Here is a 70257-nt window from a genome sequence, read left to right as displayed (position 1 = left end):
ATCTCTTTACTTTGTTTTTGTCTTGCTTTACTTTATTTACTTACTTGTTTGCTGCATTATATCAAAACACAAAAAAATTAGTTGCTAGCTTTACTTTATTTACTGTCTTGCACTCTATATCAAAAACACAAAAAAATTAGTTACTTGCATTTGCTTTACTTATTTCAACATGTTTCCTTTTAATTTTACTCGTAAAAGATATACCTGTGGGACAAGGGTCTATAATTGGAAGAGATAATATAGAAGAATTTTTCACCCATGTTAGTATGCATGAAGATCTTAAAGATATACCCCTTGCAAAAGTTGTCCCTACTTATGAAGATGCCTCTGTTTGTTTGGTACGCATGATGGAAGCTAGATTTATTAGTCTCAACCCCATGATACAACACATGTTTCTTACACTTTCCGATATGGAGCGGGGAGAGAAGAGAGATTTTGTTCTAAAAGTCTTAGTGCGAGAATTTGCGGATATAGCTAAAGAAGCTAGAAAAGTTTTTAGTAAGCATGAAAGGCTTGGTATGATCACCGATTTTAAAAGAACACTTGAAAAAATGGATATGGATAGAATAAAGTACACTAATAATGTTAATGATGGTGGGGAGATTAAAGCACCAATACCATGTAAGCTCCTAGCAATGCATGAAGCTCTAGATAATAATTATGCTTGGCTTGTTCCTGAAAATTTGTTTGATGAGAGCAGCAAGCCCAAGACTAATGAAAAGGGAGCCGCTGAAACTTATGTATCCAGCATACTATGCATGGTTGAGAAAACTCCCAACACCCAAGGTAATGTCGATGCTTCATCTCTTGATAATACTTGATATACACTTTCTGCGCCTAGCCGAAAGGCGTTAAAGAAAAGCGCTTATGGGAGACAACCCATGTTTTTACTACAGTATTTTTGTTTTATATTTGAGTCTTGGAAGTTGTTTACTACTGTAGCAACCTCTCCTTATCTTAGTTTTGTGCATTGTTGTGCCAAGTAAAGTCTTTGATAGTAAGGTTCATACTAGATTTGGATTGCTGCGCAGAAACAGATTTCTTTGCTGTCACGAATTTCGACCTGCCTCTCTGTAGGTAGCTCAGAAAAATATGCCAATTTACGTGCGTGATCCTCAGATATGTACGCAACTTTCATTCAATTTGGGCATTTTCATTTGAGCAAGTCTGGTGCCTCAATAAAATCCATCTTTACGGACTGTTCTGTTTTGACAGATTCTGCCTTTTATTTCGCATTGCCTCTTTTGCTATGATGGATGAATTTCTTTGTTCCATTAATGTCCAAGTAGCTTTATGCAATGTCCAGAAGTGTTAAGAATGATTGTGTCACCTCTCGAACATGTTAATTTTTATTGTACACTAACCCTCTAATGAGTTGTTTCGAGTTTGGTGTGGAGGAAGTTTTCAAGGATCAAGAGAGGAGGATGATACAATATGATCAAGGAGAGTGAAAGCTCTAAGCTTGGGGATGCCCCGGTGGTTCACCCCTGCATATTTTAAGAAGACTCAAGCGTCTAAGCTTGGGGATGCCCAAGGCATCCCCTTCTTCATCGACAACATTATCAGGTTCCTCCCCTGAAACTATATTTTTATTCCATCACATCTTATGTACTTTGCTTGGAGCGTCGGTTTGTTTTTGTTTTTGTTTTGTTTGAATAAAATGGATCCTAGCATTCATTGTGTGGGAGAGAGACACGCTCCACTGTTGCATATGGACAAATATGTCCTTAGGCTTTACTCATAGTATTCATGGCGAAGGTTGAATCTTCTTCGTTAAATTGTTATATGGTTGGAATCGGGAAATGCTACATGTAGTAATTCTAAAATGTCTTGAATAATTTGATACTTGGCAATTGTTGTGCTCATGTTTAAGCTCTTGCATCATATACTTTGCACCCATTAATGAAGAAACACCTAGAGCTTGCTAAATTTGGTTTGCATATTTGGTCTCTCTAAAGTCTAGATAATTTCTAGTATTGAGTTTGAACAACAAGGAAGACGGTGTAGAGTCTTATAATGTTTACAATATGTCTTTTATGTGAGTTTTGCTGCACCGGTTCATCCTTGTGTTTGTTTCAAATAACCTTGCTAGCCTAAACCTTGTATCGAGAGGGAATACTTCTCATGCATCCAAAATCCTTGAGCCAACCACTATGCCATTTGTGTCCACCATACCTACCTACTACATGGTATTTCTCCGCCATTCCAAAGTAAATTGCTTGAGTGCTACCTTTAAAATTTCCATTCTTTACCTTTGCAATATATAGCTCATGGGACAAATAGCTTAAAAACTATTGTGGTATTGAATATGTACTTATGCACTTTATCTCTTATTAAGTTGCTTGTTGTGCGATAACCATGTTTTCTGGGGACGCCATCAACTACTCTTTGTTGAATATCATGTGAGTTGCTATGCATGTCCGTCTTGTCTGAAGTAAGGGAGATCTATCACTTTAATGGTTAGAGCATGCATATTGGTAGAGAAGAACATTGGGCCGCTAACTAAAACCATGAATCATGGTGGAAGTTTCAGTTTTGGACATATATCCTCAATCTCATATGAGAACACTAATTGTTGCTACATGCTTATGCATTAAAGAGGAGTCCATTATCTGTTGTCCATGTTGTCCCGGTATGGATGTCTAAGTTGAGAATAATCAAAAGCGAGAAATCCAAAATGCGAGCTTTCTCCTTAGACCTTTGTACAGGCGGCATGGAGGTACCCCTTTGTGACACTTGGTTAAAACATGTGTATTGCGATGATCCCGGTAGTCCAAGCTAATTAGGACAAGGTGCGGGCACTATTAGTATACTATGCATGAGGCTTGTAACTTGTAAGATATAATTTACATGATACATATGCTTTATTACTACCGTTGACAAAATTGTTTCTTGTTTTTCAAAATAAAAGCTCTAGCACAAATATAGCAATCGATGCTTTCCTCTTTGAAGGACCTATCTTTTACTTTTATGTTGAGTCAGTTCACCTATTTCTCTCCACCTCAAGAAGCAAACACTTGTGTGAACTGTGCATTGATTCCTACATACTTGCATATTGCACTTGTTGTATTACTCTATGTTGACAATATCCATGAGATACACATGTTACAAGTTGAAAGCAACCGCTGAAACTTAATCTTCCTTTGTGTTGCTTCAATACCTTTACTTTAATTTATTGCTTTATGAGTTAACTCTTATGCAAGACTTATTGATGCTTGTCTTGAAAGTACTATTCATGAAAAGTCTTTGCTTTATGATTCAGTTGTTTACTCATGTCATTACCATTGTTTGGATCGCTGCATTCATTACATATGTTTACAATAGTATGATCAAGGTTATGATGGCATGTCACTCCAAAAATTATCTTTGTTATCGTTTACCTGCTCGGGACGAGCAGGAACTAAGCTTGGGGATGCTGATACGTCTTCGACGTATCGATAATTTCTTATGTTCCATGCCACATTATTGATGATATCTACATGTTTTATACACATTATATGTCGTATTTATGCATTTTCCGGCACTAACCTATTAACGAGATGCCGAAGAGCCAGTTGCTGTTTTCTACTGTTTTTGGTTTCAGAAATCCTACAAAGGAAATATTCTCGGAATTGGACGAAATCAACGCCCAGGGTCCTATTTTTGCACGAAGCTTCCAGAAGACCGAGGGGGAAAGGAAGTGGGGCCACGAGGCGCCGCCACAACAGGGCGGCGCGGCCCATGCCCCTGGCCGCGCGGCCTCGGCGTGTGGGGCCCACGTGTGGCCCCCGCGTTGCCCTTCCGCCTACTTAAAGCCTTCGTCGCGAAACCCCCAGTACCGAGAGCCACGATACGGAAAACCTTGCGAGACGCCGCCGCCGCCAATCCCATCTCGGGGGATTCTGGAGATCACCTCCGGCACCCTGCCGAAGAGGGGAATCATCTCCCGGAGGACTCTTCACCGCCATGGTCGCCTCCGGAGTGATGAGTGAGTAGTTCACCCCTGGACTATGGGTCCATAGCAGTAGCTAGATGGTCGTCTTCTCCTCATGTGCTTCATTGTCGGATCTTGTGAGCTGCCTAACATGATCAAGATCATCTATCTGTAATTCTATATGTTGTGTTTGTCGGGATCCGATGGATAGAGAATACTATGTTATGTTGATTATCAATCTATTACCTATGTGTTGTTTACGATCTTGCATTCTCTCCGTTATTAGTAGAGGCTCTGGCCAAGTTTTTACTCTTAACTCCAAGAGGGAGTATTTATGCTCGATAGTGGGTTCATGCCTCCATTAAATCTGGGACAGAGTGATGTGAAAGTTCTAAGGTTGTGGATGTGTTGTTGCCACTAGGGATAAAACATTGATGCTATGTCCGAGGATGTAGTTATTGATTACATTACGCACCATACTTAATGCAATTGTCCGTTGTTTTGCAACTTAATACTGGAAGGGGTTCGGATGATAATCTGAAGGTGGACTTTTTAGGCATAGATGCATGCTGGATAGCGGTCTATGTACTTTGTCGTAATGCCCAATTAAATCTCACAATATTCATCATATCATGTATGTGCATTGTTATGCCCTCTCTATTTGTCAATTGCCCGATCGTAATTTGTTCACCCAACATGCTATTTATCTTATGGGAGAGACACCTCTAGTGAACTGTGGACCCCGGTCCATTCTTTTACATCGAATACAATCTACTGCAATATTGTTCTACTGTTCTTTGCAAACAATCATCATCCACACTATAAATCTAATCCTTTGTTACAGCAAGCCGGTGAGATTGACAACCTCACTGTTTCGTTGGGGCAAAGTACTTTGGTTGTGTTGTGCAGGTTCCACGTTGGCGCCGGAATCTCTGGTGTTGCGCCGCACTACATCCCGCCGCCATCAACCTTCAACGTGCTTCTTGGCTCCTCCTGGTTCGATAAACCTTGGTTTCTTTCTGAGGGAAAACTTGTCGCTGTGCGCATCACACCTTTCTCTTGGGGTTCCCAACGGACGCGTGCTGTACGGGTATCAGTAGCGCAGTACCAGAAGTCGTACCTGTATCGCCTACACCGGCAACAGAGGAAGCTAATGATAATGATCATGAAACTTCGAACGAGGAAACTACTGAACCTCGCAGATCGACAAGGGAACGTGCCACTCCTGATTGGTATGATCCTTGTCTAAATGTCATGATTGTGGATAACAATGATGAGGACCCTGCGACGTATGAAGAAGCGATGATGAGCCCAGATTCCAACAAATGGCAAGAAGCCATGAAATCCGAAATGGGATCCATGTATGATAACAAAGTATGGACTTTGGTAGACTTACCTGATAGCCGCAAGGCTGTCGAGAATAAATGGATCTTCAAGAGAAAAACAGATGCTGATGGTAATATTACCGTCTATAAAGCTCGACTTGTCGCAAAGGGTTTCCGACAAATTCAAGGTGTTGACTACGATGAGACTTTCTCACTCGTAGCGAAGATCCGTGAGGATTTTGTTAGCAATAGCTGCATTTTTCGATTATGAGATTTGGCGGATGGATGTCAAAACGGCGTTCCTTAATGGAGACATTGAGGAAGAGTTGTATATGGTACAACCCAAAGGTTTTGTCGATCCTAAAAATGCCGACAAAGTATGCAAACTTCAGCGTTCAATTTATGGACTGAAGCAAGCATCGAGAAGTTGGAACCGACGCTTTGATAAGGTGATCAAAGACTTCGGGTTTATACGAGTGCCATGGAGAGGCCTGTATTTACAAGAAAGTGAGTGGGAGCTCCGTAGCATTCCTGATATTATATGTCGATGACATATTATTGATTGGGAATGATATAGAACTATTAAGCAGTGTAAAAGGTTATTTGAATAACAGTTTTTCAATGAAAGACCTTGGTGAAGCATCGTATATATTAGGCATCAAGATTTATAGAGATAGATCAAGACGCCTAATAGGGCTATCACAAAGTACATACCTGGACAAGATTCTAAAGAAGTTTAGAATGGACGAAAGTAAGAAAGGGTTTTTACCTATGTTACCAGGCAAGGTCTTGAGTAAGATTCAAGGACCGGCTACGGCAGAAGAAAGAGAAAGGATGAGTCAGATCCCCTATGCTTCGGCAGTAGGCTCTATCATGTATGCCATGCTATGTACAAGACCAGATATAGCACATGATGTTAGTTTGACTAGCAGATATCAAAGTGATCCAGGAATGGAACACTGGACGACGGTCAAGAATATCCCGAAGTACTTGAAAAGAACTAAGGATATGTTTCTTTGTTATGGAGGTGACCAAGAGCTCGTTGTAACAAGTTACACCGATGCAAGTTGGAACACCGATCCCGATGACTCTAAGTCACGATCCTGGGTACGTGTTTATATTGAATGGTGTCTGCAGCAAGTTGGGCAAGCTCGAAGCAGAGTGCACGGTGGCGAAGTCTTCAACAGAATCGGAGTACATAGCGGGTTCGCAGGCTTCATCGAAGCGGTATGGATGAAGAGGTTCATTGTAGAGCTCGGTGTGGTTCCTAGTGCATTGGACCCACTAGTCATATACCGTGACAACATGGGTGCCATCGCCAATGCACAAGAACCAAGGTCACACAAGAGGCTGAAGCATATCAAGCTGCGTTACCACTCGATTCGCGAGTACATCGAAGATGGAGAAGTAAAGATTTGCAAAGTACACACTGATCTGAATGTAGCAGATCCGTTGACTAAAGCTCTCCCTAGGGCAAAGCATGACCAATACCAGAATGCCATGGGTGTTAGGTTCCTTACAATGTAATCTAGATTATTGACTCTAGTGCAAGTGGGAGACTGTTGGAGATATGCCCAAGAGGCAATAATAAAAGTGGTTATTATATATATCTTTATGTTTATGATAAATGTTTATATACCATGCTATAATTGTATTAACCGAAACAATGATACATGTGTGATATGTAAACAACAAAGAGTCCCTAGTATGCCTCTTATCTAGCTTGTTGATTAATGGATGATTAGTTTCATAATCATGAACATTGGATGTTATTAATAACAAGGTTATATCATTGTATGAATGATGTAATGGACACACCCATTTAAGCGTAGCATAAGATCACGTCATTAAGTTATTTGCTATAAGCTTTCGATACATAAGTTACCTAGTCCTTATGACCATGAGATCATGTAAATCACTTATACCGGAAAGGTACTTTGATTACATCAAACGCCACTGCGTAAATGGGTGGTTATAAAGGTGGGATTAAGTATCCGGAAAGTATGAGTTGAGGCATATGGATCAACAGTGGGATTTGTCCATCCCGATGACTGGATAGATATACTCTGGGCCCTCTCGGTGGAATGTCGTCTAATGTCTTGCAAGCATATGAATAAGTTTATAAGAGACCACATACCACGGTACGAGTAAAGAGTACTTGTCAGGAGACGAGGTTGAACAAGGTATAGAGTGATACCGATGATAAAACCTCGAACAAGTAAAATATCGCGTGACAAAGGGAATTGGTATCGTATGTGAATGGTTCATTCGATCACTAAAGTCATCGTTGAATATGTGGGAGCCATTATGGATCTCCAGATCCCGCTATTGGTTATTGGTCGGAGTGAGTACTCAACCATGTCCGCATAGTTCGCGAACCGTAGGGTGACACACTTAAAGTTGGATGTTGAAATGGTAGAACTTGAATATGGAATGGAGTTCGAATATTTGTTCGGAGTCCCGGATGAGATCCCGGACATCACGAGGAGTCCCGAATGGTCCGGAGAATAAGATTCATACATAGGAAGTCATTTTATAAGATTTAAAATGATCCGGAAGGTTCTATGGAAGGTTCTAGAAGGTTCTAGAAAAGTCCGGAAGAAACCACTAAGGAAGGCGGAGTCCCGGAGGGACTCCACCTCCCATGGCCGGCCAACCCTAAGGGGGAGGAGTCCCAAGTGGACTCCCCTAAGGGGGCCGGCCACCCCCCCCCACATGGAAGGGGGGAATCCCACCCCAAGTGGGATTCCCACCTTGGGTAGGTTTCCCTATCATATGGAAGGTTTTGGGTTCGGGTCTTATTCGGAGACTTGTAGTCCAACACTTGGGCTTCCACCTATATAATGAGGGGCCAAGGGGAGGGGGCCGGCTATCCCAAGACCACAAGGTGGCCGCACCCCCTAGTGGCCGGCGCCCCCCTCTCCCAAACCCTAGCGGCCCTCTCTCCTCCACCACATCCCGCACGCTTAGCGAAGCTCCGCCGGGTTTCTCCACCGCCACCGACACCACGCCGTCGTGCTGTCGGATTCAAGAGGAGCTACTACTTCCGCTGCCCGCTGGAACGGGGAGGTGGACGTCGTCTTCATCAACAACCGAACGTGTGACCGAGTACGGAGGTGCTGCCCGTTCGTGGCACCGTGATCAAGATCTTCTACGCGCTTTTGCAAGCGGCAAGTGAACGTCTACCGCAGCAACAAGAGCCTCATCTTGTAGGCTTTGGAAAAAAAAAAGGGTGAGACTCGATAATCCCCTCGTTGCTACCGTCTTCTAGATTGCATCTTGGCTTGGATTGTGTGTTCGCGGTAGGAAAATTTTTGTTTTCTATGCAACGAATCCCTACAATAACGCCATAAGATAAAAATGTAAGAATGATGTAAAAGAGGATACAAATCTTGTAATAGGCACAACGAAGTTCCTGCTGATCTCAACACTCACAAATAAGAAAATAAGATTGAATGTAACATGTACAATCTCTAGGAAAGAGGGATGAAATAAATAAGCTCCTTTAATAAAAAAAAAGTTAATGATAAGCTTCTGAAATGAGATAACTGAGATGTAAAAGCTCTTATCATCAGCTGAAAATAAAATATAATCCTTTGTTAAGGCATGTAACATCATGGAACACGGTGCTCGCTCTACCTTCTGCCGCAGTTGACCATTTTAGTACCACATCATTGAGCACCATCACATGTGCTGAAGCTAGATTTTCATGAAACACCTTGTACTCTTAGATAAAAAAAGTACAACAGAAGATGAGGAGGGAGAGGTCAAGCATAGAAGTAACGCGAGCTAAGATCAATGCAAGGGCTCACCTTGGCTAAGTGCAATGTCTTCAGACTCAGAGCCATAGAAGGTTAAAAAAAACTTTTCTCCAGAATGAAACTAACACGTAGACAAATATCAAATCAAGATAACGTGATGCAAATAAAACAATTTGCATCAACTCACCCTTTTGTACTCGGTGAGAAAAACTGAAGCTTATAACAGTATAGTTCATAAGCTACCCTATACATATCAGGAGCGGGCAAAGTGATTAGTACATAAGACCAAACTCTACGAATGAGTACTTTTACAACCAGATAATTTGCATAGTACCAACAAAACAAGATCGATGATATACAAAGTAATCAAGGTTCACATACAATACATATAGACATATGCCAGTGGTTGGAGATACTGAATTTTTTAACTTTAAAGTTGTATGGAAACAAAATGAAAATATTGAAGGACTCACCTAGATTGGCAATCCGTGAGAACAGATTAAATGTGGAAACCGCTTGCATGCAACCCACTTGTAAGATTTCTTTTATTTTTCAAACTTTAAAATATTTTATCTCTTGAACCATAGGTCGAAATTCAGATTTGTTTTCATGGTTAGTTTTTCGCGGTGAGATCTTCAAAACTGGATCCATGTTGATATGTTTTGCCAACTTTTTTAACCTAGTTGCCAGGATACAGTCACTTGTTCACCAGGTTAGTCAAAGTTGGTTGACGGGTTAAAATTACCAAATTTTGAAAAAAATTATAGTGCGTCGAATACACACTCTATGAGTATGTAGATCAGTTCTATGCAAAATAACACATGTAAATTTAAATGGTAACCCTTAACTAGTAACCTACTAGTTATGTCATTAGTACCTGGCAACTCAGGAAAAAAATTAATCAAAACATATTCAATTGGGATCTTATTTTAAAGCCCTCGTCGATACAACCCAGCGTTGAAGATGGATCGCCAATTGGATTAACGGTTGAAGGAAAAAAATTAAAATTTCCGAACTGTAGAAAGATTTCTTGTATGCATATAATCGTTGAAGCATCCGCCCTACATAGACGCACATGCTAACGACTGTCGTCGCGGGCATGGAGAGAATTAGCAAGGCAATACCCTAAGTATAATAACCCAATATTAAATTTTGATTATTAAGATATAATCACTTGACATGTTAATTCCCACAACAACAAATTCAGATTATAGTGGACTCAACAGTAATTTTTCTTGTATAGTAAAGAAAGAATGCTCTAACAAAAAAATCTGAACTTCTACAAGCAGCTATACTAACAACTCCCGAGTGCGTGTTCACCTGATAAGCATCACAATTCAGACCCAATGTACCCAAGTCGCAGAGCAACACAACCCGATGTCAGTGCTCACCTTAAAAGCACCACAAATAAGAAATAATTAGAATTCAAACACCCCTTTCAAATAAACACCGCAAAAAAAACTAATTTGAGAGCAACTTCTAAAAGAGTGATTGGTTTGTGTGCCCCCAAAAGCAGTTCAAAAAGTCGTCTCGCAATGTGCTTCGACATCATCCTTTCAGAAGATATAAATTGTGTTTGTATGTTAGGACTGCACCCATCGTTAATTATCCAAGAACACATCGCATATTCCAAAGAGGAACTCAACCATACACAATTGGTCATAGCAAAGTAGGATGGAAAAATAGTTAGAGAAATATGGAAGAGAGGTGTTGGAGCTAAGATGAAAAGGTCTAGTGAACTCCTCCTTGCAAGATCTGGCAACACAAGCAACCTTTGCACCAATTCATGCTATATGAAGCACTTCTTCACTGTGAAATACCTTGGGGACGAAACCTGGTGCCCAGGATGAAGATGAAGATGCGGATGAGGATAAGCGTTTTTCCGTGTTGAATGGCATCTTCCCTGAAGAAGGAGATGCGGAGAACGAACACGTGTTGATGGCGACAACATGGTCTTCCGCGGCGAGCAGCGGAAACAGTGGCGGACTGAAATTGTCACATCTAACCACGACCTCCTTTCCCTGCACCCACGATAGCCGCTCTTCCCCGCAACGATGCTGCTCCTAGACCTCCATCAGCAACGAGGAGGCGGCAACCTACGGCTTCCGTCGGGCAGCCGCCGAGAGAGGGTGGAGGCATGACATGGTGCCGTCCTCACTAGAGACAAAACTGGAGAACACATGCTTACATTTTTAGCGGGTGAGTAAAAGAGGATACAGATCCTAAAATAGGCACAATGAAGTTACTGCTCACAGATAAGAAAATGAGATTGAATGTAACATGTACAATCTCTAGAAAAGAGAAATGAAAAGAAATAAGATCCATACACAGAAAGTTCATGGTAAGCGACAACCACCCTTCCATGCACCCACGGAAGCCGCCCTTCCCCGCACCGACTCTGCCCCAAGACCTCCATCATTGACAAGAAGGCGGCGACCTGCTCCTTTGGTCGGGCAGCTGCCGAGAGAGAGGGTGGAGGTACGGCACGGAACCGTCCTCGGTGGAGGGCGGCTAGGAGGGGGGCGCGATCGGAGCGGCGGCTAGGGTTTCTACTGCTGGGCCGCTCGGTTTTATACCCTGCTGCAAAAATATGGATGGCTGAGATGATTCTGATGGGAGATCCTACGGCTAAAACTCCAAGCGTGGTAACTCCGTAGTCGTTTGTATACTTATTACGGCCTGAGCTAGAATCGCCCACGTCTACCGTATATATACGCTCTTCGTCGAGAGTCAGAATCGATCTCCTCCACAGTTTCCTCTCCACCGTTCCGTGCCGGCGCCCTCTTTCGTTTCCTTTCTTCTCCCCGAGTGATCTTGACCTACCACGAATCCAATACCCAATGCGCCTCTAATCTCCATGCCATAAGCTGCCGCCGCGCCGTAGCTGAGCATCGCCGCCGGCGCCTCAACTTCAACCGATTCGTCGCGAGTCTTCGCCATCGCCTTTCCGTTCTACCTCGTCGCGCAATCGCGTCCAGGCTGTCTCGACCCCGTCCATAATTTTGGCCGCGGGTTCTCAGGTATGAGCACTTGGTCAGCCCGCCTCTGTGGTGATCATGGAAAATTCTGTTTTCTTTCGATGTGTATCATATGGTTTCTTGAGATTCTATTGTAGATTGCTTTTTGTGAATTGTTTTGGGAAAAAATGCACCCGGGAATTATATGGCTTTAGACTAATATGCCGTCTTGTGTTGGGGATAAATGATTGATCGATGTCTAATGATCACCTAATCATAATGAAACAGTAGTAATTCTGGATAGAACTTTGATCATAAATTATGGAGAAAAGTTTGGTGGATTTTATCGTGTAATTCAAGCAATGATATAATATGCTGGGAAGAAGAAAAGTAGAGGAAACTACGAACAGGTCCAAGGTTAGGTGAACAAAAACATGTAAAAATGAGCATTGACTTGCTAAGATGCTTCATCTGTTAAGCAATTGAAAGTCTTAGATTGAAAAGTCAAATTATATCGTCTGTTGTTAGGTAACCCAATTGTTGATGACATGCATATTGATTTTTTTTTTGTTATTCTCTCCTTGCAGATTTTTTTGGTATGTAATATACGAGTTGTGTCTGTGCTGGTAATAAATTGAGAATGCGTGGAGGTTTTGAGTTGACACGTTTCCTGTAATGCTCTTGATCACACTTTTCACCAATATCATTGGTGTGGTGACCATTGCTCTTGTATCCATAGTTTCCATCTTGGGCATAATCTGTCTAAGCCGATCAGTGCATTTTCAACTTTGGATCAAAACGAGAGGCTACCAACGTCTTAGCTATTTCAATGGGCCATGGCTTACACGAATAACACTAATAGTGGTTGCATTCTGGTGGGGTATCGGAGAAGTACTTCGGCTCACTTTTGTGAATGGAGAAGGAATGTTTACTTCTGACCGTACATGGCAAGCTAATGTCTGCAAATTCTACATCATCTCAAATTTGGGATTTGCGGAGCCAGGATTATTCTTGTTGCTCGCTTTCCTTCTCAGTGCAGCTTTGCAGAAGCAAGAGCTTGGAACCTTAAACCACAAATGGAATCGGAAGACTATACGTGCCATGCTTATTATCTGCTTCCCTTCACTTCTTTGGGAAGCTTGTGTTGTTTTTATTGGTCCTCGTGTTGCTTCAGATGATGGGCAGACATCAAATCTTGCAAAGTACTGGTATTCAGCCTCAGCCGACCACCAGGGCAATGTTGCATGCACATACCCGTTGCTCAGCAGCATATTTCTTGGGGCATTCTACATCATCTTAATCATTTATGTGATGTTTGTTGGAGGTCAGATGTTATCATTGGTGATCAACAAGGGGCTTCGACGAAGGATATATATGCTAATATTTGCTACCGCAATATTACTTCCTCGAGCCGCACTACTTGGGCTCTCTATTGTTCCATGGCCAGGTGAAATAGCCCATGAATCTCTTGTGTTCGTCTCCTTTCTGGTGTTGATGTTTGCTGCCATGGTCGGTATTGTGATTCTGGTATATTTCCCGGTTGCTGATACCTTAGGAGCTCAAGAGCATGTTGAGATGCAAGCAAGACAGGCAATTATGTTATGACTCTTAGCTTTGTGATTTCACTTTTTAGCCAATTGTTGATGGACAAACTGATGTTGATTATGTTGGTTGCTTCCCTGGCTGCATGTTGTCCCGGGGATTTTGTAAACATAGAAGAGGTTAAAATAGGAGCAATTCTTTTATTCTTTTTCTAGACATGTTGGTGTGGAGAAGTTTTGTAAAATAGTATATTTAGAGTAGTGAAATCAGCCATGTTTTGCCTAGTGTCTTCTGTACACAAGGGAAAAGATTATCAATGTTCACCTCTTTGTAGGGGCTTATATCATGTGAATGATGTCTCCACCACTTTATTAGTTCAAGATTGTTTTCTTCAAGAGCATAAGCAGGGGAAATGTATATGCAATAATACTTTGTTATTGCAAGTTTTTTACATTAATTTGAACCTAATAACTACTTCAACATTTTCAGTTAGAAACCATTATATAGTTTATCTATACCCGTCTCTGATCACAAGTTTGTTGGGTTCTCGAGAGGTATTTAGAAAACTTGGAACCTACTGCTGATGTTAATCTTCCGTAGAGTTATGAGAATTGAGGACAGACGAATTCTGCTCTGTCATAGAACAAATAAGGATGGTGGCCACTTGTTTGTGAAGTGCAAGGGGGTGAAAGGTGTTTGGCGTTCAATGAATTTGGAGCACATTCGTCAGAAGCTGGCAGCCTGTTCTGGAGTAGGAGAAACTTTGGATGAATTATGGAAGTGTACAGAGAAAACGAGAGTTGAGTCTTTGCTATGCAGCGGGGGCTGATGAAACAACCGCAACATAGTGAAAGAAGGTCATCAAGCTGACAGTGCAGACGCGATCGCACAGAAAGATGTTTGTTATGCTGTGGAGTACATGAACACGTCGCAGCTAGCCGAGAGGAGAAACTGGCACCTCCGATATGTGACTTGATGGCGCTTATATGCTAGACCAATGGTCAATAGATTGCGTTGTTGCCATTCATGATCAATAGCCGATAGGATCTAAGGGCATCTCCAACCGGGCGACCCACCCCGCGCCCGCGCGTCCGGATGGGTCCAGCCGGACAAAAACCCGGCCCAGCGCGCGGACCCATCCCTAAAACGGATGCCCGCGGCGTCCGGAACGACGCAAACCCGGCCCAAATCTTGGCCGGGTTTGCGTGGCCGCGGACGCCGAAAGGCTGGTCGCTCGCGTCCGCCCGTTGTCCGCCCCTGGCCCGCGTGTCATAGGCATAAATAATATTTTTCATTAATAGAACTCATTACAATTTTTTTTTAGCTACTACTTCTATCCTAAATACGTACGGGGCCGGCGGCCTCGCCGGCGACTCCTCGCCGGCTCGCCGTCGGGGCCGTGGATTTCACTCGACACGGGCGGCCCGTACGCGTGAGGATTCCACTCCGGCCTTCCTACGGGCTGGGTGGCGCGTCGGCGGCGGCGCGCGGCGGCGGCGCGGGCCTCGGCAGCTTGGACGGAGGGCATCATCCTCCTCCTTTCCGCCCGCGCAGCTCGGGCGCGCTCGCGCTCCGCCTCCTGCGGCGGAACCATCCGCTTCCCGCATAGCTCAAGCTCCCGCAGGGCGGCGCGTTCCACGGCCGGTGCGCTCCTCCGAGCGGACGCAGCCGGCGGCCTCGGGCCTCGTGGTTGTCCCTGCCGCCGGCGCATGCGCTCTTGCCGGCCGCGCTCCGCCGACGCAACGATCCTCCCGGGCGCGCCGCTCGGGCGACGGCATCTCGGATGAGGTGACGGGCTGCTCGCATAGCGAGCAGCTCGTTCTTCCGGCCGAGGAGGTCGCCTGGCCGCGGCGGCCGGCCCGCCGGATGCCCTCGTGCTCCTTCGTCACGCGCGTGAGGTCGGCGAGACGCTCCTCGATGGCGGCGTTGATGTTCGCCGCCGCGAGGTCCTCCGCGCTAACGGGCTCCTCCGCGGCGTCCGCCCTCCTCTCGCGGCCTCGTACCGGCCCGTCCGCGGTCTCGTGCCAGCCCTCGCGGCCGCTTCCCCCATCTCCGCGTCACCGGCCTTCTTTGCCGCCGCCTCGGCAGCGACGCGGAGCGCCTCGTCGTCGGCGACCCACCGCGAGTCCGCGCGCTCCTCCTCGTCCGTCCGCGGGAACCTGGCCCGGGCGGCGAGGGGAGAGCTTGGCCCATGTGGCCCGAAGGGTGCGCGGCATGGCGCCGGAGAAGGTGGAGGGAAGAGAACGGTGATGCGGTCCGGGTGAGACCGCCGCCGTCTTTTATAGCCGGCGGTCCGGCGGGAAACTTGGGCGCGAGCGCGCGCCAATGGCGTTCGCGCGCGGGAACCTTGGTGCGCGCGGGATCTTTCCCGCGCGTTCCACCGCCCACCATGGCTGTCCCGTCGAGGCCTGGCCATGGCGCAGCGCCGCGCAACGAAGACGAACCACGTGGCGTCTCTTTGGGTCGCCGCGTTGGGCGCCGCGTGCGACCCAAACGGACACGCGGACGCGGGGCGCTGTCCGCGTGTCCGGGCGGCCACGCAAACGGCCCAAAACGGACGGCCCAGCGCGTCCGTTTGGGTCGCCCGGTTGGAGATGCCCTAATATCACGTATGCTTTTTCGGTGGAGCTCTCCTCAGCAAAGGAAATAGTTTGGATTGGCATCGCAGCGGGAGCCACAGGTCGATCTTGAGGCCAATGCCCAGCTACTCATGACAGCGCTAAATCATGAAGGACTACTAGTCTGTTACAGGCAGGAAGCAAACAACATAGCACATGAGCTACCTGCTTGGCTCGACGTTGATGATCACCCAGTTTCATCGAAGCAAGAAGCTCCAGCACTTGCTACTAAATTTGTATCGGACAATATGTCCAACTATGGTTCGTAATAGAGCTATTGTTCACCCCTAAGAATTAGCTTGAGCAAGCATGCGGAAGATATCTTCGGTTTGTACTGCCACCCCAATCACAGATTTCTTTTTCATCAAGAAAAAAAAAACAAGTCTTGAACTTACAACCTGTACTAGGTATATGATGATCCACAAGGTTAGATGCCTTCGATTTCAAGATATAGGATTGCTGCTCAATGATGGTGTATTAAAAACTATCAAAACATCTACAAAATTATGAGCATATGCACCTGAGATCAAAAGTGCATTTCCAATTCTACACTCGTTCAAAACTTTATTTACAAACTGCACACAAAAAACGCTTGTAAAACCATCCATGGCATGGACAAGTCACGACCAAGTGGCAAAACCAACTGCTCATCCCTGCTGCATCGTCTCGAATCTTGTTCACACGAACTTCCTCTAACATTACAAATAGGACAACAGATACAGATAGGATCCCTCACTTTTCCTAGACACTCTTGACACTGCTTCCATAGCCTTGCCTAATTCTGCCATTTTTTAATAAGGCCGGGTATCTGAGAAAATAAAGGAACCAGGCATCATGTTGAGAAGTGTAGAGGGCAAATATTACAAAAGTGATAGACCAAGATTAGGTACTGACCTCAACACCATTAGGCCCTATTTTGTTGCGAGATATGAAATTCAATATGTGTGATGCAAATTCTTCAGGTACATCTTCCTGAAATTAAATTTCCGATAGGATGCCAAAATTGTTAAGATGTGTAACTCGTAAGTTATAAAGCTTCATAATAATCATGCTTCCTTTAGGAAAAAGCCCGCCAAACTACAACACAAGCATAATAACAAACAACACTCGGCAGGAAAGCTAATCCATGTGGTATTATGGTACCTCAACATGTCAGAAAATTCTACGAAAATTTCAAAGTAACCTAGAGCCTCTACCAATGTAGGCATTTTCTGGACATTCATACTCTACAACCAGATAGAAAGCAGGATATTCAACCACTCAGAATAAAGCATGAGGAAAGATGGACAACGTCCCTGCCTTGGACAAAAAGATGCTTGGTACCATAGAATAATACGACTCAACAAAGTACATTAGGAACAAACCTGTATGGCATGTCCAGTGTGTCGAACTACTACCATTTGAAACTTCCCTTGCATTTGACCAATTGTTAAAGCCCTGCAAAACATGTTAACCAATGCATTACACATGTTTTCACATAGATCATGGAGTGACACAAGGTGTTTCAGAATTCAAAACACTGTTACCAGAGCAATAAAAATGCATGCCCAGAAAACAAAAAATCTGATTAAATAGAAGGTTTTATAGTGGATCTGTATACTCTGTTTTGCTCTTCAAATAGCAAGTGCTAATAACAAACCCTAGCAATAGATTCAGTTTCTTGACAGCAATCATATTGATAGACTGATTGGTGCAAACTAAACTAGTTGAAGCAACCAAAACTCTTAAAATCATTATTGTCTGGGCTCATCAGAACAAAGGGTCGGATGTTGATGTGACTGATACACAAAGAAAAATAATGATAATCAATCAGATTGTAATTGCTGCAAATTGTGTTATGATGGTTTTAGCATAAGCCGAGAGCAGAATGATGATGGGTGAAATAGAGTTTCTCAGACTGGGCAGACGTTACAAACCTGTCCAATCTATCAGTGCCCGCTAATAATAGGATCTTTTGTACAGGACAAGATAAGAACTTGTCCGAAAGACCTTCGTACCTACAACAGAAACATTTACGTGTTTCAGTGTATACAAATCACAGATCACACAATCATATAAATCAAACAGTATTGCTGAAAAACAAAGAGAGCCTTCCTTGAAAATGTTATGCTCATGAAATCTAGTTTAGCAAATCTATGTTTGCTCCCACTATGTCTGACAGTTGTGGCAATTCACGATGTTTTTTTTTGTCTGTTTTGATCCATTCAAAATAGCTCAGATTCCAACATTAATAACAGTTAAATCCTTAATAGATCAAATAAGTAAACCTTCTTCAAAAACGCAAACTGAACAACACTAGCATGCTTGTAATAATCATCATAAAATATCATCTGAAAACTATGCTTAAACATACCATCCTTTCCAGTACTTCTCTGTTTTCTCCAGAGGGGTACGGTATGTAAAGCTGAACAAATTACAACAATATTATTAGTCTTTAGTTTCAAGTAATGGTCAATATTAAGTAAATGCACCTTTTTTTTCTCTAACCATGTTGAGCAGCAGCTACACACATGCATTATGACACTTACTTACCATTCCTTTGATTCATCAAACTTCAAGGTAGATGGAATAGAAACACGTGCAGAATCAATGTTCCGCAGCGGCCCACCTTTGACGCTCCATTCTATCTGTGTAATTTTAAGTATGATTAAACAAAACTAGCATGAAGGACATTATTTAAACATTGGTAACAACTTGGCTTTTATAAGCATGCCACTTGCATGGAGTGGTTTCTACTTGCTGTTCGCTTTTATTTTTTCAAGTTATTTCGTGCGGCCATGTTGTGTATAACATCAAATCCATACCTCGAAATCTCAATTGATGAAGGATAGCACAATTTAACTAAACAGAAATTTTTAGATACTATGGGCAATAAACATATTTAAAGTTGAATTGACGTAAGCACAGGTAATATACGTCCAAATCAACATACTGCTTTTTCAATGCTTGGGAAGTGCTGTGCTCGATTTAATAAAATTTTCTGCATATGAATCAATGAAGCCATTGCTGTTCCCTGTTTACAGGACAAGAAGTTCAGAATCAACAGTGAGCTAGATCATTTCATGTTCAACCATAATTTAAGAACTAACCTAATGAAAACTATTACTAACCTCAACTACATCAACGACAACAAGACCATGAAGATTGCGGAATGCCTTTCTTGCAGCCACATGTACAGCCACTGAACCTCCCATGCTAAAAATAAATAAAGAATTGATAATCTGAATGAACAGGCTTGCTGAGTCATACAAACGCATGCTATAAACCAGTGAAGTAACAGCAGAGATGAAACTGGAAAGGTAAACTGTATATAATGCAATTGACTAGTAGCATGATATTTCAGTGTTTGTTTCAATGCCGTGGGAATTAACTTCCAGGAACCACTAAGATAATTAACTTGCATGCCCGTGGTTTTTGGTTACATGCACCAAAAGGGATATATCATGCTAACATACCCTTATCTGCCTCCTCTGTTCCAAATAAATATTGAACATTTTGGCTAATCAATTTGGCTTGCCACTTATATTTAGGAACAGAGGGAGTACATCTATGATGGACTAGAACTTCAGTTAAGACAAAGGATGCACACATAATAAAAGAAAAAGAAAAACATGATGCTGACTTACCTATGACCAACAAGTATAATGGCTGGCGGTGACTCTCCGTACAATGTCTGTATAGCAGCTATTACATCATTGGTAAGAGTCTGCAGTTGCAAACAACAAAAAACTCAGGCGAGGGTCAAGAAGCTACAGAGCACCTAAATAAGTTTGAAAAGCGCAGATATCAATCAAATTAGCAAGTTCTGGAAAGAGTGAAGGACATACTTCAATGGACAAATCCAAATCATCACTTGTGGTAGATCTCCCATGTCCCCGCAAATCCATGGCAACAACACGAGCTTTTCCCTTTATCTGATTAGCTGCTAGCGCAAATGAAAGCCTAAGGAAGATCGAGGAGCAAACATAGCAACATAAGTACCAAGCACACATTTGTTAAATAAGCAGATTTCAGAGGCAACGTTTCATAAGGAGCATTAAGAAGTCAAGTCACTTAGAGAAGGTTTCGCATGGTTATTGTCAACAAAAGGCAAATGTTGTCATTAGACAGTCGTTGTTCAGAATTCCAAACAAAAATAATAATACCTCGCAATATTAGTAAAATAAATAAAAAACGTTCTGGCCTTTCTACATTTGGCACGTGTGCGTTAACTGAAACTAAAAAAAATACCCGAAACGTTCAACTACGAAGTACAACAGAAGTTGGGATGGGTACATTTCCCATAACTAAGGCCATAAAAGCCAGAAGACAGTGTTCCAGAAAACTGGATTATAAGTTTAGCCAAGCACACCTGAACATCTGCATTTTTGCAACATAAGTGGCATTCACCATCACTAATTAGTAGCTAATCTATGAACTCCAAGATCACAGAAAATAGCAGCTGTACGCATTTTCTTACTCAGTATTAAAATTATTTTCTACTATCAGCGTAAACGTAACACCTATACTTACCCCGAGTAGCCGCCACCGTGCAGGCAGAACACAACGGGCCCTTCCGATCCGGCCATGTACACATTGAAAACCTGCACGCGAAACCCCCCAAAAGGAACACACTCACAGTAGTCAGATCACGTCAAAACCAGAACTACCCGAGGAATTCCCCTGCTCTGTAACGCACGCACGTACGTCGTCGGTGTCGGGGATGGCGACGGCGCGCTCCTCGTCGAAGTAGGCCGACCAGTCCAGCGTCGCGTACTTGTGGAGAGAGTGGCTGTGGAGGCGCTTGGTTAGGGTTTCTCGTGAGGTAGAGACAGGGGGTAGGGGATTTGGGGTTTGTGGCTTACTGCGTCGCGGGACGAGGAGGCACGGCGGCGGCGGAGACGGCGGAGGGGGAAGGGGAGGATTCGTCGGGTTCCCCGTCCTCCCGCAGCGTGGAGAGCGGCGCCGGATCCATGGACGTGGTCGGGATGGAGGAGGAGCCGGTGGAGCGGCTCGAGAGAAGGCACGGCGAGCTGGAGAAGACGAGCGGAAATGGAGAGAGAGAAACCAAGGAAACGGGAACAAAGTTGATCAGTAGATACGTTTCCGCTCAGCCAAAGCGTACTCTTGGGCCATTGTAGGGCAATACCTACCCGGAATGTGCATTTGGAACTCTAAAATATAATTATAAGTTTTACAAAATTCTGCAAAAAAGATATGCTCATATTGATATAGGCAATGATGTACACTTCAAGTCTAAAAAATTTCTACCCAAAACTATTTGTATTCTAGGTTACATAAAAAGGATAAAGCTGACAAGATTTTGCATACTTGCATCATGCATTGTTGTCCACTTTTATGTAATTATCTAAGGAATTCTCCTGTGTATGCACACATATTTGTGTACCGACGAGCGTTGTTTACTTTCTTGAAGGCGTTATGAAATAGCTCGATCGGTTATCACCTCTGATGGAGGCATCGACCGACATCATCATTGTTGGTTTTAGGAGGGCACAAGTCTCCTAACAAGCTAGCAGCGTTCGGTTGACAACGTTGTTGTTTGTCGGGCTGCACTTATGGTCTAGTTTAGCTAGGTTGACTAATCCCTTTGTCAGCTTTTTGTGTCGAAAAATGTAGCCAATATTTTAATTCCAAGAAATACCATGAGACACAATTCGCAATTACTAAAATAAGATGATGACAAAAATTTCTTGCAGCAAATAAAACAACTAACAAGGTAGTACAATCTATCATGCTAGAGTAGAAAAGAAGTAACTAGGCAATACATAGTATTGTGCTAGAATTGTATCTTGTTCCAGTTATGCTCATCGTTCTCATATCCGTCTCGTAGGGGACCTCATTCATGGCCTTCGATTCCACTTGACTGTTTACGGAAAGAATGACTTAATGCCTTGACTGTTACCATTTTCATGGTTTAATGTCTTGACTGTTTACAGAAAGAATGGCTTAGTCACGAATATAGGTTTATTCCAAGCTAGATCCTTGATGAACTAAGGTGATAACAATTTGTACTGAAATTTTATACCATTTAAAAATCATTTTTCTCCATTTTCATTATTAAGTATTAATGAGTATTATTTTATTTTATTTACCCGTCAGAGTTAACCATATAGCAGTTAATGTTGCTTAACGTTAGTTGTATTGTTCTTTCTTACATTTTCCCAATGTACATCTTGAAGTAGTTTGCCTTGTTCTGAATTTTGAATTGTATTTATATATAACCAATATTTTTCATGAATTAATTTTAACAACTGTGTAAATTATACACATATTTATGACAAGAATTTCTTAAAGTCGTACCATAAATGCATATCCTAATAGTGGTTTCTAGTATCCTTCTGTCCTACTATTCTATGGCCGAGGGTTATGAGGCGACCGTGTTAGCTAGTACTGTAGAAACAATGGCCATCAGCTGAGTTTCCTACATCACTCGCTATGACAGCTAGCAATACGTATATTGACCCGAAGGGCAAAAAATATTTTGGATAATTAAGAGGTCCATGAACAATGGACAGAACAGTGGACGTGCCAGAGTGGTTATTGGGTATGACTAGAAATCATATGGGCTTTGCCCGCGTAGGTTCGAATCCTACCGTCCACGCTTTTTAAGATCTGTTTTATTTATTTTTGGTACTGTAATTTAGTAAACTCACTGATACCTCAAGGATTTAATGTCTGTACCCCAATTCTTTTTTTGCAATTCATCGGACTTCCTTCTCGATGCTTTAGCAGATCATGTGGTCTGATGTTTACTTTGTTACTTATGTTTCTATCTCCGTCGACTACCAATTCACCATAGCTTCCTGCTTTAAGTGATCCTGAAGCCATCGAGCATTCAGCCGGATAGACTGCGGAGAATCGCAGGACCCCGAGGCTCTACCTCCTGAGAACGCATTCCCAGAGAGAAGATCTGGAGACCCAATTATAGTTTTGGAATCAACTCGAACACTACGAGATCAGATTAGTTTCAGAACAACAATCCCAATTGAGTTGCGAGTAGCAGTATATATGCACATTCTTGGATCCTGCCCCTGCCATAACTTCAACCCCATGATCGATCGCTCTGACCAAACACGCATTTCGGCGCAGGATCTTGAGAGCTCATCGTGAGATAAGGTAAACAATCTTCAACATGCGATCAGGTCACCCCGACGAAACAGTAATAAGCAGCGTTGCAACAAGCTCGTGGAGAATCCCGTCGTAGGAGTATAAATCATCGCCATGCATCGAACTACCCCGACCGGTAACATAACAGTCGAGGCTCAAGACTCGAGGAAGAAGATGAGCAATTCAGCTGCTTTGGCGAGACCGAGGCCGTCGCCAACATCACGCGCGGTTGTGTTTGGCGTCTTCTTCCTCGTCTGGCTCTCGGCCAGCCATGTCGTCCTCGCCGCCGGACACCCTGACTACGCCGACGCGCTCGCCAAGTCATTGCTCTTCTTCCAGGGGCAGAGGTCCGGCCGCCTGCCGCCGGACCAGGCCGTCACGTGGAGGTCCGACTCCGCCACGTCCGACGGCTCGGCCGCAAACGTGAGCAAGCACATTGCGATCACACTTTGTTGCTCCACCTGGGGTCAATGCGTTGACAGTGCACCTGACTTTTGTTGACTTGGGTGCTGCTGAACGTGCGCGGCAGGTTGACCTCACCGGTGGGTACTATGACGGCGGCGACAACGTCAAGTTCGGCTTCCCGATGGCGTTCACCGCGACCATGCTGTCGTGGAGCATCATCGAGTACGGCGGGCGGATGGAGGGCCGCGTGCACGACGCGCGCGCCGCCGTGCGCTGGGCGACGGACTATCTCCTCAAGGCGGCCACGGCGACCCCGGGCGTGCTCTACGTCGGCGTGGGCGACGCCGACGCGGACCACCACTGCTGGGAGAGTCCCGAGGACATGGACACGCCACGGACCGTGTACTCAGTTTCGGCGTCTGCTCCGGGGTCCGACGTCGCAGGGGAGACCGCGGCCGCGCTCGCCGCGGCCAGCGTGGTGTTCAAAGCCGCCGACCCGGCATACTCCAGGAGGCTGGTCGCGGCGGCGAAGGACGTGATGGCGTTCGCTTGGCAGCACCAGGGCAAGTACAGCGACCACGTCGGCGGCGGCGTCAGCAACTACTACCCGTCCTACTCCGGCTACACGGTATCAAATCAAATCCTTCAAACGATCGATCACTGGCAATCGTGTTGCATGTTTGTTGTCACTATTTTGCATTCATGGAACCGTGCAGGACGAGCTCCTATGGGGATCCGCGTGGCTACTCTGGGCGACGAAGAACACCTCCTACCTCGCCGACGTCCTCTCCCTCGGCGCCAACGACGGCGTCGACATGTTCAGCTGGGACAACAAGCTCGCCGGGGCGCGCGTCCTTCTCTCACGGGTAAACAAAAACACATCGTGCAACATTTCCTCCGCCGGCGCCATAAGTTTCCACTCGGAAGAGTTAACAGCAAATAGCATCTGAACAGAGGGTGCTGGTGAATGGCGACAAGAGGCTGGACGCGTTCGCGCGTCAGGCGGAGGACTTCATCTGCCGCATCCTCCCCAAGTCCAGCTCGCCGTCGTCCACGACGCCGTACACTCCCGGCGGCCTGATGCACCGCTCCGACAACGCCAACCTGCAGTACGTCGCCTCCGCGAGCTTCCTCCTCACCACCTACGCCAAGTACATGGCCGGCTCCAAGCGCACCTTCTCCTGCCAGAACCTCCCTGTCACCCACAAGACCTTGAGGGCGCTCACCAAGAGGCAGGTAGACTACATGCTGGGCGTCAACCCGCTGGGGATGTCATACATGGTGGGCTACGGTGACCGGTGGCCGCGGAGGATCCACCACAGGGCGTCCTCCATGCCGTCCGTGGCCGCGCATCGGCTGTCAGGAAGGGTTTGACAACTACTTCTACGCCTCCGACGACAACCCGAACGTGCTCACCGGCGCCGTCGTCGGCGGGCCGGACCAGAACGACGCGTTCCCGGACGACCGCGCCGACTACGCCCGCTCGGAGCCCACCACGTATACCAGCGCGCCCCTCGTCGGCTGCCTCGCATACTTCGCCGGGAGCTACAAGAACAAATGACCACGTTCGGATGCCATGTGTCTTAATTTAATTACGCTCTTCTTCTAATTAGCTGATGATGACTAAAGAACTTACCGATGCGCCAATCATGTAGAATTCGCGTGGAATTGCAAGTCCACATGCTAATGGAATCATGTAGTGGACAGCTTGGGCAATGAGGTCTCCTAGTACTACTCACCGTGTGGGGACGAGCATCGGCGATGAGATGACGGACGCCTCTACGGCAACCTGGGAGACGCCGCCGGCGCGTCGGCCACGGCGGAGGCTGGTCTTACCACCTGTTTGCCCTGTGTTGACGCCGGCGGAGCCTTCTCACGAATCCGGTTCTCGTTTTCAAGCCCTAGGTGGAGGGGAGGAAGAAGATGGCGAGATTTCGATGGCGGAAGAGGTGGCATGGGGCGGGTTGGAGGATGTTCCTCGCCGCCTGGCCTCCGGCTGCCAAAGCCGCAAATGCGAGATAATTGCATATTGCTACCACAATTGAGGCTAGGGCTTCAAAAAACTACCACTTTTCCGGTTAGTTGCAAAAAACTACCACTTTTGCGTCTAATTGCTTCAGAAAACTACCAATTGTGTGTAACACTCGGTTTGGTCCAATTTAATCATGTTTACGACGAGAGATGGCCCACCATTTGATCAAGTTTTCTATCTGAATGATATGGTGGGCCATCTCTGTCAAAAACTTGATCAAATGGGCCAAACCTATTGTTACACAGAACTGGTAGTTTTTTGAAACCATTAAACGCAAAAGTGGTAGTTTTTTGCAGTTGATATGAAAAGTGGTAGTTTTCTGAAGCTCTAGCCGCAATTGTGGTAGCAATCTGCAATTTTCTCCCGCAAATGCGGTTGAAGGGGTGGAGAGGACCCCTACCTCCGAGGCGGATCACTCCGCCGGTGGTGTTCGCAGATTTTGTCGAGGCGGCAGTGAAGAGGACGGCAGGTCGGAGTGCCGAGGCCTTCATCGAGGAGCCGCGGCAGCCGGCCGGGGAATTCGAGCCGCCGACGCTGGAGGAGACGAGCGTGGAACGCGCGCATCCACGTTTCGAAACCGTCGCGGTGGGATCGGCGGCTCGCCCGCAGTGGGCCGGATTCGGACGCGCACTGATGGGCCTCCAGCTGGCAGCCGGGCCAAATCTTCTGCTCCGCGTACGTGAGGGAGACCGACTTCACGCGAGACGTGAATCCTTCGTAGATCATCCTCGCATCGCCGCCGCACGACTCCATCACGCCGTCGCCCACATCGACTCGTCATCGACTTCGTCCGCATCAACCGCACGCCGTGTGCTTCGCCGCTCGTTCCTTCAAGCCCTCGTCGGGAGCGGCGCGGGGGAGGAGATGGCTGGGCCTTCGCGCCCGGCTGCGCCGCATGGGGCGCCGCTGACTGCGCCTCAGCCTATGCCGGCCGCGCCTGCTCCGGGTCCTTCTGCGGTTTCGGCTTCTGCTGCCGGCGGTCCGTATTTGGCCCCCTGGGGTTTCAAGGCTGGCCGGCGGGGGCTCTCTTACCGCAGACCGTACCGTCGGCTCCTAGGCCGACACCGCCACCTGCGAGACCAACGGTGGGGTTTCGCCCGCCTATCCAGATTCCGGTGCCTCCCATGCAGTATATACCGCAGCAGCATTATCAGCAGTACCAGGATCCTTACCAATACCCTGTGCCCGGGCAGCAGAATATGGTATAGCCACCCTTGCAACATGTCACGCATCAGCGGCCACCACCGCAGGTTGGACAAGTGAAGAAGAGAAGGAAGAAGAAGAGTGCCGTCGTTGTAGGGAAGTCTGCGCCTCCTATGGGGCAAGCCGCGCCGCCTGTGGGACTGGCCGTGCCGCCTATGGGCCAGCCTGTGCCGTCTATGGGACAGCCCGCGCCGATGCATATGGGACAGCGGCCTTTAGTTGCCAATTCTGCGTCTTGTCCGATTCCTCTGCAGGCGCCTATGGTAGTCCCGGTTCCTGAGGCACCTGTGGTGAAGCCGAAGAAGGTGGGACGCTGTTGGAAATGCGCTGTGAATACTCATGCTACGAAGGACTGTAAGGTTCTTCATTACTGTTTGGTTTGTGATTCGGGGGCACACCCGACCATTCGGTGCCCAGTTCTGAAGCTACCGAGACCTACGAGCTATTTTGTTGGCTGTGGGAATGACGCCACGCTTGTTCTCCAACTCCCGGACTCAGTTTATAAGCCTCAGGCATTAGCTTCTGGAGCACCTACATCTTTGGTGCAGGTTTCTGGAGAGGGAGTTGTCACTGCGGAGGATATCCCACTTGGAAGTGGGCAGCGGTGCCTCATGGTGCTAATTCTTCTCTTGTTGGTATCCCTACAGCTGATGACTTATCGAGGATAAATAGCATGCAGATGAGTGTGCCCAAAATTAATGCACATGCTCTCGTTTCTTCATGGGTACATTAGGATGTTCTTCCGGAGTTTGTGATGAAGCCAGTTTTGGTGCATGTTGACGGTGTTCCTAACTCAGTGAGACACTTTTTAGGTCTATGGGCAGTGGGATCTCTTATTGGTACTACTATGGATGTTGATTTGTTTGCCCTCAGGAGCCAGGAGCTTATTCGTGTTCTTGTCACCATGCGAGATCCTACAGTACTGGAGAAAGATAAAGGCTGCCTTGAGGTCATAGCTTTGTTACAGCTGAATGGCTACATGTTTCGTTTTCGTCGAGAGTCGCCTAGTTGATATAGGCAATGATGTACACTTGAAGTCTACAAAATTTGTACCCAAAACTATTTGTATTCTAGGCTACATAAAAAGGATAAAGCTGACAAGATTTTGCATACTTGCATCATGCATTGTTGTCCACTTTTATGTAATTATCTAAGAAATTCTCCTGTGTATGCACACATATTTGTGTACCGATATTTGTGTACCGACGAGCGTTGTTTACTTTCTTGAAGGCGTTATGAAATAGCTCGATCGGTTATCACCTCTGATGGAGGCATCGACCGACATCATCATTGTTGGTTTTAGGAGGGCGCAAGTCTCCTAACAAGCTAGCAGCGTTCGGTTGACAACGTTGTTGTTTGTCGGGCTGCACTTATGGTCTAGTTTAGCTAGGTTGACTAATCCCTTTGTCAGTTTTTTGTGTCGAAAAATGTAGCCAATATTTTAATTCCAAGAAATAGCATGAGACACAATTCGCAATTACTAAAATAAGATGATGACAAAAATTTCTTGCAGCAAATAAAACAACTAACAAGGTAGTACAATCTATCATGCTAGAGTAGAAAAGAAGTAACTAGGCAATACATTGTATTGTGCTAGAATAGTATCTTGTTCCAGTTATGCTCATCGTTCTCATATCCGTCTCGTAGGGGACCTCATTCATGGCCTTCGATTCCACTTGACTGTTTACGGAAAGAATGACTTAATGCCTTGACTGTTACCATTTTCATGGGTTAATGTCTTGACTGTTTACAGAAAGAATGGCTTAGTCACGAATATAGGTTCATTCCAAGCTAGATCCTTGATGAACTAAGGTGATAACAATTTGTACTGAAATTTTATACCATTTAAAAATCATTTTTCTCCATTTTCATTATTAAGTATTAATGAGTATTATTTTATTTTATTTACCCGTCAGAGTTAACCATATAGCAGTTAATGTTGCTTAACGTTAGTTGTATTGTTCTTTCTTACATTTTCCCAATGTACATCTTGAAGTAGTTTGCCTTGTTCTGAATTTTGAATTGTATTTATATATAACCAATATTTTTCATGAATTAATTTTAACAACTGTGTAAATTATACACATATTTATGACAAGAATTTCTTAAAAGTCGTACCATAAATACATATCCTAATAGTGGTTTCTAGTATCCTTCTGTCCTACTATTCTATGGCCGAGGGTTATGAGGCGACCGTGTTAGCTAGTACTGTAGAAACAATGGCCATCAGCTGAGTTTCCTACATCACTCGCTATGACAGCTAGCAATACGTATATTGACCCGAAGGGCAAAAAATATTTTGGATAATTAAGAGGGACATGAACAATGGACAGAACAGTGGACGTGCCAGAGTGGTTATTGGGTATGACTAGAAATCATATGGGCTTTGCCCGCGTAGGTTCGAATCCTACCGTCCACGCTTTTTTTTTTTTGGGAGCAACCGGCAGGAGCACTGCCTCTTCATTAAGCAAGGGGGAAAAGCGAACCAAACTGTACAGGGAGACGTATGTTTAGATTAAGGTGGTAACATAGCAAAACCCACCGAAAGGAAAAAAAACTAAACTAGTCTGGCTCGGCCGGAATGGCCTACCCGAAGGTGTGAAAAGCGCGCTCACGCTGAGCAATGTCCTCCCTAGCAAGATCCGCAACCTCCGGGTATGTGAGCCGAAGGCCGGTGAAGATACGACGGTTCCTTTCCTTCCACGCGTTCCACACAACATAGAGAAAACGGCTGCTGATGCGTCTTTGCTCTTTGCGAGGCTTGCCGGTAAGCATGTCGTCCCACCAATCTGAAATGGAGATGAAGGAGGATCTGGAGTCGGCGGAGTCATCATTATTCCAGGATTTGGCCATGTTCCAGATGGCCATTGTAAAGGGGCAGTCTTTGCAAAGATGCACAACCGTCTCGGGCGCTCGTCGACAGAGCGAACAAACAGGGTCATGGGTCCAACCTCTGATGGCTAACATGTCGACGGTAAGTAACTTTCCGTGTAGAGCAAGCCAGGCAAACAGTTTGCACTTTGGCTTAGCATGCGCCGACCAAATCTTTTGCGCAGCGAAGCTGGGATGGGAACCGAGAAATTGTGCCTTGTATGCCGAACTGGCGCTGTAATTCCCGTCCGTGGTCAAAAGCCAAGAAATGGAGTCCGGACGCGACGGGTCGAGGATGGTGGCCTGGACAATGTCCCAAATCTCCAAATATTGCGTCAACTGTGTAGGGGAGTTAATCCTTGCGACGGAACGGATCCAGTTGTTGTCTCTTATCTCCTTTGCGATGGAACGATTTTTCCTTGTGGCGATAGGCCCAGGAGGCAAGAGGACCACGTGTGCACCAGTTATCGTGCCAGAAAGAAGCTGTTTCGCCGTCACCGATGTCAATCCTTGTAGAGGCCCTAAATAGGGAAAGTCCTTTTCGTCGCAGGGGAGTTGGGAGCCTGCCCAGGGGCGCTCCGGCTCGGTCCAGTTCAACCACGGCCATCGAAGGCGTAGAGCTCGCCCCGTTCTCTCGAGATCGGGCATTCCAAGGCCACCGAGCCCCTTAGGCTTGCAGACGGTCTTCCAGTTAACCAGCGCTTTTCCTTGTGCCGCGTGCTCTCCGTCATTGCCAGCCCAAATGAAGTTCCTGGCAATCCTATTAATCTTGTCCCTTGCCCATTTTGTCAAAGGTATGGCGGTGGCATGATAGATCCCGGTCGCCATGAGAACCGACTTGGCGAGAGTTACCCTTCCAGGTCGTGCCAGATTCTTGCCCATCCATCCCGGCAATTTTCCAGCAATCTTGTCAATGAGAGGTTGGAGGTCAATCTTCCGTAGACGGCGGAAGTGAAGAGGAAGGCCGAGGTACCTCCCAGGGAAGGTTCCAATTTTTGCGGGTAGGTCCACGCTTTTTAAGATCTGTTTTATTTATTTTTGGTACTGTAATTTAGTAAACTCACTGATACCTCAAGGATTTAATGTCTGTACCCCAATCCTTTTTTTGCAATTCATCGGACTTCCTTCTCGATGCTTTAGCAGATCATGTGGTCTGATATTTACTTTGTTATTTATGCTTCTATCTCCGTCGACTACCAATTCACCAAGCTTCCTGCTTTAAGTGATCCTGAAGCCATCGAGCATTCAGCCGGATAGACTGCGGAGAATTGCAGGACCCCGAGGCTCCACCTCCTGATCGAGAAGAGAACGCATTCCCAGAGAGAAGATCTGGAGACCAAATTATAGTTTTCGCATCAACTCGGATACTAGGAGATCAGATTAGTTTCACAACAACAATCCCAGTTGAGTTACAAGTAGCAGTATATATGTACATTCTTGGATCCTGCCCCTGCCATAACTTCAACCCCATGATCGATCGCTCTGACCAAACACGCATTTCGGCGCAGGATCTTGAGAGATCATCGTGAGATAAGATAAACAATCTTCAACATGCGATCAGGTCATCCGACTAAACCGTAATAAGCAGTGTTGCAGCAAGCTCGTACCCCGTAGGATATAAATCATCGCCATGCATCGTATTAACAGTCGAAACTCGGGGAAGAAGATGAGCAATTCAGCTGCTTTGGCGAGACCGAGGCCGTCCCCAACATCACGCGAGGTTGTGTTCCACGTCTTCGTCCTCGTCTGGTTCTCCGTCAGCTATGTCGTCCTCGCCGCCGGACACCCTGATTACGCCGACGCTCTCGCCAAGTCATTGCTCTTCTTCCAGGGGCAGAGGTCCGGCCGCCTGCCGCCGGACCAGGCCGTCTCGTGGAGGTCCGACTCCGCCACATCCGACGGCTCGGCCGCAAACGTGAGCAAGCACATTGTGATCACTTTGTTGCTGCAACTGTGGTCAATGCGTTGACAGTGCAGCTGACTTTTGTTGACTTGGCAGGTTGACCTCTCCGGTGGGTACTACGACGGCGGCGACAACGTCAAGTTCGGCTTCCCGATGGCGTTCACCGCGACCATGCTGTCATGGAGCATCATCGAGTACGGCGGGCGGATGGAGGGGCGCGTGCACGACGCGCGCGCCGCCGTGCGCTGGGCGACGGACTACCTGCTGAAGGCGGCCACGGCGACCCCGGGCGTGCTCTACGTCGGCGTAGGAGACGCCGACGCCGACCACCGCTGCTGGGAGCGTCCGGAGGACATGGACACGCCACGGACCGTGTACTCAGTTTCGGCGTCTGCCCCGGGGTCCGACGTCGCGGGGGAAACCGCGGCCGCGCTCGCCGCGGCCAGCGTGGTGTTCAAGGCCGCCGACCCGGCATACTCCAGGAGGCTGGTCGCGGCGGCCAGGGACGTGATGGCGTTCGCTTGGCAGCACCAGGGCAAGTACAGCGACCACGTCGGCGGCGGCGTGAGCAACTACTATCCGTCCTACTCCGGTTACACGGTATGAAATCAAATCCTTCAAACGATCGATCACTGGCAATCATGTTGCATGTTTCTTGTCACTATTTTGCATTCACGGAACCGTGCAGGACGAGCTCCTATGGGGATCCGCGTGGCTACTCTGGGCGACGAAGAACACCTCCTACCTCGCCGACGTCCTCTCCCTCGGCGCCGACGACGGCGTCGACATGTTCAGCTGGGACAACAAGCTCGCCGGGGCGCGCATCCTCCTGTCACGGGTAACAAACACACATCGCGCAACATTTCCTCCGCCGGCGCCATAAGTTTCCACTCGGAAGAGTTAAAAGCAAATTGCATCTGAACAGAGGGCGCTGGTGAACGGCGACAAGAGGCTGGACGCGTTCGCGCGTCAGGCGGAGGATTTCATCTGCCGGGTCCTCCCCAAGTCTACCTCGCCGTCGTCCACGACGCCGTACACTCCCGGCGGCCTGATGCACCGCTCCGACAACGCCAACCTGCAGTACGCCGCCTCCGCGAGCTTCCTGCTCACCACCTACGCCAAGTACATGGCCAGCTCCAAGTCCAACCGCACCCTCTCCTGCCAGAACCTCCCCGTCACCTACAGGACATTGCGAGCGGTCGCCAAGAGGCAGGTGGACTACGTGCTGGGCGCCAACCCGCTGGGGATGTCCTACATGGTGGGCTACGGTGACCGGTGGCCGCGAAGGATCCACCACAGGGCGTCCTCAATGCCGTCCGTGGCCGCGCACCCGGCGCGCATCGGCTGCCAAGAAGGGTTTGACAGCTACCTCTACGCCTCCGGCGATAACCCCAATGTGCTCACCGGCGCCGTCGTCGGCGGGCCGGACCAGAGCGACGCGTTCCCCGATGACCGCGCCGACTACGCGCGCTCGGAGCCCACCACGTACACCAGCGCGCCCCTCGTCAGCTGCCTCGCATACTTCGCCGGGAGCTACAAGAACAAATGACCACGTTCGGATGCCATGTGTCTTAATTTAATTACGCTCTTCTTCTAATTAGCTGATGATGATTAAAGAACTTACCGATGTGCTAATCTTTCGAAAATTCGCGTGGAATTGCAAGTCCACACTAATGGAATCATGTAGTGGACAGCTCTCCAAAATGAAATCTCGTCAGGATTGTTTATTTCACGCCTTAAGTTAAGTTTAGCAGTTTAGGCCCATAAACCGCCTAAAGAATACTTCTCAAATCCATCTCAAAATGAATGTTAACTCCATTTACAAATAATAATTCCGGTCAACCAAATATAAAATAAACAGAAGAGCAAAAGCTTATTAAAGAAAATACCCTCTCAAAAGTCAAAATACAAATGGTGTTGTCACACCAAAAGGGAAATACATTCACATAAGATGTACCAACTGAAATTTATATCCATCATTCTCTCCTTTCAACTTTAGCCGATTTAACAGTCCTCGTTATAATAATATTCGATGTTTCAACATTTTCTTGAAACACTTGTCTTTAGTTTACGTTCTTTGTTCCATTACTAATGAACAATAGTTAAATATTGCTGCATTTGGTGACCTTATGGGACAAAAAGAAATATGTTGTAGTAGATCATGGTGTTGAGTGATGCTTTGGCCCTAGGGTGCATATGTTTCGTTTATTTTGGAATGCACCTTTGAAATATTTTGAAATGTCAAAATTTCTAAAAGAAAAATTGACATTTACATCTTCACATGCTATGTATGCACAAAGTTTTTCCATGAAAAATCGACTTGTCATTTGGGTTGTTGAAAAAGACAAAATTTGATACTAAAAGTAAGATTTTTTATGAGACATGCTTTGTCTCTTTTACACCGAACACAAAAAATATTGTTTTTTTTCGTGAAACTATACGAACGCAAATACAGTGTCGATATGTACATACGAAATTTGTTGTTGGAACTTTTTTACAATTATAAATATGTTTGTTGGGTGGGGGAGCAAATGCATCCTGGAGCCGAATTGAATTTTCGAATTTGGAGTTTTCAGAAGTAAAAAAGGGTGAGCACATAGCTTTCATAAGTTATGTTGATTTTAAGTTCGTATGATGTATGCAATCCATTGGTCTTTTGAAGGATTAACTGCATACTCTTATGAAGACTTCATGTAAAATAGTAAGATGCAAACTTTTTTCTATATGTGTATTCCAAGTGATGTTATGTTCTAGGTGATATGCAACCAAACATTTTGGTTCATTTAAATATAATTCAAGATCAAGTACAATGTACGCTTGCAAGCTAGTATGTTAGTGAACCAAACAAGCTGAAACATAAATCTAGCCATGAAATAACAAATAAATAGTCAATACCGATGATTTGAGGACAAACGCCTTTTAGACACTTCGTACTCTAGAGCTCTCTATTTAGTTGCACCTATAATGGACAATCATGCACCTTGGATATTTGGTAGACCCTACATTTTAGAGCTCTCAGCCAAGATATAAGAGAATGCTAAAAATACACAAGCATGTACATATGCATAGAGTTAATCCAAGTGACACAGATAATTTGCGAAGCCATGTGATCATGTTCCTTTATAAATATAAATTCATCCATCAAACAATGACTGACAAAGTAAACAATGAACTTCATTTTCTCTACAAAATACAGTGTGCATTTAGATGAAGATATTTTTGCAATGTAAGGCGTTCTAATTCTATAACGTACATATTGTATATTTTAAAATGTAAACATAGTAAGATCATTATTTAGTTAAAATAGTGTATAGAGAAAATGACACATGTAAAAAACAAAATGTTTAGTATAATAATTATCCCATAAACCAAAAATACCATGCGGTAATTAATTAGAGGTAGATTTATATTGAAAACTTTAGTTAGTGCCCATGAGGTAATTCATGAATTTCATAGCAATAGAAGTAAAGGCTTAGTATTTACAATAGACTATGTGAAAGCTTATGATAGAGTACATTTGAAATTCTTGTATGAGTTCTTTGAAAAAAGAGAATTTAACCCTTTGTTTGTAAGATTGATCAAACAAGTTACTAAATATGGTTCAATTGGTGTGAAAGTTAAAGGTGTTGGCGGTGACTTTTTTCCTTACTTGGAAAAAGATTAGGCAAGGGGATACTATTGCTCTCATTCCTTTCAGGCGCGTAGTAGATGTTCTCTCTAGAATATTAATTTAAAGGTCTAAGAGGGGTCTACTTAGGAGTTTGTGCCCAAATTTCAACCTTGGGGGCGTTCTTTGTCTGCAATATGCATATGACACACTCTTTTTACATGAAAATAATCTCATAGTAGCAGTTAATCTGAAATAGAACTTAACATGTTTTGAGCAGCTTTCTTGTATGCAGATTAATTTCCATAAAAAGTGAATTTCTCCCTATTAATATAAAATTTAGTGAGGTGGAGCCTTTCATTGAAATATATATTTTTTGACGGTGAATTCATTGACATATTTCAACGTGTCTCTAGATCTTTTACTAGGAAATACTGAGGAATTCCTTTATATTGCAGGGGAGACCGTCTACTCTGTGTCGGTATCCACCCCCGGGGTTCGACATTGCAGGGAGACTGCGGCCGCTCTTGGCCAGTATCATCTTGAAGGTCGTTGATCCGGCGTACTCCAGGAGACTGATCGTTGCAGCGAAGGATGTGATGGGGTTCGCTTGGCAGCACTGGGGAAAGTAGAAAGACCACGTCGGTGGCAGCGTGAGCAACTATTACCCATCCTACTCCGGCTACAGTATCAAATCAAATCCTTCAAACGATCGATCACTAGGAATCGTCTTGCGGCGGGTGACGGGCGAGCAACGGCAGGTCTATTACCGGTGGTGTCGTCCCAGATTTGGCTGGGGTTCGACACAATGGAGGAGGACTTGCGGGGAAAACTAGGAAAAGTTCAAAACTTCGGTTGGGGGCGCGCGTGCGACCATTTCTATTTGCATCATGACATCAAATTTTTGTGTCGTTTTTTTTCATCTATATCTTCTGTTGGAGCCGGGGTTTTTTAGCTCGTGTAATCTAAAAGCAGTGGTTATTATACATCTACATCATGTGCTAGAGATATTGTAATGGCAATGGAGACGATGACGCTTAACGCTGATTGATTTTCAGCAAAACCGATATTTTCATACTCCTGTGATTTTAATTAGCTGATGATCAAAGGACTTACCGATGTGCTGATCGAAGTGGTTCACTGAATTCCACGTCCCAAGTTCACTATCCACCCAAGTAGTACGTATTTTAGATAAACAAAAAAAATGAGGGGTCCTCGCTCAAGGAAAACAAAAGAGGAGGGGTCAACGCGAATATCTCATGCATTTTAAAAGAGGAAACCCAAGAGATCTATCACAAACTAAGATTACTCGTAGTTGAAGTAACTTTAGGAGTAACTTCGTGTCAAACTCAGTAAATTTAGTTATGTGGCAGTGAGTTGATGAGGAGAGAGGAGGATGGACTAACATAGCTAGTTACTCTAATATCACACTTTTCAAGGAGTACTAGTTTGATGTTACTGCTAATATAAAGGTAGTAACATGGTGTAGTAACATGTGCATGTTACTACTATATGTTACTTCCCACTATAAATAGTCTAACCACCACGAAGCAGAAGAAGAGAAGCAATCCTATTTTGGAGAACACACCAAAAAACATTAAAGGTAGAACATATTTACAAGAACGACAATTTATGGCGAACAACAACTATCAAGATACACCTATCTAAGATTATCTCCACTTGCGTCCTCTAAACGACATTCGACATAACCGTTGTATCAGTCGATTGGGGCCACCTGGTGCCGTGTTTCGGGGACGGTTGTTCCAAACCTTGTCCCCTAAATAGTTATGATGATATTTTACATAGTTTGAATGAAATTTATCTGAACTAAACTACTCTAATGGTGGCTACAGCCTACAGGACCGCCGCGGTAGTAGTACTCGAAGTACCGGTAGTCAGAGTCGGGCTCACCTTTGGCGACAATGCTGGGTACAACGCCGCTGCTACAACCGGCGTTGCTGGAAGAGTTATCGCCGCCGCTTGTGAGGTTAATGATTTGCCTGTCTACATCGCGGATCGGCCCCTCCTAGATACGGTGGCCGGTCCCTGAGTCGAGCCACGCCTTGTTGTAGCCGACATGTCAGCTGGGTCGTCGACGTGGGAGAGAAGCCTCCGCTAGTAGAGGTAGGCGGCCGACCGCGACTTCTCGCTGTCGATTTCTCCTCCTCCTATGGTATATATGATAATAATCTAATGCTATATTTTTCATGGTTTTTATCTTATATTTTATTGATTAAATCAATAGTTATTTTCTTTCTAAAAGTACGTAGTAACTAATAAATCGGTATGGAGAGAGTACAGTTATGTTTGGTAGCAATGTATTTTCGAAGTATTTTAATAATATTACAGCTTCTCAAAATACCGTAGTTTCAAATACTTTGATGTGTTAGAAAATGCTTTTTTGAAGCATTAGGAAACCAACTCTATACCTCTTTTTTCTAAAATTATTGTCGGAGTATAGATTAATATTGCTCCGTTTTTAAAAATACTTTGGTGCAAACTAGACGAGCACGAGTGGTTGGAATTGGCTAACTTGACACGTGAGCACCTACTATATATGAACTTCTTTCAAGACAAAAAAAAATTGTAATCTTTCTGTTCCACCCTTCGCTTAAGCTAAAAGAATAACTCAAAGATTTGTCACTTATTAGTTATTCCATCTTCCCCAAACCCAACTAGAAAAGGAGTTCCTCTGGCACTTTCCCATCCAAACGCCAAAACCAAGAACAGGAAGAAACCAACCCCCAATGGTCAACATGGCGGCTGCATCCCCCACCCCCAGCCTTCTCATCCTCCTCTTTCTCAGCTTCCTCCTCGCCAGCGCCACCTCGACGGCGCCCTACAACCCTCCCACCGTGCCGGAGCTCATGGACCTGTTCGGCCTCCCGCGCGCGCTCCTCCCGAGCACCGCCCGGCGGTACCTCCTCCACGACGACGGCTCCTTCGAGCTCTTCCTCGACGACGTCTGCGAGGTCGAGGCCGGGGGCTACCGCGTCCTCTACGACATCCGGCTCGCCGGATCCCTGGCGGCCGGGTCGGTCACGGGGCTCGAGGGCGTGCGCGTCCGCGTGCTGTTCGTCTGGGTCCCCGTCACCGGCGTCGAGGTGGGCGGCGGGGTCGTGACCCTCAGCGTCGGGCCCCTCAAGAAGTCGTTCCCGGCCGTCGGGTTCAAGACCAGCCCCCGGTGCGCCGCCGCCGGCACGGCCGCCGCCGATGTCGCTTAGTATCCAGAGCAGTTAGTTAGGTGCGGTTCTTAGCTAGGCCACTTGTACTCGTATTGCATTGGACGATGAAATACGTGTCTATACATACATATTATTTGCGGTGAAGTACGAGTTTATACGCATACATCATTGTATTTGCACCATTCGATAATCGACCTATGCGGCCCCGTCTCGTATTTGCAGAAACTAGATGAGCTTTATTTGCAGGCAGGCATGTGTTTGTTGTTCATTTGTTCTTAATGCTGGCATTGCTTGCAAACTCTATAAGACACCACTCATCGGTCGGTACGTCGAAAGAGATGTTTGGTCAAACGTATAAAATCCATCGATCTCGAAATAATAAATCATTTGAATCGATGAACCGAAAGTGCAAAAGGTACAAAACTACAACGAACTAGCCTCACTCAAAATAGACGTGTGTTTTGAAATAGCTTTGCTTAATGGCTACCCTTGTCGCTGCAAACAGAATAGATGATCCTTTTTGAAGGGCGTTGGATGAAGCCCTGGTTCCCTGTCCTTGAAATCCTAGAACTACTCCGGGCAGCAATGGTATCGTCGTTGCACCCCTTCTTGAACGTGTTGCTTGGTACGCGGAGTTTCAGAGTGCTAGAGGAGCGTGGTGGGAATTATTCGGCGGGCGCAGCGGTTGCGAGACAACTCCGTTTTTGTTGATCCGACACTTTCAGCATTAGTTTCTCTTTTCTTTCTTTTGTATTTTTTTGGGTTTACTTTGTGCTGTTTGCCCCAGTAATGAATCCTATATTGTATCGGTGGTGTGCTATATTAATATAGCGGAGCGAAAGACTATTTCGAGGAGGAAATAGCTTTGCTTAATGGCTAACCCTTGTCGCTGCAAACACAATAGATGTCACTGTTAAGATCCCCCAAAGGCCCAAACATAGACAGACGCCCACGTTTGCTAACTTTTATTTGATAGTTTTAAGAAAGTTACGGCAATACGCTTGCATCATCATAGTTTACCAGAAAATGTTTTCAAAAATATATCTTCTTCATTTTAAAATAAGCATCGCAGCTTATCTACCACGTTTGCTAACTTTTATTTGATAGTTTTAAGAAAGTTACGGCAATACGCTTGCATCATCATAGTTTACCAGAAAATGTCTTCAAAAATATATCTTCTTCATTTTAAAATAAGCATCGCAGCTTATCTACCACGTTTGCTAACTTTTATTTGATAGTTTTAAGAAAGTTACGGCAATACGCTTGCATCATCATAGTTTACCAGAAAATGTCTTCAAAAATATATCTTCTTCATTTTAAAATAAGCATCGCAGCTTATCTACTAAAATACGAAAAGATATGTGCGAGAATTATTTTGGAACGAATGTAGGGACGATGCAAGATTCTAATACTCCCTCCGTCCGTTAATAGATGTCCAGTGGTTCGTCTAAATTTGGATGTATCTATGCCTAAAAAATATCTAGATACATTTGAATTTAGACAAATTTTTGACATCTAAAAATGGACAGAGGTAGTACTATGGTTAATCACATACTCATCTCGCGAGAGTAACAAAAAAAAAAAAGGAACCAGAAACAAAAGAAAAGAAAGCGGGACCAACGAAATCAGTCTGTCTTCGTTCCTCTCAAAACGAAAATTTACGCCGTCTGTGGGAATCGAACCCACGACCACGTGGTTAAAAGCCACGCGCTCTACCAGCTGAGCTAAGACGGCTTGGACGTATGATAGTCAGTCATTATCTAATTTAAACATACTTCAGAGACAGGACATTACATTTCAGAACTGTTGCCCTGGGAATGCCAAGGATATACTCCAGAAATAAAGCTGCTTAAACTCGTATTGTATGCTTGTAGCTTTCTACTTGCTAATGTTTACATTCTCTGAAGAAATGCAATGCTTAGCCACTGCTGCCAGTGAAGAGTGAGCACTGTCACCTGAAACATTCACCGAAACAGGTTGCTGCCTAATCCGGGACAAGAGGACTGAAACCTCGTGTGTCGCAAGATCCATCCGTTCGTCCGATTTAGCTGCTTCGCTGACCAGAGCGGAGACAATACATTGAAGTGCTTTCACCCTCTCTGATGCTCCGCAATGATTAGGAGCGCCATTCAAGGACTTGGAACGTGGCGGCAAGTTTTTGTGCCATCGGACAGGAAGGTAATGGTCCGGGATCTGAAAGTAGTTTAGCGTTGTGAGGACGCGCAGTGTATGCCTGCAGAGGATCCCTGATGACTCAAACATTTGGCAGCTGCAAGAAATTTGCTCCTCCCTTTGGTTCCATGTGACTATGCACCCGCCTTCTGTCTTGGTATGGTGCCGGACAAGAAAAACATCCCCTTCCAAGTTGAAGGATGCGTAATGGGCAGCCGCAACAAGCTCATCCTGTAGCTTCGAGAATGCATATGGGGTGAGAATAGCCGCGGCATGGCCTTCCATTAGAGTTGCTGTCTTGAAGCTTATGTTCTGCAAATTTTGTTGCATTGTTTGTTGCTCCCCAGCTTGGTCTTTGTAGTCCACAACTAGCGCAACCTAGGTAAAACATGAAGAAGGATATAATACCCATTTTACTTTGCACAAAGCTAGCATGCATCAAAGTACAGTAAAATCGTCTGGAGCAGCATTGCCTAATGAAAAGGGTATCACAGTTTTTCTTAGAGAGATCTAATCAGCAATTCAGCATAGGCAAAAACTTGGCATCTGGCAAAGATAAGATGAAACTCTCACCTGCTCAATAAAACGGGATAGGTATCTTTGAGCACTCAAGAGCCGCTGAATGAAATCATTTATTGATTTTGATACTCCTGGAGAAGCAGTCAGCCCTGCCGAAAAATGCCCTCTCAAATATGGCGATGCCCAGCTACTCCGTGAAGCAAACAGACTAGAAATGTCTCTATTTCCATGTAGCCTGTAACAGTCCACCATGCCACTCCACCCAAGATCAAACTCTATTGTGCTTTCCATGTTGTACAGCCTATAGAACTCATTTTCCCAGTCATTGTAGTGTTCCCCAAGAACCGGATTGAAACAAGATGGAAACCTGGCTGCAATACGCCAGATGGAGAACGCATGCTTTGTGTTTGGAAGCTCCTTTTCAACTGCTTCTTTGAGACATATATTCTGATCAGTCAATATCGTCTGAGGGGCTTTTCTGTTCATGAAGTTGAGAAACACCTGTCAATAAGAAAGACTTCCTAAGAGAACAGTTGCAAAGAGGACCATGAGTTTCCACCCTCAATAGTTACCTGTAATGCCCAAGTGAAGGATTGCAGATTCTCCTCCCTTAGAAGCGTGCCGCCGAAGAAGCACGGCATGCCATGATTGTTCATCCCAATCCAAATACCTAGCGACATGTCCAGCGCAGTTAACCGATGGGAGGTGTCAAATACAACAGCATCACCAAATGCCTCGTAAGACTGAATCGACGATGCATACGACCAGGTGATATTCTCAAGGCGGTTGTGCGCGTCTCGGGTGAAATCATACTTGAAATTGGGATCCTTCTCCTTGAAAATTCTGCACATTTCAAGCAGGTCCACCTTCTCTTCCTCCTGGTCGAGCCTCTTGAAGGAATGAGTGAGGTTCCTCACATCCTTCTCGGCGAACGGGAGGCTCCCCGGCTCAACGCACTTCTCCAGCTCCATTATCCTCATCATCTGCTGCACAGAGATCCCAGACTTCGCAAGCAGTAAGATCCGCTCTCTGTCTGTGTCCGAGATGACGGGGAGAGACCGCGCTTGATCCTGCCGGAGCAGCTCATGGTTGTGGTGGTCGGAGAAGCCCGTGACCCGCCACTCCGGACCCCCCGCGCCGGCGTCCCTGCCGATGCGTAGGAGCGCTCGGCACCCGCAGCGGGAGGACCTCCTGTTCCTCTGCGGCGTGGCGCCGTCGCCGAAGGGCTTCAAGGGCGCGTTCCCGGCGCGGTGGCACACGAAGTACCGCCGGGTGAGCCCCTTGCCCACGCCGTCCTTGCCCTCCGTCCGGTGCCGCCGGATCGAGAACCCGCGCCGCTTCGCGTGCCCGCCGTAGAACTCGTACGCCGCGTCGTGGGTCGGAAACCGCTGCCCAATGTACGGGGCGGAGTCAGCCGCCGCCGCCGCCACCGTGTCGTTAGAAGAGTACTCCGCCTCATCATCCCCGCTGCTGGTTCCTTCCATGGAGGACGCGTGCTGCTCTCGAAGGTCGCCGCGAGATGCGGATTCAGCGGGCATCTGGCCAGCGGGGGCGAATCAGGACGGGAGGGGGAAGAGGAAGGCGTAGTTTGAAGGGTAGGTGGATTTCTGAGACGAAGACGGTGGCCCGGCTTACCGGCGGTGTCCCTGGGTTAGGGTCTTCGATGGAGAATCCGGCGACGGTGGCCGGAGGAATAGCCGGAGGAATAGCCGGAGGAAATCTATCACGTTCACCGACGAACTATCGCGAAATGTAATGATGAATGGGCCTTCGTCAAAAGGATAAGAGGGCCTTGGGCTGTAGTCGAGTAGCTTGCGGGCTGATTAAGATCTCAAACTTTCTCCTTCTAAAAAAAAAGGAGCTTAACTTTCTATAGAAAATCTTACTCCATCCGACTCAAATCAATTGTCGCAGATTTAGACAAAAAATATTGTCAGAAATCTCTCTAAGTTCATTGCACATGCGATAAATAATTTGGATCAGAGCTACTACGACTTTCTTTCTAACACCAATAATCCGGCAAGTGAAGGCACGTCATGATCCAACTTTTAGGTGTCCAATTTGGAGATGTTTTCTACTTATTTCGGTGGACACATGTTTGCTTTCAATTATTCTGGTAGATTCTACATGTGTTTGTTGTAGTTTGACTCAGTGGCGGGTCTAGGGGCAAGCACCAAAACTTGATTGACGAAGCAAGCCAACCCGATAACAAAATTTGATTCCGCTTGGGGGTGGGCGGTATCAACGAACATTAGCTGTGGAATTTGATTATGCGATATCTGATTACGGCCCATCCGAAACAGACACGATTAAGGTGCCGAGATGGTATGGGATAACGGGCTGAAAACTCCGAAAACTCCAAACCCAACACTCTCTAAGTAATACACACCCATTGTTTGAAAAAAAACTAATGATGATTTATTGTTTGTGCCAAATCGTGATGTATTTTTCTATCATTCCTATGTATGTTGGTATATGAGACACGTGCGCTACGTGCTTAGCACCACCACACCTGTGAAACTTTAGCTTATCCGATAAAAGTTTTAGCTTATCAGATCAAAGCCCCACGTTAAGAGCATTAAAAAATCATGTAATACGTCAGTCTTTGGTGATTGTTTTGCTTTGCATAGGATTGAAGATTTCAAAAGATTCATCTAAAAATTAAATATAACTAGACTAAGGATTCAACATAATGTTATTGGTCGTTTTACCCACCGCCGTTATATTAAATATTCACGATATAAAATAAGTAGTGGATGGACGTTTTGTTTGTGCAATGTACTCCATTCATAACTGGACTAAGAGCAAGTACAATAAGTCCTAGTCAGCTGGCTATAAGGATTAGAATAATATATCCATGCTTAGTTGGAGGAGAGAGAGGAGGAGAGAGAAGAGGAGTGGGCTCTAATGCAAGAGCCAGCTCTAGCACGTGCTCCTAGGCACTTTGTGAGAGTGAAATGTGGGTCATCCATTGATAAAATAGTACATGATTATAGCTCACTATTATACATGTTGGCTCTATGTTAGCTACAGATGATATGGCACATGGCTTATAGCCAGCAGTTGGCTATATTATTAAACTTGCTCTAAGGAGTATTTTTCTACCATACCTAGCTACCTATCTTGGTATATGAGCCACGTGTGCTACGTGCTTAGCAGGACCACACCGAGAAACTTTTAGATTATCCGGTGAAAAAATTAGCTTATCAGATCAAAGCCCCACGATAAGACCATAAACAACATGATCTGGCGCTATCTTGTTCATATACTGTAGCTTTTATTAAGAATGTGATACTTTTTGTACTTACAACATTTGGGCACCAAAATCAATACTCTTTTTTGCGAAAAGGACCACAATCGATTAATGATCATCAACAATGGTATTGTACAAAGAATACCAAAGGTAATAAGAATTATAAATAGATATTTAGACCACCTACCGAAGACTACGAGCACTGGATCTAGCCGAAGGCGCGCCGTCGTCCTCGCTCCTCCATCACCGGAGTCAAACAAAGCTTGTTGAAATAGAGCTTGTTATAGTAGACGGACTGGGAATCGTCGTGCTAAGATCCCAAAAGATCAACCGCAACAGAGTAGTAACCATCACCAATGATGAGAGCCGTGGATCGGAAGAGCCAAGCCTGTAACCACACCAACGAACACACCAACGAACACGAAGATGAACCGCATCTCAGAAAATCCGTTGGATGAAAAACCCGCCAGCACTAGGCGCAACACCGGAGAAAGGATATGATGTAAGGGCATCTCCAGCGGCGTGACGCAAATGGTCGCTCAGCGACCGTTTTCGTCCGTCATGACCGGAAATGCGTCTAGGTCCTGCTCCAGCGGGGCGACACAAAGTGACCGGCCCGTCCGCGGAGACGCAAACCTGGCCCAAATATGCCCATGCGCCAGGTTTGCGTCTCCGCGGACGCCCCGCGGTCGCGCCGAGTATCCGCCGAAAAAGACGTAGGACCCGCGCGTCAGTGGTAGGGAGGCCGATATTATTCCCGCCACTGGCCATTCCCCGCGCGAAATATCAAACTAGACCGGCGCGAGCAGTCCAGAAGCGATGGACGTCCTCGCCGCCGCAGCCACCGCCATGGATGCGGAGCAAACCCTGGCACCCGCCGCCGCCCCACACTCCCCCGTAGCCACGACCATAGCCACAATGGAGGGTGCAGCTCCGACGGAAGCAAAGCGGGCCGCCACCGGTGGCGGCCGGGAGGCAAAGCCGAAGGCGGCAAAGAAGGTGCTCTCCAAGGAGGAGAAATTCATCGAGACCGCGAAGCGTCGCGGCCGGCGCAAGAACCGGAAGGACAAGACTGCCGCGGCCGCCAACCAGCAGGCCTGGCAGATGCAGATCAAAGCCGGCGATGCGCAAGTAGCCCTCCATCCGACCTTAGCGGAGGGCTACATGCTCGTCAAGAGAGAGGGGATCGCCGGCGTCGCTCTTTCGGCCTCGTCGGTGAGCTCGGTAAGTTCCCAGCTGCGTCCTGGAACTCCCGCTCCCTTGCAGGGCCACCCGGCGTCGCGGTTCGCCTCTGGCCTGCCGCTGGTGCAGTTGACCAGGGCGGTGGAGCAGTTCAACGCGCGGCGGTTCCCGACCTCAACCGGACGCCTAGAAGCGGTGACTCCTGCCCGGGCGCGACACAGAAGACGCGCCAGGTGCCGGAGGAGAGCATGCCACATCCTGTTCGACGAAATGGCGCCGCCTGCCCCGACGATGGACGACCCGGTATGTGAGCTCTGTCAATGTATGCGACTGTCGTGTATCATGCGTCTGATGTCCGGTCATTCGTAGGACTATTGGAAGGACCGCCATGATTCAGACATCCATGCCATTATCTTCGGCGGTGGCTTCGTTCGCGGTGATCGGGCCGGGACAGGCCTGCATGATGACTAGGAGGCAACGCAAGATGTGGAGGACATCGAAACTGCACGGCTGTTCGCCACCCAGCAGACGCAGCCAACACCCGTGTCCGTCGACGACTTCGACGACTCGCCAACACAGCCTGTCCCCACGGACATTGCTACGAACAAGAAGGGGGAGAGCCGCAGGACACAAGGCTTCGTCGAAAACGAGGATAAGTGTTTGTGCGAAGCGTGGCTGGCAATGAGCTATGATTATATTAATGGCGCGCAGCAAAAGGGCAAGGTCTATTGGGCCAAGGTATTGCAGCAGTACAACGAGACCAGGATGCACCCGCCCTACCATATCACAAGCCCTCGGACGGAAGAGTCCCTCCAAAAAAGATGGAACTACATCAAACACGAGACAAGCAAGTTCTGCTCGGCGATCGAACATGCTAGGAACCAACCCCCTAAGCGGCACTGGCGTCGTTTCACTGGTAAACACGATAGAACCATCGTCATTCTACACTATTTGTTGTAGATCATGTACATCATTGGCGGCTATGATTGCAGGTATCCCGCGCCTTGGAGAAGTTCAGGACGACGCATAAGAAGGGCTTCCATATGGTCCATTGCTGGGACGTGCTCAAGGACGCCAACAAGTGGATGGCAAGCTTTGCGTCCTACAACGAAGCTGTGAGGGAATGGGACAGCGATCAACCTCGACGGCGAGACGACGATCAAGGCCGTCCAGCCCTTCCACCTCGTCCCCGAGGCCATAAGGCTACCAAGGCCGATCTAGTCCGGGAGACGCAGGCCACTGAGTTCACCTAGAACATAGAGAAGATGATGGCCGACAATCTTGCCGCCTTGGCTGCTAGGGACGAGAAGAGGCGTCTGGAAAAAGAGGCCGTAGCTGCCATCTACCACAACCTCGCGAAAGAGGTAATTGAGGTCCAAAACGCAGACGCAGAGGCCAAATTGCTTGACGCCGAGGCTAGGAGGATGGACGCCAAGGCCAAGATCCTTGCAGACGATACTAGGATCATGCTAGCCGACTTGAGCAGCGTCGACGATGACACCAGGGCCTGGTTCATGAAGAGGCGCACCGAAATCTGCATGCGAGACGCCTGATCGCCGGCGCCATGCGCCCAACACCTTGACCTCCTTTTGGACATTTTTATTGTCGTTTAGGCCTTGTTGTGCCCTTTTGGACTCCACTTTGCGCCGTACCATCTGCAAAGTGTGATGAACTTGTTTCAGCCCTCAATTTGCGGCTGTAAAATTTCGTGCAAAGTTGACGCTAGTTCCTCTTTTTTGAATTCTGACTTGCGCCGAGCAGAACTCTTTTAAAATGCCAGGCGACGCAAACGGACGCCCGCGGACATTTTGGGTGTCCGAAATGCGTCGCGCTGTTGGAGATGCCCTAAAGAACCTTATTCTGCCATCAGGATGTAGCTGCCATCTCATCACCTCGAAGAAGATAAAAAAATCTGGAAAAAAACACGGGCATCAATAACCAAAAAGAAGAAGAAGAAGAATGCGTAGTGTTGATGATCCTAACATGGGAGTGATGTTTTGGCACATGGGAGCGTATGCTCCCTTTATTTTGAAATACATGTTAGACATATTTTAAAATGTCAAAAAAATTGAAACAAAAATTTCGCACGTACATCTTCATGTGCTACGCACTCAAAAAGTCGTTTCATGAAAAATCGACATGTCATGTGGCGTGTGTAAAAAAGACAAAATTCGGTGCTCAAACAAAGACTTGTTACAAGATAATTTTTCTCTTTTTCACTTAGACTACAAAAAATATCATTTTTTTGTGAAACTTGACGAATATACATAAATTATGGAGATGTACATGTAAATTTTTTTTCAAAATTTTTTAACACTTGAAAATATGTTTTTATGGTAGACGGATCATATGCACCCAGGAGCAGAATTGAGTTTCTCATCCTAACATGTCCTATTAGAACTAGCTACTATGCATTTTAGTTTTTCGTTTCCAGAGTTGTATTTCGAATTTAGATTTAAATATTTGTGCCATGCTTAGTAAACTATGATGTATGTTTGCCTGACGAGTGACCAGGTAACACGTGCACGCAACCACACACTATTTTTCCTCGCATCCGGAAGTCTCTCGTTGGGGCAACTAGCCAACTACACATGGAGTTGATCGATCATCGGGAGAACGTTCGCTTGTAGAAGGGTACCATGTCACATGGACGCGCAACCATGTCCATGTGGCATGTTCCGAGGAACTCATACGTACACCGGTGATATGGCAGCTATATACACAGTCCGTCTCTATGATTCCATGTGCGTGACATGGCGCGCGTGTGCAAATCGATCAGGTTCCAACCCATCTACTCCTCTTCTGACCCGTGGAGGAGCACATGCGCGCCTCGTTCCAGAGATCATTTCTCGGCGACATGTACTGTATATCTGTGTAATATACAGTGTACTCCGTGTATCGATTGCTTGGAAGCTGGAAGGTTCACCTAAATGCACGCTTAATAATTGCTACTGTACGTGCTTGAGATGTGGGTCGTCGGAGCATCGGCCTCGCATCTCTCGTCAAGCGCAGTGTATCTGTGTATGAATCGTCGATCGTGACCGTTCACCTTCAGTAGTAGGCTAGGAAATGACCACACGGGCCCAGGAAACAGATGTGTCTCGACGTCACCGGACAGGGACACGCTGCTCCACATTCAGACTCCTCGATCGCGATCCATCACGAGACAATCAGACGCTGCCAGCTCGGTACGCTGCTTAACTAGCTGCCACCGCTAGCTGATAATTTCCTTCATCCTACGATCCTAGTATAACGCAACTTGCCCCACATGGCCACATGTAGCATGTATGATATGATGTTACTAAAAATGGGGAGCTGCTTTACACCGACCTGGTCGGTGTGTAACAGCCACCGACCACCCCAGTCTTTGTTGGGCCGGCCCACGGTTCGCTGTGGATTCGGTGCGGACGGAACACTGCACACCCAGGCCAGGTATGTTTGGCCGGCCCAAGTTTGTTTTTCTTTTTTCCTTTCTCATTTTTTCTCTGTTTTAAATCTGAACAGTTTTAAATTTGAACAAATTTTGAATTGAACGATTTTTGAATTTGAACAAATTTCGAAAGTGAACGATTTTCGAATTTGAACAAATTTCGAATTGAACGATTTTTGAATTTGACAAATTTCTAAAGTGAACGATTTTCGAATTTGAACAAATTTCGAAATTGAACGATTTTCGAATTTGAACAAATTTCGAATTGAACGATTTTCGAATTTGAACAAATTTCGAAACTGAACAATTTTCGAATTTGAAATTTTTTCAGATTTGAACAAAAAGAAGAAAGAAAACAGAAAAGAAAAAGGAAAAAATAAAAAACGAAAAAAGAAACAGAAAACCGGAAAAAGACAGCGAACTGGGCCTGGCCCAAACCCGACCAGGGGATGTGCGGTGGCCGGTAGCCACCGACCTGGTCGGTGTATAGGTTTTCCCCTAAAAATGGGACTTGGTTCCCCTTTATCCAATGGTTAGGTTAACCTAACCTAAAAAAGAGCCCATTGGGCTGAATGGTTAACCCCCAAAAAAATTAGGTCCAAAAGGTTCGATCCCCATTTTACCAAAGGTTAACCGGGCACGTCGCTGACTCCCGAGCACCTCCCCACCCTGACCTTCGAGCGCCGCCTCCCTGATGCTGACGAGCCGCCCGCCCGCCTGTCGGCTTCCATCTCTTTCGCTACTTCTCTGTCCAGATCGAGAAGAATGGTACCGGAGTACCGCCCGACGGCGAGCCCCAAGTCCGTGCTGATCCACATCCATGGCGGCGGCGGCTTCGTGTCTGGCCGGTCGGCGGCGGCGGCTTCGTGTCTGGCCAGTCGGCGGAGGCAGCAGGGCCGAGCTCATGCTCCGGACTATGGAGTTGACTCCTAAGGGAGCAGCTACACTAGCCTACCAAAGTTTGGATCTTCGGTGAATCTCATGCTTGTCTGCTAATTAGCTCGATCAATTTGTTTAATTTTCCATGACTCTTTACGCAGGTCAATTTGCTACTCTGTAGTACGCGTCCATCTTGTTTCATCTAGTTCATACGGAACTTGATTTTGGTTCGAAATAAATAGTGAAACCTGTTGAAAAACTCGAAGTAGTCCTAATTGAAGTAATCGAAACCTGTTGGAATACTCGTTTTTGGTATCCATCCATCTTTTTTAGCGTGCGACGAGGCGAGAGGGTGCTGCCTTAGCTTCTCCTTTGGTAGCCTATGACTGCATGATTTTAGAAGTGGTTCGAACCTTCAGAACCAATGGTTAACCATTTCTAACTCTTTTAATCTAATGGTTAACCCATTTTACCATTTACATGAAATGGTTCAAGAGGTTAGAGTTCAGAACGTAAATGGTTAACCAACTCCCATCTTGAGATGTTACGATGTCTGGTGTGCATCTGCGGGGTTACCTCGTATCTTTGGCAAATTAAACTCTGACCTCGTAGATCCATCGGCCCTCTGCCTCTTGTATATACATGAATTGAAGTTTCCTCTCTTTCAGAAGGCTCGCGGCCATGTCACTGTCAGAGCTTGTGCTTAATTAATTTGACAAGGAGGCCGCCCCGTGATGCATGCAACCGTCGGGCTAATTCTCACATCCAATTCAGGCCGGTTCGTAGGATAGGACGGTGCGTCCGGGTACTGTCTAGTGGTCGGCAAGCACAGTCGTAGCTCTGGACGTATCAAGCCGACCAGCAGCAAAGAAAATGGGAAGAGATAATATAAGAACATCTCTAGCAGCAAGACGTGAACGGAACAAAAGTGTTCGTTTTTGTCTAATTAGTTAAAATTCTAATTCAGAGGCCCGACGCATACTGGTCGGCGTGTACGCGCATTCACGGCGGCGGCAAGGACAGCAAGCCCCCCCCCCCCCCACCACCCCACACACACACACACACACAAGGGACAACGAACCCACCTCGACCATTCCCCTCCCCCTCCCCTTTACAACCCTAGAGCTTGGTTGGCACCCGTCCTGCTGCTCGCCATTGCCGTTATATTTGTGTTCGGCCCGCAAATCGCTAGAGGACAGTTTTTTGGTGCCAGTGTTGAGTGCCCTTGCAGGCATCGCGTAGCACCTGCCTCGCCGCCATCTCGCTCGGAACCATTCGTTGGTCACGACGCCCACGACCTATTCGGCCAATTTCCGGTAAGAAATTCTAGACCACTTTTGGCCATTTGTTTGATATAGTGAGGCAGTTGACCCATAATTGTTGCCACCACATATGAACATCGGAGAGTCGATCGACTTTTTCGTCGAAGATGTCCTAGACAGCTCGTCGGGAGACAAGTCGGACGCCTCTTCGATGCTCATGGTTACCGTGCCCTCCCTCATCCACGAGCACACTTAGATGGAGACCCTGGTGCACATAGGCTCGACGAGGCCTCACAAGGACAAATGTTGCATGATTGAGGGGGTGGCCACTACTGGCTGTATCGAGACTACTTCCACCCCACCAATCCGGTCTTCACAGAAGCCATGTTCCGGTGGAGGTATCAGATGTCATAATGCTTGTTCTCGACTATTCTACGCAGCATGAGAGACTATGACACCTATTTAGGATACATGCCCGATGCCACCGGTAAGTTTTGCTTCACCTCTTATCAGAAGTGTTCCACGAGTATTTGTATGCTTGCATTTGGATTGGCTAGTGATCGCCTTGATGTGTACTTGCGAATGAGCGAGTCCACCTTCCTGGAGGCGATGTACATGTTCTCATGAGCTGTAATTGCGGTGTTCGATGATCTTTACTTGAGAGAGCCAACTGTTGCTGACACTGCCCGACTGTTGTTGACAATAAGGTAAGAGGATTTCCGGAAATGATTGGAAGCATAGATTACATGCATTGAGAATGGAAAAGTTACCCATTTGCATGGCATGGCCAGTATAGCGGGCATGCAGAGGGATGCACTGCTGTTCTTGAGGCAGTTGCATCATATAATATGCGGATTTGACACTCTTCTTTTGGCATGACCGATTCCCACAATAACCTCAACGTGCTCCATCGCTGGTCGGTGTTCTCAAGGCTTGTAGAAGGAAATGCTACTATGTTAGCTATGAGATCAATGACATTGGATATGACAAGCCACGCTATCTTGTTGATGTCATCTATCCGGACTAGGACACACTAGTGAACACGGTTGGTAATCCAGGAACAAAGAAAACGAAGAGGTTTGCCCAGAGGCAAGAGGCTTGCTGGAAAGATGTGGAGCGAGCATTTGGTGCGCTGCATTCTTAGTGTGATATTGTTCGTCGCCCTGCTAGAACATGGAATATTCAGATCATGTATGAGGTGATGACTGCTAGCGTCATCATGTACAACATGATCGTTGAGTAAAAACATGACGACAACCTCCATGACCAAGGTTAGCAATTTTAGAGTGGGTTGGTTGAGCCGCAGCCATGGGCAGCAGCATTTGAGGAGTTTCTTCGTATGCACATTGAGCTTCGTGATAGCCACATATCCGCTCGTCTCCAAGCGGATATTGTTAAGCTTCGGTGAGCATTGGCAGGGCATGAGGAGCAGTCATTTATTTGAATCTTAGCCATTCAGTTATGAATTTTGTTTGTGTTTGAATGTTGTCCTTTATATGATGTAATAAAGAACTTAGCATTAGTTTATTGCAGGACTATTGTTCACTACGTCTCTGAGTAATTTGCGTTGAAAATTTGACTGCAAATGAATGAAAACGGTTCGCATGGACCAACCCGAATCCAAGCGGACATTTCTGCCAAACCAAGGTAATTTGGTTTGCGTAGTCTGAACCTAACAAACTAGAACGAACACTTTTTCTTGTCGAAAATGAGGCGAGCCGTTGGAGATGCGCTAAGTTGACGTTCGAAAAAAAAAGCCAAGGGGGTTAATTTGTAGCCGCGGGTTTGCCGCGATCGCAGCCGTCCACCTATCGGCGGGGTGCCACGGGAGACACGTTCCCGGGCAGGACAGCAGGTTCCACGTCGGCACCATGATTTGTATGACGGATGGAGCCGGCCCCAGATGGAGCCGATCGAGTGCACGTCAGGGAAGGTATCTCCATCCGATTCAGCGCTTCATTCATTTAGCCCAATACTTAAGCTAGCCAGCCTTCCATCTCCTTCTTCCCTGACTTGTCCCGCGCTCCTCTCCCTCCACTTTCTCCCCACGAGCTCCTTGTTGCCTTTCGAGTACGTCTCCTCTTCCTCCTCTTCGTCTCCGCCGTCCTTGGTCACGAGCAGAGCAGGAAGTCTGGTACCGGACGAGGGGAAAGGTCCTCGATCGATCGGCACTGTTCTTGGCCTCGGATCAGCTCATCTGCACGGCAGCGGGTCAACACCGCTATTCCGCTAGGTAATCTCCAGCTCCCTCCTCTGCATACTCAACCTGCTTGGCCTTGCTGTTCTGTCTACATTTCGCATTCCCTTCTTCTCCAGCTACCGTTGTCCGTCCCGATTCATTCATTCATTCATTGGGTCGCGCTGCTGGGATGCTTGATCGATCGCCGCCCGCGCCGGTTGATCCCTAGCGTAGCGGCAGATTTCGGACGCTGGTAGCAGTAGATCGAGCGGCAGCCTTTGCCTAATTAGCGTCATCGAAGTTATGGGTGCGATTGTTGGCAGCTAGGTTGGGCATGGCGCCATGCTGGATGCGAAGCTTCTGCAGTAGCTAGCCGATTGGTGGCACATTAGCGGGCGGGTCCTACCAGCTGCCCTCATGCCTCAATCATGGCCTTCCTGTGACGTGAGATTGCCTGAAAATTTAGGACCGAAAGAAGCTTGACTAGTAGAAAGTTACCGGGTGATCTAGATCATGAGCCGAAACCCAGGTAGAGACAGAGGGAACATGCGGCACGCATCTGCTGAAATTAAACTACTACTAGTAGTCTGATAAGGATTAACTGGTTTTGTTATTATCTGAGTGGAGTAGGAGGCGATTACTGCACTCTGCTTTGCTTGCCCAGCTCGCTCTTCTTGTCCTCTTGTCCACTTGTAGGAGGCCCAAGGATAAACATCTACTGTATATTACCACTTGTTCCTTCCTTGGTTAATCTAGAAAGCTAACTATGATTGGGTTAACCTAAAAAGCAAGCATGCGTAGGTTGATTAACAATGGTCAGCATTTGAGCCGTGAGGGTGTTGGCAAAGTTGGCAGCGACGGTAGCTACGGTGACATGCGGATTCGATGCTTTGTTTATGTCTTTACTTTGCCTTTTTGTGAAGCTGATTTTGTCCTATGGGAGCGGGAATCTGTCGTATCGGTAGATAGGGCAGACCGACAGACGGAGACATACTATTGGTAGATGGTTGCGAACTTCAATTCGTTTCTGTATGCCCTCCTTGTGCTCTTTGTAGCAAGCAGTCATAATCCTACAGCTTATGAAACTCTTCGTGCACCAGCCAATTCTGGGCTTCAGCTCCGTCAGCGAAAAGGGGATTGCCATCTCCGGCCCAAGCAAGAGCTTCGGTCTCTCCCCGATCTCCGTATGTGCAATCCTCAGACGAGCCGTGATTCTCAAAGTGTCCCCAAAAGGGGGCTGGGGCGCGCCGGATGTTTAACATTTCAGCCGCGCATCTTAAAGCCTATTTTCATCCGGCGCAGTTTATTACGATGTCTGGCGCGTTCAGTCCGCCCCCGCTACACAGTTGACGTTGCGGGGATGCCGAACAAAACAAAATCCGCGTTGCGAGTGGTGGGCTAGCATCGTCAGCCACACAGGGTTGCCGCACACTCATCGCTTACCTCTGGCCATCGCAATTTAATTTCCGCGTAGTGACATTGCAATTTCCCCAAACACGTAGTGAGACGTCTCGTCGCGCCTTGTCTTGCGTGCCGGCTTTAATCCGCACCACCACCCCCTCGCCTACCTCCGGTGAATAAAACGCGATGCTCGTTCATTGCCCCTTCCACACAACACATCCACAACCCTAGCCGCCACCCAACTCTCTCCACATGCGCTCCATGGCGGGTTCCAAGGCGGTTGCGCTGCATGCTCCCGTCGCCTAAGGAAGAGAACTGCCCCTGCAACAAGTACTTCGACTTTCTTGGTTAATCTGGAAAGCTAACCATGATTGGATTCACCTAAAGAAACAACTTACTAGTAGTACTATCTGATTAGGTTAATCAACAACGGGTCAGCATTTGAGCCGTGAGGGTGTTGGCAAAGTGGCAGCGACGGTAGCTACGTCGACATGCGGATTGGATGCTTTGTCTATGTCTTTACTTTGCCTTTTTGTGAAGCTGATTCTGTCATATCCTATGGGAGCGGGAACCTGTCGCCTTTACACGTACTGGTAGTTCTGAATTCGTCGATAGCGCAGACGGATACATACTATTGGTGGTAGATGGTTGCAAACTTGAATTCGTTTTTTTATGCCCGCATTGTGCTCTTTATAGCAAGCAGTCTTAATCCTACAGCTGCTGGAACTCATCGTGCACACGCCAATTCTGGCCTTCAGCTCCGTCAGCGTAAAGGGATTGCCATCTCCGGCCCAAGCAAGCACGTCGGTCTCCCTCCGATCTCCCTCTGCCCAACCCTCGTTAAATAATCGCGCGCGTTCGATCGTACCATCGGAAAGCCCTCATGATTAAAAGCTTCGCGCCGTGATCCTTGCGTGATCCGATCTGACAATCTAGTTTGGTAGAAGCCATGATTTGACACTATTTCTCTTCCGTCGATTCGACGCTGCCGTCGTACCCGCTGCCTGCTGTTGCCTGTCGCGCGCTTTTTTGTTAATCAGATCACATGTTCCTCGCCGGACATCATGACCTCGCCGGCACGGCGGCTCCATTGCAGGAGCCAGGAGGAGGTCTGTCTGCTTCAATGCAGCTCTTTTCCTCCCACAATTTTTTTCCGGCGAAACACCTGATGATAAAACGGGACCAAGGCGCGCGAGCCTAGGCGGGCGAGACGAGACAAGGACAAACAGCCCGCCAAATCAGGGAGGAGATTCAAGTATCGTGTGGCGAAAAATCCACGATGGGTCACCATGACAAGCAGGGCCGACCACCCATGGTGCGCCGCGCCTGTCATGTCGTCGTGCGGCGCTGGCGAAACTGCCTCGCCCTGTCCGTTTGCGGCCTCGTGTCTCTCGTGCCCGCCTTTTTTTTTTTTCGCGGCGGAGTGCAAGATTTTTATGTTTTGCCTCACGGGTTATGTACTGTACAATTTCATTTCGTATAGTACGTTTAGTGGATGCTTCGGCAAAAAATGTGATTTTTCGCTAGATTACACAGCTTTTATCATTGCTATTTTTTTGGCACGTGCTGACGCAATTTTCGCCAAGAATTTAACACCCAGATTTCCTTCCATTTATCTGCCCCTCTTTCACTCATTGCCATTTCTGCTGCTCACGCACTCCAATAAAACTGCAGGCGCCGAAGCGAGGGCCACCCGCGCGCCACAGCGGAAGGATGGACGGCAACCACGCGCCGCATTCCAACCAGCACCAGCCGTCGCCGGAGCGGGACGGCAGCTTCAGCTACGACATAGAGAGCATGGACGGCGGGGGCGGCGGGTTGCGTGGCGCCGCGTCCGAGGCGCTGCTGCGGTTCGACGACGACGACGGCGGCGGCGGCCCGCGGGAGCCGCTGCTGCGGAAGCGGACCATGAACACCACCTCCCAGATCGCCATCGTCGGGGCCAACGTCTTCCCCATCGAGAGCCTCGACTACGAGTAAGCGTCCCCCCGAACCCCCTACCTGTCCTTCTCCCTCCATCAATTCCTCCCCCCTTCCGATAACCTCCTAGCTACTGATTAATGGAACTGCTCTTCTGAACCTACTAGCTCCTCTACAGCTCTTATTTTATCGCTGTGCTGATCTCGATGAATGACGAGTTGTCCTTACGCCTAGTTTATTGGTTGACTTGGACATAAAAAAAAAAAAGCCACAGTAGCATCTTCTGGTGAATTCGTGATCCGTCGGTGGAAAAAAGTGTCATCCTTTGTTGCTTTTGTTTCCAACTTTGTCAAGAACTCAGATACTGGCAGGCATCAAGATCAAGAACAATGCCAAAGTTGAGGTTTGGTCTTGCACGGGCTAGTAAGTGCTGACTAGGGGACATTGCCAGGTTCAAGCAGGCTAACCTGTTACTATTATTAGGATTCTTATTACTGGTCCAGTTTCAAGGGAATCCTACGAATGTATTATTTGAATGGGCACTTGCTATACATAGTTACCAACTGTGGGACTGATTGTACAGAGCCGCTAGTAAAATGTTAATTATCCCTTGACACGAACTAGCAGTAACGTGTCTCCGCAAAAAAAAAAAAAAAAAAAAAAAACTAGCAGTAACGTGTTTGCACGCAGTAGTCAACATCAAACTTCTGATGAATTCATATGTTAATTAACTGAAAGCAAGATGCAAAACTAAGATAGCCAAGAAACTTTTTCTTTTAAAAAGTCCCACCTTCAGAGGATCTAGCATTTACTCGTAGGCAAGTCAACGATCGAATTCTGACGAGAAGTAGATACGAATGTAGCTACGCAAGATGTGCACTGTAAGCCACTAGGTGCATTTAAGTAGTTTCGATATTGAAATTTTCCGTTGCTTGTTTCAGAATCGTGGAGAACGATCTTTTCAAGCAAGATTGGCGGTCGAGGAAGAAGAAGCAGATATTTCAGTATGTTGTTCTGAAATGGGCACTGGTTCTTCTTATTGGCCTGCTGACTGGGCTTGTTGGTTTCTTCAACAATCTTGCGGTCGAGAACATTGCTGGGTTCAAGTTGTTGATCACGGGTGAACTTATGCTCCAGAACAGGTAAAGCTTCACCACCCATGGATTTGCTATTTTACCATAATGCACTCTACTAGTTCTCCGTACGTACAGCTTGTTGGTTTACAGCGATGTGGTAATGTGAAGTTGTCGATTGTGTGCTGCTTCCAGTGCAGGTACATCGTAGCATTTTTGGCATATGGAGGCTGCAATCTAGTCCTGGGAGCCACTGCTGCAGCAATCTGCGCTTACATAGCACCGGCTGCTGCTGGTTCTGGAATTCCTGAAGTTAAGGCATATCTTAATGGTGTTGATGCTTACTCTATTTTAGCTCCCAGCACACTCTTTGTGAAGGTAAGTTTGAACCCAGAATAAAAATGTACTAAGCATTTTCTACGGTCGAGCATACTAATTGATATAACCGGCTTGGCTCTGGCTCTGGTACAGAAACAAAATAACTTGGAAAATTAATCTAATTGACATGGAACTCAACACTACTACATCTGTTAAATGAAAACACTCATCATTATTTCATTTTCGTTTTATTTTGTCAGCAACTGCAGAAAATGTCTAGGGTTATTGAAATTTATTCAGATTTGTGACCCACAATGTCCCAAAGCATGTCCATGTATGAAACTGCAAAGAACCTTTCATTTAGATTCAGTTGCAGAGCATATGGTTGATAACTAAAGAACAAAATGATGTATAACCAACTCGTTTGTAGCTGGCACATCATTAGGCCGAGACAAATAGGTATTGGTAATTGTATGCCAGAGTCAATTACATTGTTCTTTGAACTTTCGTCAATTATGTTGCAGATATTTGGTTCAATACTTGGAGTTTCAGCTGGATTTGTACTTGGGAAAGAAGGTCCCATGGTGCATACAGGGGCATGCATTGCAAACTTGCTTGGTCAGGGGGGATCACGCAAGTATCATCTTACCTGTAATTGGCTGAAATATTTTAAGAACGATAGGGATAGGCGGGATTTGATTACATGTGGTGCAGCTGCTGGAGTAGCAGCAGCATTTCGTGCACCTGTTGGTGGTGTACTCTTTGCTCTCGAGGAAGCAGCATCATGGTACCATCTCTGTCCCTTCTCAAGCTGTTCATTCGTACTTTAATACAGATGATAATCCTGTTAGATTGCTCTTACTTATAACTGTGTTTCTACTTACCACTTTGAAACTTCCAATCTTAAGCAATAAAAAAGATCTGCAGCATCCATAGACACTGGGTATGTATTATACTAACCTCCACAGTCTGAAGTTCTAAACCTGGCATGAAACTGTTATAGACCACAGCTCAGTATGCTGGTAAGGGCATAAGGCAACTGGTGAAAGATGAACAAATATGTTTTTGAAATTAGTACTTGGGTCTAGGAGTGTAAACAAATCGGACAGTGGTCATTTGATCCATATTTTAAAGTTAATACAAATGTGATTCCAACTTTTACTGAATTTGGTCGAATTGTGGTATCTGCCTAAAGACTACGCAAGATGACACTTTTCCTCATGCTCGCAACGACTATCTTTTGCAATTTTCAACTAACCCAACGAAACATCAAGTTTACACTATCTTGACCAATTGTCAAATTACATACGGATATGGTAGAAAATATGTATACAGTTTTATTATCGCCTTCGAGCTGGATTTCAGGTGAAATAACATTTCAGATGGAAAACTTGAAATCTTAGCTGCATCCATAGTTTTCCATATGAATGCGAATGGGGGGAGGATCTACTCATTCGATGAGTTTCTAAACCTTATATTTGTCCTATTTAATATGGATAGGGTATTTTAATAATATGGAATTCGTGTTTCTTTTCACATCCGTACGTGGTTAATATGATTATATGAACATGTTAATTTTACTGTGTATGTTTTTAGTTTTTTTGGTGAAAAAGGTTTTGCTTTTATTTATTCAGGTGGCGCAGTGCTCTTCTGTGGAGAACATTCTTTACAACTGCTGTTGTTGCTGTCGTGTTGAAGGCCCTGATTGAGTTCTGTCGTAGTGGAAAATGTGGTCTGTTTGGGCAAGGAGGCTTGATTATGTTTGATCTTAGCTCAAACATCCCGACATACGGCACCCAAGATGTCATCGCAATTATAATCCTTGGAATAATTGGTGGTGTGTTCGGGGGCCTCTTCAACTTTCTCTTGGATAGGATTCTTCGTGTCTACAGTATTATCAATGAGTAAGTACATTGATGTAGTTTTCCGATTTTTATATTTCAATTTCAAAACGAAATCTCATTTACATTGGCATGCTTCCATATAGGAGGGGTGCTCCATTAAAGATCCTTCTCACCATCACAATATCAATTATCACGTCGGCGTGCTCCTATGGGCTCCCTTGGCTTGCTCCGTGCACTCCATGCCCTGTTGGTTCCATGGAGGAATGCCCCACCATTGGTCGTTCTGGAAATTATAAGAGCTTCCAGTGCCCACCTGGTCATTACAATGGTCTTGCATCACTCTTCTTCAACACAAATGATGATGCCATCCGCAATCTTTTCAGCCGTGGCACCGCGAACGAGTTCCACATGTCTAGTCTTTTCGTATTCTTCACCGCTATTTACTGCCTTGGCCTCTTGACGTATGGTATTGCTGTCCCATCTGGTCTCTTTATCCCTGTAATTCTTGCTGGGGCTACGTATGGACGCATAGTGGGGACACTTTTGGGCCCCATGTCTGATCTTGATCCTGGCCTCTTTGCACTGCTTGGTGCCGCATCCTTCCTTGGTGGAACAATGAGGATGACAGTCTCAGTCTGTGTAATCCTTCTGGAGCTCACGAATGAACTCCATATGCTCCCTTTGGTCATGCTTGTCCTTCTGATATCAAAGACCATAGCCGATTGCTTCAACAAAGGGGTGTATGATCAGATTGTAGTGATGAAAGGTTTGCCATTCATGGAGGCTCATGCCGAACCATACATGAGGCAGTTGGTAGCTAGTGATGTCGTGTCCGGGCCACTTATCTCCTTTTCAGGCGTTGAGAAGGTGGGCAACATTGTTCAAGCTTTAAGGATCACGGGCCACAACGGATTTCCAGTGGTTGATGAGCCACCTCTATCAGAAGCTCCAGAGCTGGTTGGGCTGGTGCTTAGATCACACCTGTTGGTTCTGCTGAATGGTAAGAACTTCATGAAAGACAAGGTGAAAACAAGTGGTAGCTTTGTGCTGCGAAGATTTGGTGCATTTGACTTTGCCAAGGCTGGTTCCGGGAAAGGTATGAAAATCGAGGACCTGGATTTCAGTGATGAAGAAATGGAGATGTATGTTGATCTGCATCCTATCACAAATACCTCACCCTACACGGTGGTTGAAACAATGTCACTTGCAAAGGCTGCAGTCCTTTTCAGGTCACTAGGGCTAAGACACCTCCTGGTTGTGCCAAAGACCCCAGGGGTGAGACCTCTCTATCTCCAGTCCTTCTATATTCAATATTTTACTGCACATTCTTTTTTTGTGCATGATATGAAGTTGATAATGCAGCTGGATTTTCAAATATTCAACGCCAAATACACGCCGATAACAGTTTTCTTCTTTTTCCATGCAGAGACATCCCATTGTTGGGATCCTCACAAGGCACGATCTCATGCCGGAGCATATCCTTGGGCTGTTCCCAAATCTCCGCAAATCACACTGAGTGGGCAAATCAGAGCACTCAGCAGATCATACAAATTTTTTTGTACCTGGCTTGTCATTTCTCGTGAAGATGCTTCACTGGATCATGGAATAAGCTGATATATGTATTGTAAAGAGTTGATTCCTCAATCAGCAGTTTCATTGGATTTCTTTTTTGGTAGTTTATACTCATGTGTAGCAAACAATACACCTGTCAGTACATGTTGTCTCTTTTTCCTCAGCTGTGCCTTGCCGTGTTGTTCAGAGGTTCTCATCTGCCGTTCCTGTAGCTTGGATTGCAAAACTTTGTCGGTAGTGATCTTTTCTGAACAGAATGATGACGGCAGACAAGGTTCTGAAATCTGAATCGTAAGTATTCATGAAGGAAATGCAGTTGCTTCCAAACAAGCTGGCTGTCCAGGCGTCAGTGGGGAGGCCTCTCATTTGTTGCTGTCACATGCCGGTGTTGGTTCTTGCTTTGAAGGATCCACAAAAAATCGCCAGGATCCTTTCCACAGCGACCCTGGTGGCATCTACTGCTGACCTAATAATCACCAAAACTGTATTGGCCTACATGCCAGTGGCTGGTTAAACCACAGACATGAACAGAAAGAGGGGGAACAGTGACAGGCAAGGCAACATGATGCTGCCCCTATAGATTCCAGCATGTGTGGTCATTGCTTGCTAGTTGGTACTGTCTCGCACCTCCCAGTCACCAGTGTAGGCTATTTTTTCAGTGTGATGCATGCATTCCAAATGCCAAGAACTTTATGCACAAACTCTCATCTCCTTTGGCCCTGTTAAATTAGATTTTGTGCCTGTGCAAACCCTTTGAGCTTTTTGGTCGGCTTGTGCTCTGCTGCTCTCTGTGACAGTTGCAAGAATTGTTACCTGCATGTTGTGGCAACAGGGCAACATGTTGTGGCATAAGATCATGTACACACTGCAGATACGGTGTGTTTTCAGGCGAGGATTTTGGGTCATGATATCGGAGTGAGGCATGCACCATTGCGTTCTAGCTTGCCTTCCAAGCAAGGTGGGCAAGCAAAAGAAAAAAGGAAGATCATGTTTTCCCCCTCTGTTATTCTCGCACTAATTATAGCTAGCTCGACGTATTAGTGTGGACTAATAGACGTATCATGTTTTGTGAGTATATCTCTTGCTAGTAAATATCTCTCGCTTCATAATATAGTACAACGGAAAAATATTTTTATCAATGCTGGTGTATCTTAGTCACCTCTAAACATATGTTTAGAGTGGACGCTAACGGCAACAGAATTGGTCGCGTGGCTCCATCTGTGTCAACGTTAGTGATGGTAAATTTATCTGAGATAGTTTTCTTCGAAAGCTAACTAAATTAGGAACCTTTTTGGTCGAATAAATGGACAAGAATAAGTGAATGGACATAACCGTTTCCCACAACCTGTGAAAACATAAACTCCCCCTAAAGATTTTTTTTTGTTGCAAAAAGTATGCCTAAGTATTAATAAACATCAATCGTAGTAAAAAGATCTTTAAAAGTAATAAAAATGCAAATATATGTTTGGACCACCTACAGAAGACTACAAGCACTAGAGCGAGTCGAAGGGTGCCATTATCCGTGCCCCACCCTCATGAAGATGGGCAACGCTTGTCATAGTAGACAAACGGGAAGTCGTTGTGCTAAGACCCCAAAAAACCAACACACCGGAGCAACAACCATCGCCAAATATGAGAACCATAAATCGGAAGGGCTAAACTTGCAACCACACTAACTGACACGAAGACCGAACGAATCCTAGGAGGTACGTGAAAAGACAACCCCACACGGCCTTCGCCGGCGCTGGGCGCACCACCGGTACGAGGATAGGGCGAGGAGAAACTTATTCTGACATCGAAATGTAGCAGCCACCTCGCTATCCTAAAGAAGATACTGCAAATACCTAAAAAAATATCAAAAACCTCGTGCTGGCGAGAGGTTGTGGTCTGCCATATCTCCAAGGCCCCCCGAAGGCGGGAGGGGGGGGGGGGGGAGGGGCGGACCGGTGGCGCCGCCGGCTAAGGGGACGAAGCCCTAGATTTCTTTTGGAGCGTCTCCCCTCTCTCCCTGTTGTAGTATACGACCACCAAAGATAACTTTTATGTGGTTCCCCAATACAAAGGTATTACTCACAAAAGGAACTTGTTGAAGCGAAAATAGAATGGGTGTTACAAGTGTTGCTTTTGTGAATCGAGGAAGGGAGAGGCAATAGAACATTTTTTCTCGCATGTCTATTTGCAAAAATTATACAGTGAATTCTTTTTTGTCTACAACATTCCACCACCTACAATTATAAAAACATGTTTGAGAATTTGCTAAATTGAATCGATAAGAAAACCAAACCTAGAATACATGTTTCTCGTTTATGCTGGTGGTTATGGAGCTGTAAGAACAATATTTTTTTTAGCAAAGCTGGGGTTTTAAATTGTTTTGCGGGTTATTCCTATGGCTACGCAGTGGATCCAAGTATAGTCCCTTCTTCGAGTACGAGCGGGAGCTTATGGTTACTAGATGCAATAGGTTTATAGATAGTTGCTCATGATAGCTACAGGCGGTGTACTAGTAGAGTGAGAGATGTCTAGCTGCTATATATGCTTTCATACCAATTTTGGGAAAGAATAAGTATATCCCACTCTAAATACTTATCATGGATTTAGGCAAAATATAGGCTAAAATATGCTAGTTCACACGTATTCAAGGGAGAGTGAACAAGAATGTTTAAATCTAACATGCAGAGTAATATTCCCTTGGCTCCGAAAGTAGGTGTCGCAACTTTAGCTAGATATACAAATTTATCTATAATAAAAATATATCTGTATGTAAATAAAATTGTGACATCTATTTTTGAAAAGGAGGGAGTACTAAGGAGCAGCTACATTCAGTGGTCGACTAGGCTAGGCAGGTAGTCGTACTAGTAGCCTAGTAGGACCTCCATTGATGGCCGGAGAATCCAGCAAAGGATCCGGGAAGGCCGAAATCTAAACCAGAGCTGCCAAACAGACTAGACATACACTCACCGTCACCGAAGAAGAAGCAGCGAAAGCTACGACCATACACCACGTACTCCATCTCGCGAGGACGCCGAGGAGTACGGCTGTACGGGTCAAATCAAAGCGTAGTAGACTGCGTGCCGCGGCGGCGGACGGACAGATCCCCGGTGACTGAACCGTCGTCCCCCGTACGCAAGGCATGGCAGGATCTCCCCGTACGCTTGTACCGATCCGCCTCCCCTTTCGGCGCTTGAATGCGAGGCCGGCCGGAGCTGCGCATGCACCCACCGGCCACCGTACCCGCACAAGTACTCCCCGATCGAGTCCCCTGACGCCGGTGAAACCCGTGCCCCGGGTCGCGGTCTCGCTGGTCAAGCGCCGGGCCGCGCGGGATTCGGATGATTCGAGATCCCCTCCGTGGCCGAGGTGGACTGGCAATTTTCGGTGCCAAATGAAAAAAAAAAACACCCGAAGTTGTGCAGGTCGGCACTGTTTCCATAAGCTGCCGTAAAGCTACGATTTCAAGTTCGGTTCATACACAACCATCATCAATACACCAATACACCAGTGTTGTTTCGCAAAAAAAAAAACACCGGTGTTGGATACTCCCTTCGTCCTAAAATATATGCACACTATGCATTTTGAGGTTTAACTTTGATCGGAAAAATATGAGTTATATGTCATCAGAAGTATGTCATTGGATTCATATTTGAAAGATGTTTCCAACAATACCCCCTCCATTTCAATGACCAAGACACCCTCGTATTTCGTATTTTTTTCTTTGATCAAAATTACTCCAAATATAAAAGGATTGTTGGTATGAAATTGACATCAATTAGAGAGTGTTTTCAATACGAATCCAACGATACTAATTACGTATAATACAATCAAGATTTAATTGCTCAATTTTTTTAGATCAAAGTTCGTCTTCAAATACGTGTGTGTCTTATTCATCGAAACAGAAGTACTCCCTCCTTCTCACGAAGATTTCTAATTTTTGTCAAAAAATAGATGTATCTAGATACTAAATACCATCTAGATAAATCCAAATTTTGACAAATCTCATAAAACCTTCATGGAACGGAGGAAATAGTATATTTTTGGTATCATGTGACGTATAATATATTGCTCAAATTATTGACAAAAATTGAGGCTCGAAAATTCAAAATGGCCTTACATATATAAACGAAGAGAGTACTAGTGATGTAATAGGACCAGGTCGAATTTTTTTCCATTACTATATACGAAGTACTATGCTATATTTTCCTGACCAATTCGAAACTGATCGGTAATGTACTGTTACGAATCTAAATACAGATACCCGAGACCGTGGATTCAGAAGGGAAACCAAACATACTCGTGAAAAAAAAAATCAATTAATCGAATATGAACATGCATTAATAGAGTAGTAGTAGGTATGCAAACCATATCGCTGATGATAATTAATAAACAGAGTTTAAGAAAACACACATAAAATAATTAAAATAACAAGATAGAAACATAATCTCATCAACAAGGTAGGTTCATATGGATGTAATAACGCAAACATAATGACTAGGATAACGCCGCCGCATGCTTTAATAGCTCAACATCTTTACAAGTTTGGGCTCCATATTTAATTGAGTGTCTATGTGGGTGAGCTATTTGTTTAAATGATGAAATTAGGTTAGCTACGAGGTTCGACGAAAAACTACCAAATAATCTACTCAACCAATCTGTACAAATTCCCTCAAATACTCACCCCCAAAATATACTAGTATGACGAGAGTTTTTAATCTAAGCAAAATATTTCAGAGTTATTTTATCAAAACCCAGATAAATAAACGGCTCATTGGGGAATTTTCAGGATCGAGAATAATCTCCTCTGATCCCTAAAGTACACTAGAGGTAAACAAGTTAGACAAATCCAACAGCTAGCCCGTTCATTCTTGCATTCCTGGAGCCGAGTCTAGCCATGTCTGTAGATAACCTAGCATAGCTTAGCTGGTGCGGTTGCAGGTGAGAACAAATCATGAATCCATGTGACGTGCGTACTACCATCGCCAGGCGTGGCAGCCTGCATGGTGGGGTCATCAAGGACGAGGATCTTTCTCGGATCTCCTAGCTAGACCCTCGGGGCTGGGGCCTGGGGCTTAGCTTAACCCCACACACATTAGACTAGTCATAGTGGGGAGTAACATAGGATAGTAACACACCATGTTACTACTCTATGTTACTACCTTCATAGTGGGTTCATAGTGGGTAGTTACATATGTGGTATCATGCATGTTATATTTATTAAATTATAGACTCATCTTGTCTTGAAAAGTGTGATGTTATGGTAACATAGCTAGTTACCACCCCACTCTCTTTCTTCATTTATTATCATGCCATGTCACCAAAATATTTTGGGGTGTGTGATGTTACTACCTATGTTACTCCCACTATGAGGAGTCTTAGCATTCTGCCGCACGTTACCACAGCTAAGCCTCGCTAGCTCGAGATTTGGTTCTTGTTCCCTTCTTCCTTGCTGCTGAAACCTTCGCACACCCGTCTTCAACAGCCCGCAGGCGACGTCACCCGCACAACGTAGCCAAGACAGTGAGGGAGCATTTAACCTGTCCCGCCCGATCCAGGACACTGATACAACTACAAGCGATTTGGTAGGTAATGTGTCGCGTCAAGGATATCTGGATATATGCATACATAGATTCTCGGGAAGAAAATATACATGAAAGAGATCGCATCAACACCTCTTTGGTTTCAAAGGACTTTTAAAGGAATTGTGTAAGATTTTTACCAATAATTTTTTTTCTACATAGGCCGTTTAAAGGAGTGAATCTTCCAAAATTCATATGGATTGCCTTCTGATACTACAATTTCATAGGATTTTTAAAAAGAGGTTAGACCTCTTGGTAAATTTTCTATGGGTCTATGACAATATGACATGAATTCAATCTCTATAGAGAATTCGTGTGTTTTTCTTGTGGTGCAATCAAACGACTTCTACAACTAGTTTCTGCATCTTTTATTCATGTAGAATTTCACATGCCACGATATACCATTTCTATGTTTTTCCTATTCTTGTGCTTTTGGAATCCTTTAAATCACACTAACAAGGTCACCAAGTTAATTTGTGAATTCACGAGAGACAATATGCATGTGTAAATAATGGATACAATCTGATCTTAAAGCAGTCAAACTGAGGTGTATGGCAGCACGCAAGAAAACGGAGGACAATGCCGGTCATCATGCTTCAAGATGTGTGACAGATGCACTTCATTTTCTTGTGGAATTTCTGGAGTGCACTATACTTCTGGTCAATTCAACAAGATCCAGCTCGATCATGCATGTGTGAACAATTATTGCTCCTACTGTTTTTGTACCGCTAGATGTCTTTCACTCTCTTCCGGGGCCTCTTGCTCATTCAAGAATCCTTTTAGCTAGGATTAGATACTTTCATTTCGTTTGGTGTTTCTCATGGAAACGTAGGAGAAAATGATTATCGGCCAACTAACAGAGCTTTCTTTTTGGCAATGCCCTTTTGTTTTCAGAATCTGTACCACCACCAATCTTGTTGTAATCTGTGGTTGGCCCCCGGTGGGGTGGCTCAAATCTTGGCAGGGCCACTCAAAAGTTCAAACCCATCCCTGTGTTATCTACCTCCTCCTCTACCATCGAGTTGGTAGGCCATGTTATGTACCCCATGCTCAACTCCCATTGCACCATTCCTTCCTAATAAAGCTAAAAGATTTCTAGGGTGATATGCAAGCAACATGCATCAGAGAGAGAGATGCACAATCGCCGTGGATATCTTCTGGCTGTTATTGATTCACAGTCGGTGGATCGGTCAAAAGAGGGTCAAGTGGAAATCTTTAAAGGGTTGCTCAATTAGGTCAAAACGGTGAGATCTTAAAGCATGGTTTGATGGCGCATCTTGCCCTCGATTGACTTTATCAAAGCCTTTTCTAGTTCCTCTGCCTATCCATCATTCCTTCCTGATGCAGGCTCGACATGTGCCATCAATCTATGATTGCGCTTTCGAGGAACAGCGTCAACAGAAAGTTTTAAAGGGAGGCTCTCCTTTGCATGCATGCGTCATTAGCAAGCACTTCGATCCTTAGACTAGGAGAGTGGACACTTAATACTAGAGAACCCGGTAAATGCTTATCTCTATCCACTTGAATCTCCTTCCTATATTCGTTTTCATCTCTTTGTACTCTTAAAAAATATGATTTTCTTGGAAATAAGCATGTATGTTGTAACATGCACATTTGTAACACTTTGAACAAAAAAATATGTTCGTATGTTCCCTGCATGCAAAGCAAATTTTGCATGTCCGTGGCAGCTTATTTGTATTGCGCAGTGCATATATGGTCATATTTTCACAAATACTTTTGTAAATCTAAATCTTATGGATGAATTCATGAAGTGCAAGAAGAAAATGAGAGAGAATATAGGTAGGAGACCAAGCGGGTGAAGAGACCTCGTATGCTAAAGAACCTCCTTTGTAGCAATCACTTGGATCCTACTACCTCCATTCCATAAAAGAAGGCATATAAGTTTAGTCAAAAGTTAAAATACTCTACGTTTGATCAAACATTTAGAAGAATATATCAACATCTACACTGTTGAATAATTATATTATGACAATATATTTTATGGTGAATCTAGTGACATTGATTTTGTATCATGAATATTTGTATGGTAGTCTGTATTATTGGTCAAAGTTTGTAGACATTGAATTTTGAATAAATTTATATGTATGTTTTATGTAATGGATGTAGTAGGAGAGAGAACACTCAAACACAACAATCAAAACATAAACCACACGCTAACATCACTAGCGGCATTTTGGGAAGGCTATGGCATCCCCGCAGTGCGCAGGTGCTAACATGATGGGAGATTTGGAACGAGGGAAACTCTAGACTATGTTTGCGGGGCAATATTAAAGATATGTGTGTACATATATACACCATTTTTTTTTCTGAAAATAGGAACGCCCAATTAATTTTACAATTAATGTGTAGAACACTAAGCTTCAAACCAATCCAAAAATACGGCGAGAGTAATCCTTGTAGTTCCTTTTGTGGTGCCTTTTCAGTACAATGTAAGTACATTCTCTTTAGTTAATATGATCACGCAAAGAGGTTTGCCTCTGTTTTAAGAACATGAGGCTTGCTTCGCTTGTCCCCCTCTCGTCAAAACTTGAAGGGGTAAGTTTTTTCTGGTGCCTTCTTTTTTGAGCCCTCAAAAACCCATGTCAAACCCTATATACCCTACTAGTGTGTCGTAAAGTGAAAATCATACTTCTAAATTTCACAAAAATACAACACAATCATGCATGTAGATAATGGATACAAGTATGTACTTGAAAATTTCAAATCTAAATATGACAATTTGTTATCTGTACAAAATCGTAAATTGATTCAGGCTGTAGAATAAGTTCAACGTTAGGAACTCAAAAAGAAGCCGTAACTTGGTAATTATGAAATTTTACAAGAGTAAGTTTATTTCTACCCGATGACATGTCTGGGATTTTTTTTGTTTGAAATTTAGAAGTTTTCACCTAGTTTATAAAAAAATCTGATTTCGTAGGTCTCGCTGACGAGACAGCCTCCAACTCCGACTCTGTTGGTAAGCGCGCTTCAACCAAGACGATGACACTTTTTTTTTATTTCAAGATAGGAGAACCGAAGTGTCTAGAGCTGCCTTAATCGGTAGGCATTTTACATGAGGTGAGGTTGTTTTCCCGAAGGGACGACGGTGTTAAGATTTGCTCAAAGTGGTCGTTCATCGTTGCTGACGTTATTTCAAATGTCTAAACCAGTTGTGATCAAAAGAGGGCAAGACCTATATGTTGAGGGAGACTAGATTGTCAGAGGACGGATATGCTTCAATGTTTTATGGCCCA

General features: G+C 45.6%; 5 protein-coding genes, 1 long non-coding RNA gene, 3 other non-coding genes and 2 pseudogenes across 9 annotated transcripts; 8 read left to right on the top strand and 3 right to left on the bottom strand.

Annotated features, from left to right (window-relative positions):
• The first annotated feature begins 11971 nt into the window (after positions 1–11971).
• Positions 11972–13782, top strand: LOC124669243. The gene is made up of 2 exons (XM_047205897.1): positions 11972–12019; positions 12544–13782. The coding sequence occupies exon 2, from the start codon at positions 12632–12634 to the stop codon at positions 13559–13561; it is 930 nt and encodes a 309-aa protein (XP_047061853.1). The 5' UTR covers positions 11972–12019; positions 12544–12631; the 3' UTR covers positions 13562–13782.
• A 2775-nt stretch (positions 13783–16557) lies between these two features.
• Positions 16558–21085, bottom strand: LOC124674455 (probable protein phosphatase methylesterase 1). The gene is made up of 13 exons (XM_047210498.1): positions 20961–21085; positions 20803–20887; positions 20629–20699; positions 19944–20058; positions 19743–19822; positions 19227–19311; positions 19049–19129; positions 18649–18743; positions 18470–18520; positions 18033–18113; positions 17481–17553; positions 17011–17088; positions 16558–16924 (listed from the first exon to the last, which is right to left on the bottom strand). The coding sequence occupies exons 1-13, from the start codon at positions 21068–21070 to the stop codon at positions 16892–16894; spliced, it is 1038 nt and encodes a 345-aa protein (XP_047066454.1). The 5' UTR covers positions 21071–21085; the 3' UTR covers positions 16558–16891.
• Positions 21086–22635: 1550 nt separating this feature from the next.
• TRNAS-AGA lies at positions 22636–22717 on the top strand. The gene has a single exon. It is a non-coding gene; the product is annotated as a tRNA-Ser (tRNA).
• Positions 22718–23397: 680 nt separating this feature from the next.
• LOC124672010 lies at positions 23398–25189 on the top strand (annotated as a pseudogene).
• A 4011-nt stretch (positions 25190–29200) lies between these two features.
• On the top strand, positions 29201–29282 carry TRNAS-AGA. The gene has a single exon. It is a non-coding gene; the product is annotated as a tRNA-Ser (tRNA).
• A 2118-nt stretch (positions 29283–31400) lies between these two features.
• LOC124672009 lies at positions 31401–33234 on the top strand (annotated as a pseudogene).
• Positions 33235–37971: 4737 nt separating this feature from the next.
• LOC124672008 lies at positions 37972–38468 on the top strand. The gene has a single exon (XM_047208316.1). The coding sequence runs from the start codon at positions 37992–37994 to the stop codon at positions 38466–38468; it is 477 nt and encodes a 158-aa protein (XP_047064272.1). The 5' UTR covers positions 37972–37991.
• Positions 38469–40090: 1622 nt separating this feature from the next.
• TRNAK-UUU lies at positions 40091–40163 on the bottom strand. Its single transcript has one exon. It is a non-coding gene; the product is annotated as a tRNA-Lys (tRNA).
• A 22-nt stretch (positions 40164–40185) lies between these two features.
• On the bottom strand, positions 40186–42658 carry LOC124672007 (protein FAR1-RELATED SEQUENCE 11-like). Its single transcript, XM_047208314.1, has 3 exons — positions 41693–42658; positions 41175–41621; positions 40186–40979 (listed from the first exon to the last, which is right to left on the bottom strand). Exons 1-3 carry the CDS (start codon positions 42656–42658, stop codon positions 40308–40310), a joined length of 2085 nt encoding a protein of 694 aa, XP_047064270.1. The 3' UTR covers positions 40186–40307.
• Positions 42659–53163: 10505 nt separating this feature from the next.
• On the top strand, positions 53164–61596 carry LOC124669553 (chloride channel protein CLC-c-like). The gene is made up of 8 exons (XM_047206150.1): positions 53164–53359; positions 56381–56682; positions 57568–57768; positions 57900–58077; positions 58542–58804; positions 59652–59921; positions 60005–61136; positions 61288–61596. Exons 2-8 carry the CDS (start codon positions 56420–56422, stop codon positions 61375–61377), a joined length of 2397 nt encoding a protein of 798 aa, XP_047062106.1. The 5' UTR covers positions 53164–53359; positions 56381–56419; the 3' UTR covers positions 61378–61596.
• Positions 61597–68015: 6419 nt separating this feature from the next.
• On the top strand, positions 68016–68713 carry LOC124669716. Its single transcript, XR_006992302.1, has 2 exons — positions 68016–68247; positions 68351–68713. It is a non-coding gene; the product is annotated as an uncharacterized LOC124669716 (long non-coding RNA).
• Positions 68714–70257: the final 1544 nt, after the last annotated feature.

The sequence above is a fragment of the Lolium rigidum genome, chromosome 7 (genome assembly GCF_022539505.1).
Source record: "Lolium rigidum isolate FL_2022 chromosome 7, APGP_CSIRO_Lrig_0.1, whole genome shotgun sequence".
In the NCBI taxonomy this organism is placed as follows: domain Eukaryota; kingdom Viridiplantae; phylum Streptophyta; class Magnoliopsida; order Poales; family Poaceae; genus Lolium; species Lolium rigidum.
Note: the sequence above shows the minus strand (reverse complement) of the source record. Positions and strands in the feature narration are given on the sequence as shown.

Bases quoted from the DNA above. Each gene is read 5' to 3' on its own strand.
- LOC124669243 (XM_047205897.1), top strand. From the start codon at position 12,632: ATGCTCTTGATCACACTTTTCACCAATATCATTGGTGTGGTGACCATT.
- LOC124672007 (XM_047208314.1), bottom strand. From the start codon at position 42,658: ATGCCCGCTGAATCCGCATCTCGCGGCGACCTTCGAGAGCAGCACGCG. The intron at 41,622-41,692 runs GTAACTATTGAG...TCTTATTGACAG, and splicing joins CCTTCACTTGGGCATTACAG to GTGTTTCTCAACTTCATGAA. The intron at 40,980-41,174 runs GTGAGAGTTTCA...TGTTTTACCTAG, and splicing joins TATCCCGTTTTATTGAGCAG to GTTGCGCTAGTTGTGGACTA.
- LOC124669553 (XM_047206150.1), top strand. From the start codon at position 56,420: ATGGACGGCAACCACGCGCCGCATTCCAACCAGCACCAGCCGTCGCCG. The intron at 57,769-57,899 runs GTAAAGCTTCAC...CTTCCAGTGCAG, and splicing joins GAACTTATGCTCCAGAACAG to GTACATCGTAGCATTTTTGG. The intron at 58,078-58,541 runs GTAAGTTTGAAC...ATTATGTTGCAG, and splicing joins CCAGCACACTCTTTGTGAAG to ATATTTGGTTCAATACTTGG.
- LOC124674455 (XM_047210498.1), bottom strand. From the start codon at position 21,070: ATGGATCCGGCGCCGCTCTCCACGCTGCGGGAGGACGGGGAACCCGAC. The intron at 20,888-20,960 runs GTAAGCCACAAA...GCGCCTCCACAG, and splicing joins CCTCCTCGTCCCGCGACGCA to CCACTCTCTCCACAAGTACG. The intron at 18,521-18,648 runs GTAAGTAAGTGT...TAATTTGTTCAG, and splicing joins TTTGATGAATCAAAGGAATG to CTTTACATACCGTACCCCTC.
- LOC124672008 (XM_047208316.1), top strand. From the start codon at position 37,992: ATGGTCAACATGGCGGCTGCATCCCCCACCCCCAGCCTTCTCATCCTC.